Source organism: Myodes glareolus, chromosome 6, assembly GCF_982192425.1.
Source record: "Myodes glareolus chromosome 6, mMyoGla1.1, whole genome shotgun sequence".
Taxonomy (NCBI): domain Eukaryota; kingdom Metazoa; phylum Chordata; class Mammalia; order Rodentia; family Cricetidae; genus Myodes; species Myodes glareolus.
Genome location: NC_142031.1, coordinates 109,389,766 through 109,450,713, shown reverse-complemented (window position 1 = coordinate 109,450,713; position 60,948 = coordinate 109,389,766). Strand labels below are relative to the sequence as shown.

Genomic DNA, 60,948 nt, shown 5'->3' with positions numbered 1-60,948 from the left:
AACGGGCAAACTATTCCTCACTGTAGACAGACTGAGAAACACACACCTCATCAGAGTAGAGAATGCAAGTACAAGGGCCTTGGAACACCATTAACCCTCAGAGGGGTTAGCAGAGTAAAGGGGTTTAAGTTGAAACTTTACCTCTGCCTTGCTTATTCTGAGACCTTTGCCAGACTTTTTAAAACTCTGTTTTGTGGCTCCACATATGCAAACATGATAATAACAATAGAATTAGCTCCACAACATGGCTGCAGGTAAGGAGCACAGTGCGTCCCTGGCATGTATTAAGACCATGTGAAAGATACTAGAAGCTTTCCTTGTTATAGCTACAAAAACACACAGCTTTCCTGCGAAGTGACATCATTTTTTTTTTTTCCCTTTAGATCAGCCTGTCTGTGGTCTAGAAGCTATTTGTGTTTGTCTTTTATGGAAGTCGGGGCCCCATCCTTTTCAGTGCAACTTGGACCAGGCCTAACAGGCCAGGAAATCACACACCCTTTGGAGTACTGAGCCCTGCTCCTTCCTTCCCGGCCTCCAGCTCACCAAAAGTTCAGAGTGTTTATCTCCCCCTCGCCAGAAGCCGTCCGTTTTGGATTGTCCTGAATTTTACTGTCTTGTCCTGTTTACAGTCATCATGTGCACACAGTGGCCTGAGATGAGGTAAGAGATGGGTGTCTGTGTCGTATCCATATCTGGCGCGCTGAGATCTGTGTGTTTTGCTTTGCTCTGATTCTGCTTCGGACCTATTTCCTATGCTGCCGACTTGGTGGGCTCAGAGGACCAAAAGAGATGAAGTCAGACCTGGGTTCTGACCTGACTCTGGGTCTCGGCATGGGTAAAATGGGGACCTTAAAGGAACCTTACCATGTGGCTGTGGTGACAGGATGAGAAAGCCTTTGAGAAGTGTTCTCACACACGGCAAATGCGGCTTCATTCTCATCCTGCCAGTTTTGGGTGTTTTCTTTCTCCCATGGTGGTGCACCAAATGCGCCAGGCTAACACACACATGCACAGGGTGAATTTACTAGAACAAAGTCTCCATACTGGTGGGGACTTGCCTATTTTATTCGTTGTTCTGTCTCCAAGCTCTCGAACAACGTAAGGCGCTGTGGATCATTAATGAACACATTTGGGCAAATAAGAGTGAAGGCCACAGTCACGTGACCTGCCAGTTCCTTCCACACTTGCAGATCTGAGCGTCAGAAATCCCTGACCCATACTATCTCATACAAGTAGAAGTTGGAAACACAGCCGTGTGATTAGTTATGTTGATAGCGCAGTGACGTCATCCCTAGCCCAGTGCCTTCTCATTGCTCTGCCCTGATTAGGCGCCCTCATCACTGTAAATGGCTGCAGCCGTTCCAGGCACCACATCTAGACAAAGTAAGAGCGGTCGACACAGAGAGGTCCTCTCCCGCTCTTTGTCCCGTGTCCTTTCCAGAGTGGCAACGCCCACTCGGGAGATCCTCTAGCTGACTTCTGCTCACTTGCCCATGTCTAAATCGGTCATCAGCCTGGACCCATCAGGATTGACTCTGAGTCATGTGTGGGAAGAGTAGATACTCAGGCTTTTGCCCAAAAGGACGATGCAAGGGCAGTAACAATTGCTGCACACACAGGAGTATTGCAGGGGAAGTCAGCGATGAAGCAGACGTGAATAGAACGAGTGCACCAAGGAGGACATGTCTGTCATATGCGATCAGACGGCTCCCGGCAACAAACGATAAACTTCTAGTTCTCTGCAAGCAGAGGTGCTCTCATTGGGCAGCAGGGGGAGTTGGGGTTTTCTGTTGCCTAGAGTTGAAACTATGGCCATGTACATTAATTTGTCCAGTGTATATTAAGGGCCGGTGATAATGAGAGAATTTCATTTGGAGGCAATTTGGGAGAATGTATCCTACCCAGCTACCCGAACTAATGTACAGTGCTGCCGACTGACTGTGTCAAGGGGGATGGCAGCCTGGTGATGATAGGTAAGTTCTATTGTCTGCAGAGTTACAGTCCTTCCTAGATTAAGTCAGAGCCAGTTGCACAATAATCTCATGAATGCATCCTCCTTTAATTCAACCACACACTAGTGCACTTGGTCAGGCTAGTGTTGACCAGCATCAAAGGGAGAAATTATATGCAAAAGGAGTGGCTCTCCAAGTAGGAGTGTACAGAACATATTAATACCCTGGCACGTGAAATAATCCTATACAATTAATATTTACCTTATTATTTAAACAAGGCGCCAGAGCCTGTAGCTGACACATTAATGACATGTGGATGAAGGTACCATCCGTAGGCAGAATTATCCAAAGTGGTATATCCTGAAATACTTGACACAAATCCTTTAGCTCAGCCACTACTCTCCCTGCAGCTGGTTTGAGTCTGTGATGCTTTCTGAAGTCGCCAGACCCCAGGGCACTGAAGTTGGCAATAACACCACAGGCGGCATGCCTTCCCTGGTTACCCGTGTTGCTACTGTGAAGTGGTTGAGGCTGCCCCCATGTGGCAGTGTGACATCCAAGTGTAAAGCCTGGTTGGTCACACTCCTGGTGTCGTGCCTGGCGTGGCTATGTGTTGTTGGTGAAGGCTCAAGCGAGTTTCACTCTGTCTCCATCCCTCAGTTCTTCATCCGTAAGATGGGGATGTTGGCAGACACTGCCTTCTAGAGTTACAAAGGCCATACAAATGAAAAAAAATAGAAAGTTTTTACAACAGCACTCAGCTCACAGTGTTATTAAACTGTTGGCTACTTATATCATGTTCAGAACACATGGATTCAGCCTGCATTGATTGATCACATGTAGTCTAATTCAAAGAGCAAATTTTTGACCAGTTATAGCAAGTGTAGAGGAAACTCTCTCCACATCCCTTGAAACACGGCACTTCCCCTAGTGCGTGGGCAAGTTTGCCCTGCATGTCCCCAAGCAGCCGTGGTACAGCAGGGGTAGATGCTTGATGAGTCGCCGTATTCTAATAATCTGACATCTGGGATCAACACACCGCTCAGCCCTCTCAAGAAGTGTGTAATGATTTGGTTGGAGTACTCTGGTAGCCATTTTTACCTTTGTTTCCCACGGAGTTAAGCATAGAAAACTGAATGCATGCTTCCAGCATTGAGTTAACATGAGCTTTGTTATTTAGGCTTGAACTTCATTGACTTAACTACTATCATTTGCTTAGGGACCATTAGTTATTTGCCACAACAGACAGGAGAACAAAATACATTGCTTAGTGACCCATTTAGATACCTTAGCTTTCTTCTTCAGTAATTGTCCTGCTAGAGGTTAGGTTATGTCTAACTTTGGCAATGAATAGAGACACTCCCTGCACCCATGGGTCTGGGGCTGTGCCCTCTCTACTAAGGCTGGTGACCTACCATGGGCATATAAATTACACCCTGAATTATTATCTTTATAGTCACCGGCGGTCTGAGCTGTCTGTGGGAGCCAAGAGACACTTTGTCTCCTACATTTTGAGAGGGTAGGGAAAGCAATTGACCTCTTGCCTGTTTCTGGAATTCTTTGTATCTTTCTAAGCATCAGGACAGGGTCTCCTCTTAGGTTCTGGCTTAGTCTGCAATGGGAAATCAGTCAGTCTCTCTCTCTCACACACTACTATTTAAGAATCTCACACATAGCACTTTCTGGAAAAGCCAGGAGCTTAGAGACCTAGGAAGCTCTCGTTATCAGTTTGACATAGCTCTCTGGTTATTTTACAAAACTAGTCCTTTTATGAGCCTTCACAGGGTGAATTTGAAATTAGAGGCCCTACCCCCAAGTCATAGTCCCCCCACCACCAAATATTGATCTTAATGTTCCTATCTGATGCCTACCTTCCAAGCTTTCATATGGTGCTTATCGTGAAATTAACTGTCCTTTGTGTTCCCCTTTCCTGAACATTTGAAGGAGTGAGTCAGATGTTCTCATAATATATGGGCCGCCTGGAGAAAAAGGCTGTTATTTCAAGAGCTGGCCAGGAATTCCTTTCGGGGAGGAGACTGTCTGCCACCTTAATGGAGGCATGTGGCCATGAAGATAAGGCCCCCGAGGAGATTGCCAGACAGGCTGGGGCTGGACGAGGAGACAGCAGACTGCTCGGAGGGAGAAGTTAGCAGGAATGCAGAAATGGAAGGATGGAGGGGAACGAAGGGGTGGGAGATGAAATGGGAGAAAAAGCAAAGATGGTAAATGACAGGAACTTCTGGAAAGGGGAGTTTGGCTTCCCACGGACGCTTTGAGTGTTTGGGGGGACAGAAATAAAGCGGAAAGGGTTGTGTACAAGGTCTAGATCCCAACTCAACCACAGGAGATGTGAGGCAAGTGAGATCAAGAATCTAGCCACAAGGAGCCGTTGAAGAGTGAGACCTGGGACCCTGAGAACGTTAACTCTCAGCTCTTCTCAGACGTCCAGGGGGAAGATGCTGGCCTTCCCACGGGATGTGGGATGGAAGCTGGAGCCAGTTTTTATTTAAACCTAAGGGAGAGAGTGATTGTAGTTGACAGCCATGTTCCATCTACTCCAGGGGGAAAAAATAGAAGTGTGTCTGAGTTTGAGAATGTTTGGAATGCCGCTCTGGAGATGAATGAAACCTCAGACTGAATTTTATGACTTGTGTCCCCAAAGAAGAGAAACGCAGCGGCAGCATTTAGAAAAAGTTATTCTAAAGGATTTCTTCATTCTAATGGATAGAGATTGTCTTAAGATAATACAAATATTCCGAAGATTTAATGAAGTTATCGGGAGCCTTGTTGACATTAATTAGAGTTCTGTAATTAGAATTATAGTTATAGACGCTCCTTCCTGCAAAACAGAGGCCCATATTTCAGCATCTCGGGTTCCCAGTGCCGTTGGGCTCAGTACCTGATGCATTTTTATATAGCAGGGCTTTCATAATTCTTTTCAAATAACCATGTTGATAGATATTTAATCGCTTTTTAATTGATGGTGGGGTAAAAACCCATTTACACTTGTGTTCATCTCCTTTGCCTCTGCTCACAAGCCAACTGTCAGCGGCTGGTGCACACCGCCGCCCAAAGCAACAGTGACACCGAATCCAATCAGGAAAGCGGTGTAAAGATGAAAGGTCTCACCAATGGGAAGTGAACTTGCTAAAGTACGCCTTTCAATGAATTTGGACAAAACTGAAAAATGTTGTTGATATCAGATCCTTAGGCCGATTACTGAAGCGTTCGATTTTTCAGTCTGTCAATTCATCACTGTCCACCTGGTTATATTTAACACTTTCTCCCATTCCCAGCGTGTCTGCTGAGATAGGCACTTGCTGTCACAGGCTACTTGCCTCTCTAGAAGGTCAATGGAGCAGGGGGAGGCAATGGTCCTCTCCACCCCACCCCCACCACGGCCTCCATCCTTTCTCAGGTATTGGTGAGGGCAGATGGAGCCTCAATGTCTTGTGAGATCTAAAATATTAATAAGATAAAGCTTTTAGCCTTCAAACCGTTTAGCCTTTCCTTTTAGAGGCTCTGTGAAGTGTCCTGTCTGTTAATGTACGATACTGGCTCTCCAGGAAGATGTGCCATCACTTCCAGACACCCGAACCCCACTTTTCCCTGTGTCCCCCCTCTTCATCTCATCTCTGTGCCGGTTCACACTGTAAATCACAGTCATCTCTCAGGGACACTCGGGTGAACTTAATTTCATTTTGCGATTAGAGGTCTTGGGGTGCATTTTAATAAATATTTGATGGAGATGCTAGCCTTGGGGGTCATTTTTATTTACAGAATTAGAGATGGCATCTCAGAGGATTGGCACTGGGAAGGAGAGGTGTTCATGAACACACACAGCATTCCCTCGGCTTTTCAGAACACGGTAGCTGTCCACGGGCCCATTTTGAGAAGCAGTGATTGGATCGCAGAGTGCTGTTGGGTGATGCCAATTAGGACAACCATTGTCTAGTCAACAGTCATTTCATTTTTAAATGACAAGCCAAACCCACTCTCTGCATATTTTCCACAGAAATCTGTATACATCGTGTGGTGTGCAGTTTAGATTGTTTTAAGGGACTGTAATGGCTTTGGTTTTAGCTAGCCTATTTTAGCTAGGCAATGAGTATCAATTTTGTTAATTAAGAGTTTCAGACTCTTTAAATTTATAGTACAATTACAATTTACTTCATATTGAAGATGGTCTTTACCCTGTGGCACCATTAGGGAAATGCCCACTTACGTTGTTTGCTGACAATTCCGAGGCAGCTGCCTTTCACGGGAAGAGTTACCATTTTAACTACGGCACTGAAATTTCTCACTGGATGTCAAGTGCTTGTCAGCAGAATGGAACCGTAAGGACTTTTGACTTAAGTCTTTCTTTCTTTTTTTCTTGCTGGTCTCTCCCCTAAAGAAAAAGCCAATTCATCAGGTAGGAAAGGGCTGCCTTCTGTAGTCTCAGGTCCTGCCAGAGACAAATGACTGTAAAAATTTAAAATCAATCATTAACAGATTAGCTGTTGGTCCAAAGTAAATAGCAATCAGCTTATTAGGCATCAGGCGGAGTGAGATAAAGGGGAAGAGTTATTGAAAATGAGGATGTTGTCTGGGCTCTGCCTGCGGGGGAGCTCGGAGGAGGCTCTGTTACTGTAACAACTAGCAGCCCGCAAGGCAGCAGGCTGAGTAAGCTGAGTCCCTGGTTGTGCTAACCAGGGTCCTGCGGGTTTCTCTTCTACACCTTGGCTTTCCTGGCTTTGGTCACACGGAAGCTGGTGTGTTCCCTGCTGTTCTCGCCATGGCTGTTTGCTTGACTCAGTAAAGTGGTGTAGAAAGGTGGCTGAGAGTCACCAGGCCGAGGAAGGACCTTTCTTAGCTCTTTGCATACTCACTTCCAGTCTCTTAGTGGTTTGTTTGGGGATGGACTCCAAGGGGCCGCTCATTAGTGGCTCCCTCTAGCGGTAGGTGTGCAAGTTGCGGTGCACAATGGGTTTAATTGTTCCAGCCAATGCTGGCTGCTAGAGCTTCAGAATCAGTCGAGGAAGGCTTGAGGAGAAACACACTGTCCGTGGTCTCTTTCCCACGGTGGTTACCAAGTTCACATGAAAACCACTAACTGGATAATGGTGAGGGCCTCCAGACAGTCCTTAACCAAGTAGTCAAAGCTGATGTCACCACAAGGAGACAGTGTGTCCCAGCACCCCAGAGGGACACATCATCATCATCCATATGGTTTCTTAAACTAACACACACACACACATACACACAGACACACATGCACACGAATTATGAAAACACATCAGATAAAGTCATTCTATAAAAGAAGTGATCAGAGCTGGGTGGTGGTGGCGCACGCCTTTAATTCTAGCACTTGGGAGGCAGAGGCAGGCGGATCTCTGTGAGTTTGAGGCCAGCCTGGTCTACAGAGCAAGTTCCAGGACAGGTTCCAAAGCTACACAGAAACCCTGTCTCGAAAAACAACAACAACAACAAACCAAACAAACAAACAAAAAAAAAGAGAAGTGATCAGCGGTCTTTTAAAATGCCAGAGTCATAAACATCCAGGGAGCCCGAGGAACTGTCGGGATGGGAAGCAAAGAACAAAAATAAAGCGGTGTGGGCTTCTGGGTCAGGTCCTAGAACTCAGGCAGACGCAGAGGAGAAGTGGTAGGGCACCAAGCCTAAAGCACAGCTAGGAGATTCTCTTCCAGTCCCAGGCACTTTGGGAGCCGCTGGCTCTTGGGCCATTGGGACTCTTCCAGTCCCAGGCACTTGGGGCCATTCAGACATGGCCAAGTCCAAGAACCACACCACACACAACCAGTCCTGAAAATGGCACAGAAATGGCATCAGAAAACACTGCTCACAAAGATACGAATCTCTTAACGGAATCGACCCCAAGTTCACGCGCTTTGCCAAGAAACACAACAAGAAACGCCTGAAGAAGATGCAAGCAAATAGTGCAAAGGCCACGAGTGCATGTGCAGAGAGGTCATCATGGTGAAGTCCAAGGTGTTGAAGCCCAAGGTGCCAAAGGGCCCCAGCCACAGATTCACCCGTGTTGCTTTCATTGTTTTTTTTTAATTTTTAATTTTTTTTACTAAAATTTTAATTATTTTTTTTCCATTTCCACTCTCCCCTCCCTCTCCCCCTCCCTCTCCAGTCCAAAGAGCAGTCAGGGTTCCCTGCCCTGTGGGAAGTGCAAGGCCCTCCCCCCTCCATCCAGGAAAGTGAGCTTCCAAACAGACTAGGCTCCCACAAAGCCAGTCTATGCAGTAGAATCAAAACCCACCGCTTTGTTTACCCCGAGCTTGGGAAGCAGATTAGAAGCTACATGACCAAGGGTCCTAGGCTCTGACAACCAAAGCCCAAGGTTCAAATCAAGACAGAGGCCTCAGCTCCAGCTCAGGTTCCCAAAGGTGTCCATATCCTGTAAAGGCTCCGTAGAAAAGGCTTCTGTCCGCCAATGTGAACACAGATGGGCTGGTGTGACACCCTGCACACTATTGCAAATGGTCAGGACGCTGTGCTGCTTTTAACAAATAAACTTGAGGCAAGCACAGCCAGGATGTCTTTCCAAATGTCATCCCTGGTTTGGATGATAAGATTATGTAGGCTTATCTAGTACTAGGGGAAGCCGAGTGAAGAATATGGGTACTGTTTATATTTTTCTGTAAGTGTAAAATGATTTAAAAATAAAAAGTTAAAAAAGGAGGATGCACTTAAAATACAGTGGCTGTAGAAGCCTTTGTGATGGAACCCAGCTCACACCTGGGCCAGGTTTACCTTACATTGTTTTGTATTCTTTTGCTAAAACTAGAGTCAACAGTTGCTTGCTCAGAGCAGAGGAAAACAAGTTGTTTACAAGAAATTCAGGATCTGGGGGTTCACAGCTCCCAACATCTGTCATTCCAGTTGATTGAGGTTGGGTCTCTGCTCTATCTGCTTTTTATGTGGGTTCGGGGGGGGGGGGATCAAGCTTTGACGGTCAGATTTGTGGGATGAATGCCTTTACCCACCTCGCCCCCTGTTGTTTTTTTTGAGACAGTGTTTTACATAATCTAGGCTGACCTCAGAACTTGCCATGTAGCCCAGGCTAGCTTTGAACTCCTCTTGGTTTAGTCTCCCAAATGCTAAAATTACAAGCACAAAAAAAAGAAAACAAAATGAGTTTCCATCTCTGATCCGCTGACTTTTGCTGTCTCTTGCTAGCCTGCCTTCCGGGGGCTCTCTTTCCTATGTAAATATAGATAGAGAGACTGACCTGCCAGGATAGAATCCATTCTTCCCACTGTGCAGCTGCTTAGTCAGCAGTCAGCAGTGAGCTGCACACCCACTGTGTGAAAGCAGGAAGCCCCACAGCACTGTCCTCGGAGCTCTGAACTGTTAGAGCAGTATCCAGAAGCCTCCCTCTCGGTTGCTGTCTGGGTCTGGGGACACCAGCGTGCTCTCTGGGCCAGAGGCTCCAGGTAGAAGGCATTATGCAAAGCCACCACTTATATTTGGCCCTTTCCAAAGACTGGCTGGCTTTGCCGGGTCCTGTCCACACAATGTTCTCTTGCTGTGAAGAGACACCATGACCACATCAACTTTTGCAAAAGAAAGCTTTTAATTGGGACTTGCTTACAGTTTCAGAGGTTTGGCCCCTTATCATTATGGCAGGAAGCATGGTGGCACTCAGGTCGACATGGTGCTGGAGAGGTAGCTGAGGTCATTATCTGGATCTGCAGGCAGCAGGGGGAGCCACTGGGCCTGGCTTGGGCTTTGGAAAAACCTCAAAACCCACTCCCAGTGACATGCTTCTTCCAACAAGGCCATACCTCCTAGTCCTTTACTTTAAAACAGTCCCACTCCCTGGTGACCAAGCCTTCAAATCGATGAGCCTGTGGTATGTGTGTGTGTGTGTGTGTGTGTTGTGTGTTGTGTGTGTGGGGCATTCTTATTCAAACCACCACACTCACTATCCCTTCATCTCCCCACCCCTGGCGTCAAGGCTTCCTCTTTCCAGATATAATTGTATGGTATGACCAAGCTGAAAAACATTTAAAATTGGCAAGGTTATACAGGTTTGTAATCCCAACTTTTTAGGAGGCCAAGACAAGAGATCACAAGTTCAAGGCCTGTCTGGGCAATTTAGTGAGAACCCTAATTCAAAACAAAAAATAAAAAAGAGGTTGTGTCTCAGTGCTAGCATGCTGTGCAAGGCCTTAGATTCAGTCCCAAGTACCCACAACAACACAACACAACAAAACAACAACAGCAGCAAGGGCAAAACCCAAAGGCGTTCACGTGGATACGCTTGTTCATTTGGATGTCCCCAGAAGATTCCCCAGCCTGCCTCCCTACCCCGCTGCAACCAGGGCATACAGACAGTGCCCCATCCCCAGGAGGTCCTGTCTTTGATTTTACTGCCTCCACCTCCCAAATGCTGGGATTACAGGTTTATACTTCTACACTTGACAGTCTTTTTGGCTTGGGGTATAATTTTAAGCATGATGACTAAAAATATAGGTTGTAGAATAAAGTGTTATCTTTTTAGTGAAGAAGCAAAAGCTAGGAAAGAATCAAGAGACACAATCAGTAAAATGATTGGCCCCCAAGGCATGAGGACCTGAATTCTGATCCCTAGCAGGCATGTGAAAAGCTGTGCATGGTGGCTCACACCAGTGGTCCCAGTGAGGGGAAGGGTCAGACAGGAAAGCCCCCTGGGCTTGCTGGACAGTGACTCTAGCCAAACTGGTGAGCTCCAGACAGTGAGAGATCATGTCTCAAAAAGTATCGTGGACAGTGACTGGAAAAGACACCACCCCCGCCTACCCCGTGCATGCATGTACACACATGAACACACACATAAAGTCAGAAGTAGATATTTGCAATGAGGAGAAACAGTACATGTTATGGACAAGTATTATAAAAGAATATTCTTCCCAGCCCTGACTGCCCTGTGTATCCCAGCCTTTCTTCGTCGGCAATGTCCACCTAGGTACCCATTTCTCTCTCTTTCTCATGGTCCTTCACATGTAAAAATCACAGGTATTATGGCACATGGGGAAATTGCATAGGATTTTGGTGAGTCTATGAATGTAAGAATTTATGGGGGGGGGGATCAGTACATATTCCTGATAGTAAGGAGAAAACTAGGAAGCATTTCAGTTCGAAAAGAAAGAATCCAGAGCCAGGTATGGTGACACAATTAGGTCACTGCAGCATTTGGGAGGCAGATGTAGGAGGATCAGGAGTTCAAGGTCATGCCCAGCTACCTAGGGAGCTGGAGGTCAGTCTGGGCTTCACAAGCCGTGCCCTAGAAAATGCCAAATCAAAACAAACAACCAAATCAGAACAGAGCAAAAGAAATCATGCCAAAGTGTAACCAGTGTTTCAGGGCACAAGCATCTGCAGCAGGTAAGGTTAAGCCTCCTGTCCCAATATGTCAATCAAAGACACACCGGTAAAAAACAGAGGAAGGACTTTAATCAATGTCATTGGGAAGAGGTCTAGAGACCCTGAGTTCATCTTAAAAGGCATTGATAGGAGCTTTAGTTTGTTCAATAGAGACTAAGCTGGGGCTGGTGTCAAGTATTAAGTGTAGCTAGGCGGGAGGTGCACACATTTAATCCCAGTACTAAGGCAGAGGTAGGTGGATCTCTCCTGAGTTCCAGGCCAGCCTGCCCTGGTCTGCACAGTGAAGTCCAGGTTAGCCAGGGCTGCATGCAGAGACCCTGTGCCAAGAAAGAAAAGTATGCATAATTAACCAGTCCTAGTATGGTATGGTCCTGCCCATCATTGTCTCCGCTATGGTTCTGCAAGAGGTCTGATAAATTATTAATCCGTTAATTGCTGTCATCACCTGAGGGGTCCAATCTGCTCCTGACAAGATGATGTCCTCCAGGGCGACGGTTCCCCCGCATAGGAAATTGCTTCCATCTTGGGATGGTCCGTCCTGTGACAATTTGTTTCTAGACGCAGAATGACTGCAGTTTAGGACAGTGACTTATCTTCGTGCCTTCAGCCCTGCGAGGGGATGAGACGAGTCAGGAAGACAGACTCCGGTGATTATTGGACCTACGCAGAGACAGCAGGCGGCAGACCCAGCGTAAAGCAGAGGCGGAGGCAGTCGGCTTTCTCGTCCTGCTTCCGGTTTACTTGGAGGCCTAAGGGAAGACTCAGGGTTTCTAAGGAAAAGCAGCTCCTCTGTGCCTGTTACAAAGGTGCGTGCCAGGATTTCCCAAGGGATAGTAGCTTTATATAGGAAAGAAAATAGGTTCACTTTGAGGTCCTGCGGTGTGATTGACCTCCTGTCCTACGGCTTTTCACGTCTTCCTGACTTGACACACCTCTGGGACGTCCATCATCTCCTCTGTGAAGCTGTCCGGCTCTCCTGCTGGACCTGGGCTCCATAGCTTCGAGATCTGCAGTTGTCTCTGGTTTCTTCTGTGCCATGCACTGACTTTTCTATGGTACTCTTATGCCCAGATCAAGGAGTTCCCTAAAAACCAACCAGGAGACCGAGTCCTGTATGTAAAAGCAAGGACCCTTTATTCTTACACAAGTTCTCAGATTCAGACTCTCAGGTGTCCAACGTATTGGCCTGATTGGAGAGCCCAGAGCTCTGCTGGGATTGGGTTTTTATAATAGGGGTGAGGGATTTCTAAGGTTCAGGATCCCTGATTGGCTGACATTTGTCTAGGGGTGTCCTGGTGAAAAGCGATGGGTATGTGCTGGCAGGTATCTACAGTGGTAGGGATTTCCTTTGGATGGTCTGTTCCTGCAGTTTGTGGTCTTTCTTGGAACCAGGTATTGTCATAAAATACCTGAGACTCGGGCCCCTATGGAGCTTGTCATGGCTGGGTCCTACAATATCAGGCCTGTTTTCTCTTGGAAACTGAAACCTCCCTGGAAGGCTTATTGAATCCTTGCCTGCTGCCTGGCCCTCAGCACCCCTCAGCTGAATACTATTATAGTATTCAGTGTGTATATAATATAGCAAAATAGTAATCTAAATATTATTTGGGAAGATGTTCATCTTCCCAGTCTGAGAGCCAGAGGACTTTGATCTGCTTTATCCACCTCCTTATCCACCACGAGCTCGCCTTGGTGCCGCACAGAGAAAGACTGTATTTTAGTTGAAAAGAAAGAACATACACAGGTGAGCACAGGATCAAAGACAGCATTGCAGAAACGAGGAGAGAAATGTCTGTGATACGGAGGTGCAAGCCAGTGTGACCACAAGTCACTGCGGGTCCTTGAGAAGGGTTGTCGTGTCACGTTGCGACCAGTGTATAGCACCCTGTATGTCTGAAGGGGGGTTAAGGGTAAGAATAGGAAATACACATGTTCCTCTCCCCTACTGATGTTAATATTAAATTTAGCAAATCAACATCCCACATGTCATACTACTTTGGAAAATTTCAGTATCTTAGAATCTATTATTTTAAGTGTGACGTTAAAGCACAGACTTAAATGAATTAATTTTGAGGCTGGAGAACGGAATTCACTATGCCAGGCGAACTGTGTACCATTGAGCTACAGTCCGGTCCTTGGGTTATCGAGGCAGGGTCTTGGTCTGTAGCCCAGGCTGGCCTTGAGTGCTGGACTTCTGGTGTGCAACCACCACTCCCGGCAGAAGGTAGAGAACACTTGCTGCCCTTGGGTGAGTTGCTGCTCCCTGCTGAGAGCTGCTTCCCACATACTCCTTAGGTTTACTCTCCACTTCCTAGCTTAACAGTAAGGCTGGCTTTTCATCCGTGTAGCTTGTAGTCCTTTTCCCTGGCTCCTGATGGGGACATCTTAGAGCCAGAGGGAAGGTGGAGCTGGGATGCTGCCCCGGAAAGAGGAAATGAGAGGCGTGACAATCATATGTAACCCTTTCACAAAGCACTGATATTTTGGAATTTATCTCACATAAGCCAGTCTTCAGGATTTTATGCAATATTTTCATCTTTATAATCATGTCCTTCTTAAAATATGAAAAAGAACTCCCTTAGAATATGCTCTTTTCCATTCTTCAAAAGCTTTGCTATTAATAAACCCAACTAAACATGCCCAAGTCACCAAACTGACAGCTGTGTTACTAAGCATTTGGAAATGCTCTGCCTGATGCAGGCCAGGGAAGCAGATAGCCTAGCTGCAGATCTTCACCCTGCCTTCTCTCCTCCAAATCCAACCCCCAGGCTCACCCCTAGCTCTGTAGCAGGCTACCTGCTGTGGTCTTCCCTCTTTTTCTGCCCCAACTCCCAGGGGTACTAAGCAGATTATGGTAGAACACCCTGCTTCCTTTCTTCCTGTAGACACCCTCAGTTCCCCCCTCCTCGATCCCTTCTAGCCCATTTCCATTCCCAAGTATCACTCCCAAGAAAGACAAGACCAAGACATCACTTACAGTCATCCTAATCCCAAATGCTTAGCCACCAGGATAAAAATACAATGAAAAGAATCAGGACAGTCAGGCAGTGCTGGCACACGCCTTTAATCCCAGCACTCAGAAAGCAGTGGCAGACGAATCTTCGTGAGCTCGAGACCAGCCTGGTCTACAGAGCCAGGTTCAAGCTCCAAAAGCTACACAGAGAAACCCTGTCTCGAAAAACAAAACAAAAAAACAAACAAGCAAAGCAGAACGCCAAATAGATTAAACCAGAAAAAACAAATCTCTTTGTGCATAATAATCAAAATACTAAGTGTACAGAAGAAAGAAAGAATACTAAAGGCTGTAAGGGAAGAAGACCAAGTGACCTATAAAGTCAGATCTATTAGAACAACACCTGACTTCTCAGTGGCGACTCTAAAAACCAGAAGGACCTGTATAGATGCACTACAAACTCTAAGGGACCACAGATGCTGGCCCAGCCTGGACTACAATCACACAAAACTTTCAATCACAGCGAAGAGAGAAAGAAAGGCATTATAAAACAAGACCAAATTTAAGTAGTACCTACCTATAAACCCAGCCCTACAGAAGGTACTAGAAGGCAAACTTCAATCAAAGAGGTTAACTACACCCATGAAAATACAAGGAATAGACAATCCCATCAAAAGCTGGTAGGGGGACAAACCACAAGAACAAAATTACAGGAATCAACAAAACCTGCTGATGTTAACCTGTTAACATCAATGATCACAATTCCCCAATAAAAAGGCACAGACTAACAGAGTGGAGGTAAAAACAGGATCCATCCTGCTGCATCCAAGAAACGCACCTCAACATCAAGGATTGTAGAGGACCACAATCACATTCGCCATTCCAAGATGGCGCTGACATCCGGTTTCACTGCCCGGTGAACAGGATAACGCGCATGCGTTGGTAAATTTCCAACGCTGTAGTCCCTGCCTCTCCCGAGGCGTCATCTGGGATGATGGGCAGCTGACCAATCTGAGAGTGACACGTCCGAGGCGGGGACTGTTTCCTATATAAGGGCTGGGTTCGCCTTACTCTGGGTCTCCGCCATGTCGGCTTATGCTCTCGCTCTCAAGATGCATTAAAAAGCTGTTCTGCAGAAGGATCCTACGTGCCCTGCGTCGTTCTTGCTGGCAAGACAGTAGCGCGGGACAAAGGATAGGCATTTCCTTGGGGTAAAGGGTTGGAAAAGCAAATGGTCCTAAGAAACAAAGTGGTACAGCCATTTTAATGTCTAACAAAATAGACTACAAACCAAAATTTATCAGAAGAGATAGGGAAGAATACTACATATCCATCAAAGGAAAAGTCCACCAAGTAGATGTTTCAATTCTTAACATCTATGCCCCAAACACAAGGGCACCCAGGTTTGCAAAAGAAACACTACTACAGCTTAAATTACATATTGGCCCTAACACACTGATAGTGGAAGACTTCAACACCCCAGTCTTGCCAATAGACAGGTCATTCAGACAAAAACTAGGCAGAGAAATGCTAGAGCTAACTGACATTACAAACCAAATGGACCCAACAAATATTTACAGAACATTTCATCCAAGCACTAAAGAATGTACCTTCTCAGCAGCTCATGGAACTTTCTCCAAAATTGGTGACATACTCAGACACAAAGCAACTCTCAGCAGATACAAGAAAATTGAAACAACATCCAATATCCTGTCTGAGGAAAACACATTAAAGCTGGACATCAACAATGACAGAAACAACAGAAGTTTACATACTCATAGAAACCGAACAATTCACTACTGAATAAAAAATTTAAAAATTAATTATGTAGATATTAATAAAAATTAAAAATGTTCTAGAATTGAATGAAAATGAAAACACAGCATACCCAAATTTATAGGATGATGTGGGATTTCCCTCTGTATGCTATGATTACCATTGATAAATAAAGGATCTGCTTTGGGCCTATAGCAGAGCTATAGGGGAACAGAGCTAGGTGGGGAAAACTAAACAGAAAGCTGGGAGAAAGGAGGCAGAGTCAGAGAGAAGCAATGGAGCTGCCACCAGAGACAGACATGCCAAAACTTTGCTGGTAAGCCACTGTCACGTGGCGATATATGAATTAATAGAAATGGGTTAAATTAATATGTAAGAGTTAGCCAATAAGAAACTAAAGCTAATGGGGGCCAAGCAGTGTTTTAATTAATACAGTTTCTGTGTGATTATTTTGGGTCTAAGCTAGCTGGGTGACCGGGAAGAACAGGCAGCCTCCTCCAACAAGATGAAGGCAATTCTTTTAATATATATATATATATATATATATATATACATATATATATGTACATATACATATGTATGTATATATGTATATATTCAAAATAACATTTCCCTGTATAGCAGCTCTGGCTGTCCTTGAACTTGCTTTATTTATTATTTTATTTTAAATGTGTAGCCCAGGCTGGTTTCGAACTCTTGATCCTCCTGCCTCTGCCTCCTTCAGCAAATCCTACTGGCATGTATCACTACAACCGGTGAACTCACTTTATTGTAGACCAGACTGGCCTTGAACTCACTGAGATCTGCCTGCCTCTGCCTCCTGAGTGTGGGATTAAAGGTGTGCACCATTATGCCCGGCCAGATGAAGGCAATTTTAAGAGGCAAGATGATAGCACTAAGTGCCTATATATAAAGAAATTGGAGAGATCCCATACTAACAACTTAACAGCACACATGAATGATCTAGAATAAAGAAAAAAATCACACCCCAAAGAAATAGAAGGCAAGAAATAATCAAATTCAGGACTGAAATCAACAAAATAAAAACAAACAAACAAACAAAAGATAATACAAAGAATTAATGAAACAAAGAGTTGTTGTTTTGAGAAAATTAGTAAGATTGACAAACCCTTATCCAAATTAACTAAAAGGCATAGAAGAAATATCCAAATTAATAAAATTAGGGATGAAAAGAGACACATAACAACAGACACTGAGGAAATCCAGAGAACCCTAAGGGCATACTTTAAAAACCTGTACTGACCAAATTGGAAAATCTAAAAAATATGAATAATTTTCTCAATACATACCATTTAATAAAGTTAAATCAAGATCAGATAAGTAATCTTAAAAGACCTATAACCCCTAAGGAAATAGAAGTAGTCATTAAAAGTCTCCCAGTCTCCCTATTCCCTCCAAAATATTCAGTGCCAGATGGTTTGGGTGCAGAATGCTACCAGATTTTCAAAGAAGAGTTAATGCCAACACTCCTTAAATTATTCCACAGAATAGAAACAGAAGAAACATTGCCCAATTCATTTTATGAGATCATAATTACTCTGATACCTAAAGCACATGAAGACCCAACAAAAAAGGATTACAGACCAGTTTCCTTATGAATATAGATGTAAAAATTATCAATAAAATACTTGCAAACCAAATCTAAGAACACACCAAAAATATAATCTACCATGATCAAGTAGGCTTCTTCCAAGAGATGCAGAGATGATTCAACATGTGCAAATCAGTAAATAGAATCCACCATATAAGCATACTAAAAGACAAAAAACATATGACCATTTCTTTAGGTGAAGAAAAGGCTTTTGACAAAATCCAACACCCCTTTATAATAAAATTCCTGGAGAGATTAGGGATACATGAGGACATAATTCAAAATAATAAAGACAGTTTACAACAATCCCATAGCCAGCATCAACTTAAAGGGAGAGAAATTCAAAGCAATTCTACTCAAATCAGGAACAAGAAAAGGTTGTTCATTTTCTCCATACCTCTTCAATATAGCATGTGACATCTTAGCTAGAACAATAAGACAACTGAAGCAGATCAAGAAGATACAAATTAGAAAGGAAGAAATCAAAGTGTCTTTATTTGTAGATGATATGATGGTATTCATAAGTGATCCTAAAATTTCCACCAGGAAATTCCCACAGCTGATAAACAAATTCAGCAAAGTAGCTGAATACAAAACTAACTCAAAAAAAAAATCAGCCTTCCTTTACACGAATGACAAACAGACTGAGAAAAAAAAATCAGGGAAGTAACACCCTTCACAATAGTCTCAAAAAGAATAAAATATCTTGGAGTAACTCTAACTAAGCAAGTGAAACAGTTGGATGCTCCAAACTCTAAGATATTGAAGAAGATATCAGAAGATGAAAAGATCTCCTATACTCATGGATCTGTAGGATTAATATAGTAAAAATTGTCATCTTACTGAAAACAATCTACAGATTCAATGCAATTTCCATCAAAATTCTAACACAACTCTTCATAGATCTTGAAAGGACAGTTTGTAGCTTCATATGGAAACACACACACACACAGACACAAAACCCAGGATAGCTTAAAACAATCCTGAATAAACAAAATCTGTTGGAGATATCATCATCCCAGCCTCAAATTGTACTGCAGATCTACAGTAATAAAAACAGCATGGTATTAATGCAAAAACAGACATAATAATCATAAGAATAGAATTGAAGACCCAAACATAAACCCACACACCAATGGACACCCGAGTTTTGATAAAGAAATCAGAAATACACACTGTTAAAACACAAACAAGCCAACAAACAAACCAACAACACAGCATCTTCAACAAACGGTGCTGGTCAAACTGGACGGCTTCTTGTAGAAGAATTCTAATAGATCTATACTTATCACTCTGCATAAAACTAAAGTCCAGATGGACATAAGGCCTCAACATAAAACCAAATATATTGAACCTGATAGAAGACAAAGTAGAGAATAGCCTTGAACTCATAGCCTTGAACTTGTAGTTTTGAACTCATCAGTGCAGGAAAAAATTTTCTGAACAGAACACCGTTAGCATAGGCGTTATGATGAGCAATTAATTAAATAGGACCTCATGAAACTGAAAAGCTTCTGCATGTCAAAGGACACCATCAAGCAGACAAAGAGTCAGCCTACAGAAGAGGATTTTTTTTAAATACCAACCACACATCGATAGAGGACTAATATACAAAATATATAAAGAACTCAAAACACTGAATATCAAGAAAAAATAATCCAATTAAAAATGGGGTACAGATCTAAACAGAGAATTCTCAAGAGAAAATTCAAATGGCTGAGAAGCACTTAAGGAAATGTTCAATCTTCCTACCCATCAGGGAAATACAAATCAAAACTACTTTAAGATTTCATCTTACACCAGCGAGAATGGCCAAGATCAATAAGACAAATGGCAGCTCATGCTGTGGAGGATGTGGAGTAAGGGACCATTCATCCTTTGCTGGTGGGAGTGCAAACTTGTATAGTCACTGTGGAAATCAGTGTGGTAGTTCCCTAGGAAGATGGGAATCGATCCTACCTCAAGACCCAGCTATATCACTTTTGGGCACACATCCAAAAGATGCTTCATCCCAACACAGCATTGTTCATTGTCTATTCATAATAGCCAGAAATTGGAAACAACCTAGATGTGTGTTGATGCGTGAATGTATAAAGAAAATGTGGTACATTCATACAATGGAAGATTACTCTTCTGTTCAAACAACAGAACAATGAAATCATAAAATTTGAAGGTAAATTGGTGGAACTAAAAAAAAAAAAATCATCCTGAGTGAGTTAACCCAGAACCAGAAAGACAAATGGTATGCATTTACTTATATGTAGATGTTAGGTCAAAGATGCAAACTACAATCTCTATAACCACAAAGTGGGGAGACAGAAGGGGGAATAGAACAGAGCAGAATAGACTAGAATAGATATCATGAATGACCAGGTTGTGGCAACGGGAATAGGAGCATCAAACAGAGAAGGGGAACGGAAAGAGGGGAATTGAGGGAGGGAGTACAGGGAGGGACAGCTAAAACTAAGAACCATTTGAGGGGTCATATGGAAATCTAACACAATAGAAGCTTCCTAAAGTCTTTACACATATGAAGGCAATCTAAATTAAATTGCCGAATAGCAGGAGAGACAGAGCTGCAGCTGAACAAGTGGAACTTCAGTACCAGGAAGGGTTATTTGTAATCCAGTTGTTGGCCAAAGGGGTTCCATGGAACCCCCCCTCAAAACACAGGCGGTTGCCACAGGCTATGGCTTGTTCTTCAAAAAACAGCAGCAAGATGCTTTGACTGGAAAATATACCTGCACCACTCATTGAACATGGAGAAGTTGAGCAGGTGCCTACCTAGAGCCTTCATCCTCACAGACTAGTGTTCAGGTACTGGAAGGTGCTCTGCAGGCTTTTAAAGGAGAAAAGTAAACAGCAACTCAGCAACAAGCCCTTCTGTCTAACATGGCGACCTGCCTGCCAGAGGTACTAGTGTAAGGATGGCACAAAGCTTGTGGGAGTAACTGTTTTTAAGGCCACTCCATGAGATGGAATCCATATCCAATGCTGCTTGGGTGATCAAGAACCTGAGACTAGGTAGCCCAAGGATCTAGGGTAAAATGAAATGTTGCTGTTTTATGAGAGGAACATAGCAATAAAATGAGTCCTAATAACGTTATTCTGTACTCATAGATCAGTGCCTTGTTCAGCCATCAATCATCAGAGAAGCTTCCTCCTGCATCCGATGGGAACAAATAGAGACCCACAGCTAGACACTGTGCAGGGAGTGAAAGACCTTGGAATGCTCAGCTCTAAACAGGATGTCTCCATCAAATCCCTCCCATCAGGCCTCAGGGAACTCTGCAGAAGAGAAGGTGGAAAAAGTCTAAGAGTCAGAGGGGATGGAAGGAACCAAGGAATCAAGGCCTTCTAAACAGGACCAATGTACACACGAACTCAAAGAGACTGAGGTGGCACGCCCAGGGCCTACACAGATCTGCAGTAGCTGGAGCCCTAGAGCTGAAAGGCGAAGCAGACACAAACCTCCATCTCTAACCCAGAAGCCATCTCCAGTTGATTGTCCACTTGCAAGTGAAAATTTAGTTTTCTCCAAGGTAGTCTCGCTAAAGAAACAAACTTCCTTTTGTTGTTGTTGTTTTTGGTCTTTTTGGAGACAGGGTTTCTCTGTATAGCCCTGGGTGTTCTGGAACTTGCTTTGTAGGCCAGGCTGGCCTTGAACTCACAGATCCATCTACCTCTGACTCTTGAGTGGTGGGATTAAAGGTGGCGTCACCACCACTGGTGAGGAAACAAACTACTCTGAAGGGCAGGCCCCGTGCCCAGCCGTAGATGCCAACTCAAAAAGAACTCAGCAGCATCTTTGTAGGTTCCTTGACTCATAATGTCTTCCCAAGGCTTTTTTTCTTTACTTTTACTTCTTTTCTTTTCTTTCTTTCTTTTTTACTTTACAGATTTTGTGTATATATTATGGTATATTATGGCTTCCGATTTTGTGTTTTATGGTCTACTGGTTGGTTTTGTGCATCAGCTTGACGCACGTTAGAGTCATCAGAGAAAGGAGCTCAGCTGAGGAAACACCTTGGTGAGATCCAGCTGTAAGGCATTTTTCTCATTTAGTGATCAGTGGGGGAGGTCCCAGTCCATTGTGGGTGGTACCATTCCTGGGCATGTGGTCCTGGGTTCTATAAGAATTCAGACTGAGCAAGCCATGAGAAGCAAGCCAGTAAGCAGCTCCCCTCTATGGCCTCAACATCAGCTCCTGCCTCCAGGATCCTGCCCTGTTTGACTTCCTGTCCTGATTTTCTTCAGTGATGAACAGCAATGCTGATGTGTAAACCAAATAAACCCTTTCCTGCCCAAACTGCCTTTTGGTCATGGTGCTTTGTTGTAGTAATAGAAACCATAAGTAAAACATATGGGATTCCTGAATGTGCAAATTAATGTGTCTCTGTGCTTATATGTTTCTTGTGCCTTTATTTGAGATCTTTTCCTTCTGTTTGTTTTGTCCTATTTAGATTTGTTTTTTGTTTGATATTATATTCATTATATTATTATCCTTTAGATGACTGTTTTTCCCTTCCTTCCTTCCTTCCTTCCTTCCTTCCTTCCTTTTTTCCTTCCTTCCTTTCTTTCTTTGTGTAGCTTTGGTTGTCCTAGAACTAGATTTGTAAATCAGTCTGACCTCAAACTCACAGAGATCCACCTGCCTCAGTTTCCTACATGCTGGGATTAAAGGTGTGCATCACCACTGCCTGGCTACATGTTTGTTTTCTAATGAGAGTCAGAGGGAAACGGATCTGGATGGGAGGGGAGGTGAAGAGAGTAGAGGAGAGGGGAAACTGTAATCAGAATATATTATAGGAAAAACCTGTTTTCAATAAAAGATAAGCAACAGTAATGAAAAGATAATGCTCTGCCTTGGTGCCTGCATCTTAAAGGTCATTAGTGTGCAAACAGGCATTAACACCAGACGCAGTGCCTATTTTCCGTGGAGAGTTTACTTATTGGAATTGCTGTAGAAAGGTTCTCCTTCTGAAGGCGGAGCTGACTTAGGATGACTCCCTTCACCTCATCCCCTTTTCTTCCCCCACCCATTCACTTCCCCGTCCAGTTGGGCCCACACATCTGCCAGGCTTGCTTGCATGTCGTGTTGCAGCAGCCTGTCCAAGAAGACTTTCGAAGGTGGTGGAAATGTCCCACATCTTCAGCATCAATCGAGGTGGCAGCCATTAGCCATATGTGGCTATAGTGCCAGACAAGTCAGATTTGGAGCCTGTTGCCTGGGTTACCACTGACCTTGGTTAACATTGCTGGGGCAGCTTGCCACTTTCTCCCTGTAGCCTCAGAGGTGTGACTGAGAGAGAGAAGGAGGAGCCAGATTTAGTCTTCATGCTTGTAAGTTCAGTCTTCTTCCTTTTCATCTGCTCATACATGTTTTTGTTAAGTTAGTTCCCCTCCTCCTTTTAAACAAAAAGTGTGTGTGTGTGTGTTGTGTGTGCACACACATGTGCGCCTGTGTAATGTTGCTCCTTTCTCCTCTAGAACTGAGGATGTCCATTCTTGTGTTGTGCTATCTTCTTGTATTGCACAGGACTTAACTGATATCTCAAAGCCTTGCTCCTATAGATGAAGCAAGATATGTAGAATAAAAAAAATGAAACAATTAGAGAAATAATACAAAGAGGTGAGGCTGGAGAAAAGGTGAATTGTTCTGCTTTAGATTGGGCATAAAAGCTTTACCCCTTGCACAGAGCTAGCGGTGAGAGTGAGTGTCCTTACATAGCCTATAAAGCCCTTTGCAGCGTGTGCTGCTGTCGGGCTCCTGAGCAGAGTGCCAGCTATCTCCAGGGAAGCACAGGAACTCATTTCATCACCTTTCTGCCCAGGAATGACCACAGAACAGCTGTCCCACCCTTACCAGCACACAGCCCAGCCTTAACTGGCCATCGTTGCCATTGCCACTGGGGCGGGGTGGGAGCGGCAAGATGGCTCCCCAGGTCTCCAGGGGACATCTATAGCATTTCGGGAATTGCATGTTTTGGGGGGAGAGGACAGTGGTAATTACCAGCACATGATTATTTTATCTTGCCTGAATTATTTATGATGGGAGGAAGCGGCTTGGAGAGAAGGGATCTGAGGGAGTAGGTTCAATCCCGCTTGCATTGATCCCCACCTAGAGTAAGAAGAGAAAACCTATTAAGAAGAAAAATCACTTCCCCCGTCTTCCTCTCTTTTCTCCCCCACCCCAGGTTTTAGAAATAAATAAATAAATAAATAAATGCATGCATAAATAAGCAGAGAAAAGCTGTGGGTGGCTGAGCAGGAGTGGGGCGTCTGACCTGTGTTGGGGTGGCCTCCTAGAGCTTGTGTGAGCTGGGCTTCAGTTCTCTAGGCCCATGCTGATGTACAGCAAACAGTGCCCACGTCTTTATAGCCTGATTAGGCAATTTTTTTTATCACCATTCCTGCAGTCTATATCACTGGGTCCTAATCCCAGAGGTACCAGCCCTTCACTGTGTTCTCTGTTTCAGGTGGAGGGCTCTCTGACCTGTCAAAGAACTTGTGGATGGTTCAAGGCAGAGCATGAGGGACCCTGGAGGATAAACCAGAGGAGTAGCTGGCTGAAGGAAGCAAGATGTGTCCCTGGTCTTAGGCACCAGAGCGAATAGCAACAGGTTGGTCAGTGTCTTTGGGAAGCTGGGACCGCAAGCCCTCCTGCTCTCTGGTTGGCAGGCAGGGAAGGCTCCCAAGGAGAGGCAGCCATATCATTCTAACAAGATGTCACACACTTAGATTTAGAAAACACATAGAGGCAGAGCATTACTTAACCTGACTGCTGTACCTGGTGGGAGAGAAAAACCTGTAAGATTCAGCCCTAGCCTGAGGGATGAGATGCTGGGTCAGGAAGAGCTAAATGGACTTCATTTTTACACAAGGGAGGGGTTGCCTAGCTTTTTCTTCATTGAACAGGTTTGAATGCCATGTTATAGTGTATGTAAGTTGTAAAACGTTGTAATAAAATGTTTAGGCACTCACGTGTCCAAACTAAGAAATGTATCATTACTGTTCTGAGACTCCAGTAATCATTTCAAAGGTAAAGGTGATCAAGTTTTACTGTGTATCTTTCTTTTGCTGTTATTTATTATTTAATTTACTTATTTAGTTTTTGGAGTCAAAGTTCTACTGTGTAGCCCAGGTTGGCCTGGACTGGCCTCTCCTTCATCCCCACCTCCCACCTCTGACCCCCACACCTTGAGATGTGTAGCTCTGATTGATAGGCCTTGACCTTGCTCTGGCCAAGGATGACCTTGAACTCCTGATTCTCCTGCCTCCACCTCCCAAGTGTTGGGATTACAGGTGTCTATAGAAGCCCATAGAAGAGAAGTAACTCATCAAGATCTTGGCTGGTAAATGTAGATCCTGGAGTTTGAACTATTGCTATAAACCTCATATCTAAATGAGTCAGTAATAAGGACCGCCATGGGTGACTGGTTGTCCTGCCAGCTGAGGGTGAACGTCTCCATTCCTCTCTGGATCAAGCACACGGCTGGGATCCCATCACAGCTCTCACTGAGACTTTTGATGTTATTTAGACCTTTTGTCATTAGGAAACAATGTAACAACATAACTTCCTGGGTAGCATGGAAATCTGGACAACTTCTTTAGCTAGTGTAAAGAAGACAGTGTGCAATGGCGTGTTTGGGTCAAGGCATCCTGAATCTGAATCAGCATAACCCGTGAAGTCAACGATGCTATCGGTATTTAACAAGACTGGAAGAGGAACAACTATTCCTCGAGGCAGCTGCTGTGGTCTGCCTGGCAATCGGGAAGCAAGTCAACTCTCTAAAGGGCTGTTTGAAACTACTAAATAGGACAGAATAGCTCTGTCGTGACATGCTGATTTACAGAAGCACCAGCAGAAGCGAAGAATCAGATACACGCTCATACTTCGGGATCAATAATATTATATTTTTTTTGGTTCAAGTTATACTGATCAATCACTTACATAGCATTTCTGGTCCTTAGCATCTCTCTTCCTTTTGTCTCTGTAGACATACATTTTATCAGAATGGAAAATTGGTTATTAGTAAAATTGAATAATTGGAATCTTTCTTTATGGTCTGTCTTTAAAAGTAAACATATTGTCAGAGACTATTAATAGCAATATTCTCCAGATACCTGTTTGCTTGCATAAAAGAGGGCTGTTCATACGAAAGTCAATCTGAGGGCCAAACCCTTCAGCTCTTTCTAAGCCAAAGCCGACATATTTCATGCTGAAGTGCATCATTATCAATGTCAAAAGAAGAAAGAAAGTTTTTAATGATTTAGCCTATGGAGTAAATTCAAAAATGGGAAACAACGCTCGTCCTGAAATAAATGTAAACCATAATCCAGACGTATCCATCTTCTGGGGAATCTGGTTCTCTACGGAGGCATGGAGGGGGAAAGAGAGCTTCGGAGGTGAAAGTGCGCCATCAGCACCTGCACAGAATGAGAGGCTGGCAGGCTGCTGAAGACACAACCCTTCTCTGAAAACGTTACAGACTAAAATTTTAAAAATATACTTGCCATTTAAATCTCGTCAGTGGGAGGGGTGCTGGGTTGTTGGATAGCCCTTCAGCATTGTCAGTGTTGAGCTGGGGAGGTAGTTCAGTTGGGTAAGCATGAGGGCATGAGTTCATATCCCAGAGCCTGCCTAAAGAATGCAAATCGGGCATGATGGGGCATACTTAAAATCGTAGTGCTGGAGAGTCAGCCTAGTCTAATCAGCTGCCCCAGGTTCCGGTGAGAGATTCTGTCTCAAGAGAAACCAGGATGGACAGCTCCTGAAGAGGTTCCTAAGGTTGACGTCGGACCTCTCCACACTCTTAGTTTTTCACACTTGCATGCAGTGGAACACACACACACACACACACACACACACACACACACACACACACACACACAGAGCAATTGTTTTAGCCAATGGTAAATGGTGTCATTTGCACATGTATGAGTTGGTTTACTCTGATAGTGTCATTTTGGGCAGTAGGCTGTGAGTTTTGTTGAGGATTTAGAGTTCTGAACTTATACTGATATATATTTGCATCAATTTATACAAATTGATAATTTGGGGTAGGAAAGTGGGGAATAAGATTGAGAAGTCAGAGAAGGAAGCAACGGTGAAGGGCAGAGTAATAGAGAGAGATGTGAGCACTGTTAGTTTATTTATTATTTAAGTTTATGACTGTTGGCCTGTATATGTCTGTGTACCATGCATGTGCCTAATGTCCACAGAGGCCAGAAGGGGCATTGGATCCCTCTGAAACTGTTGTTACAGATGCTGTGAGCTTCCAGGTGATGATGGAAACCACACCTTGGTTCTCTGGAAGGGCAGCCAGTGCTCTTAATTGCTAAGTCATCTCCGGAGCATTTTTGTTCTTTAAAAAATTCCATTCTCTCTCTCTCTCTCTCTCTCTCTCTCTCTCTCTCTCTCTCTCTGTATGTATGTATGTGTGTGTGTGTGTGTACACATGTGCATGTACATGCCACAGCATGCACGTGGAGGCAGAGGACAGCTGTGTGGATTAGTTCTCTCTTTTCACCTTTATGCAGGTTTCAGGGATCAGCTCTGGTCACCAGGCTTAAACAGCAAGTGCCTTTGCCTGCCGAGCCATCCCACTGACCTGAAAGGTGGTGATGAAAGTGAGTGGCAGAAGACAAACTTGGTTACTTAAAAACACGCCAGCATCGCACTGGCTTTTCCCGGTTTTGGTGAGTTAATAAGTTCAACTACAACTTAAATTTTCCTTTGTGTAGAATATGTATTCAACTGTGTATTTCACCATTTTGGCATGGTGGAGAGGGCATGTAGGGATCAAGATCAGACTCTTATACGTATTGGCCTAGAGCTCAACCTCTGAGCTATAAACCCAATGTGAACTTTCCCTTTATCAATATCTCATGTGTGTGCACATGCCATTTGCATCCTTCTAGAAATATCATATGTAGCATTATATATTCATGTACACATGTCCATACATGTTTAATATTTAAATCATTCAACAACGCATTCTAAAGATTGCCCCTTACGATCACATACAGAACAGGTGTTCAGAGTGCCAGTACCTGGCGTGATTAGCTGCGAGTCTCCTGCCTTGCTCTAGCATCATGAACCCATGAGTGTATTTTTCTCCTCTTTGACTCAGAGCTTGTCTATAAAACTGTCTTGGCCAATCACACAGTGGCAACAACAACAACAAAAAATCATGTCAACTCCTAATCCTTTCTCTATTCGCTCCCTTGCCCTTTCTTTTGTTGTCTCCACAAGCCACGCCTTGCATAAGGAGCTTTTACCCTTCAGATGAGTTGCAGCTGGAAGCTGAACCATGGACACCACTAAGATGACCGGCCTCTATCTTTTTTATTTTTTAATCTATTCACTTATTATGTATACAGTGTTCTGTCTGCATGTATGTCTGCCCTCCAGAAGAGGCCTTCAGATTTCATTACAGATGGTTGTGAACCACCATGTGGTTGCTGGGAATTGAACTCAGGACCTTGAAAGAGCAGCCAGTGCTCTTAACCTCTGAGCCACCTATCTCTCCAGCCCCCTACCTACCTCTGTCTTAGGAAAGGGTAGAGAAGAGTGAATGGGAATCTCTTTAAAAAAAAGATTTTTTTTTATGTGTATGAGTGTTGCCTACATATATACTTGTGCACCGTGTGTGTGTAGTACCCACAAAGGCCAGAGGAGAGCATCAGTTTCCTCTTGAACAGAAGGTATGGATAGTTGTGAGCCACTGTGTGGTTGCTGGGAAGGGAACCTTTGTAAGAACAGTAAATGCTCATAACCACTGAGCCACAGCATCAGTCCCCAAAGCTCCAGTCTCTTAATGGGACTTTTTTGGGGGGTATCTTCCCCCTACAAATTAGAGATAGAAAAAGAGCCGAGCTTGTTACCCTGTAAGACAAAGATTAACAAAGCCTATGTCTAGTACCTGCTGGTTAAGCACTAAGGGCTTTTGCACACAGCAGTGGCTCCCAGATGCCCTGTGAAGTTCTAGGGTCTCCAGGGAGTACTTAGGGAAGCTGCCTGGGGAGTCCACTCCTCTCTCATTCTGAGCTCAAGTGGTGGAACTGTTCTCAGTTGTTCTGGACACTGGGATTCCTTGTAAGATTTTATCTACGTAAAGGTTAAACTACATTTGAAAACCAGCAGTGAAAAACCCTGTATTATTCCTGGAACCTCTTGTTTCCCACGCTCTCCATGCTGTTCCTTCTGCTTTGCCTTCCCTGCCATTGTGTGAAATTTGCGGTGGCTTAAAAATATGTCCACAAGTTCCTTCAAAATATGGGACCTAAATGCCAATTATTAATTTATTAATTTAAATTTATTAATTCATGTGTTAGTGAATGTGCAGGAACACGCACATGTGTGTATGTGTGAGACAGATATAGATAGCTAGATAGAGCATGTGCTGTGCGTAGTAATTTGAATGAGATGGCCCCCATGGACTCATATATTCGAGATTTCAAAAGCTCAAGCCGGTCACAGTTATCTCTCTCCCCTTTCCCCCTCCCCTTCTGTTCTCTCTCTGCCTTATGGTTGTGTCTCAAGATGTCAGCTCTCAGCTACTGCGCCAGTGCCATGCCTGGTGCTGCCACGCTCCCTGCTGTGATGGCCATGGACTCGAACCCTCTGGAGCTGTGAGCCCAATAAACTCTTTCTTCTATAAGCTGCCTTGGTCATGATGCCTTAGCATAACAATAAAAGCGTCACTAAAACACTGGAAGCCAGAGGTGCTTGTGTTTTCCTCAGTTGTTCTTAACCTTATTTTTTGAGACAAGGTCTCTCACCAACTCTGGAGCCAGCAGCTTGCCTAGGCTGGATGACCCATAAATGCCAGGATTCGCCTTTGCCCTTCCCAGCACTGGGATTATAGACAACGTGCCTGGATTTTACACGGTGCCGGGGCTCTGAGTGGAGAAAGCTGGCTGAGTTTTCATGAGGATGCTCAAGTCCTCATGCTTGTGTGACAAGTACTTGTGGACTGACCTCCCCCGGCCCTGCTACTTGCTGTCCTATTAAGTGTAGACAGTGCCTAGTAACCTTTTTTGTTTATTTGATTTGGTATTGTGGACCAAACCCAGACCCTTTTGCATTCTAGGCAAGTACTCTACCATGGAGCCACATCACAAACTTGTGATTTCATTTTTTTGTTTTTTGAGACAGATTCTCATCAAGATGCCCTGGATGACTTTGAGTCTCTGTGAAACATAAGCAGGCCTTGAACTTGTGGTCCTCCTATCCCATCATCCAGGGTACCTGAGATTATGGGCCTGTGACGTCAGGTCCAGCTCCTAGCAAGTTTTGATGAATCAACTATGCAGCAAATGATAGACTATTATCTCCCATATTAAGACACGAAAGACATTGGTGTTCTCTCCCTCCCTTTTCTTCCTCTCTATCCCTTCTCTTCATTCTGGAGAAAGCTGGCTGAGCTTTCATGAGGATACTCAAGCAGGTCTGTGGAGAAGTCAATATGAGAGAAAGCAGCGGAACCAAGGCCTCATGCCCCAAACCACCCAAGCTATTAGATTACAGCCTTGGGAGGAACTCTGAGATAACCTGTGAATTCCTGACCCACAGAAACTACGAGGGGAGAGTCTACCAATTTTACGTGTGATTGGAAGTATCTTATCACACAGACAAATGGAACCGATGTAAGTGACCCTTCACTGGAAAGGCTCCTGCCCATGACAGACAGACTTCTGAAGACCCAAGCAAGGACCACGGTATTTTCCTTTCATTTATAACTTGTTTTCAGAGTTTATTCCATTGCATCAACTATTTGCATATCTATCTGTCTATTTCATTGGATCATGAAATGTTTGTATTCCAAGACGCCTAGGAAGGTTCTGGCTATCTTGCATATCGGATAAAAGAAGGGGTGAAAATACTCCAAGGATAATTTGGACAAAGGCTGAAAAGCATTCATCTTCATCTCAGCTATGGTACTCACACTAGTTACTTTTGTGTCTCAGACCAAATACCTGACAGACCCAACTCGTGGGAGGAGGGGCTTGCCTAGGTTCACAGCCACAGTTTGTCACGTCGCAGAAAGGAAGGCATGGTAGCCACGGCTCCACGACTGCCAAGGCATCAGGAGCTGTTGTTCCCTGGTGTCAGCCAGAAACAGAAACCCGAAACCAGAACTGGACTGAACCCATAAGGACCTCCCGTTTTGGGAGCAACCCTGCCCGCTCACACACCTACCTCTTCTAGCTTGGTCCTCTTTTCAGTCCTAAAGTGGGTTTGCAGTCTCAAAACAGTGCCACCCTCTGGGGATGGAGTGTTCAAATACACGAGCTTGTGGGGGACATTCCAAGTTCAAACCATGACAATCATCTTCAGTTTTGATTGAAGATCAAAGTAACCAGAAAACCCTCAAATGAAGCGGTTATATCTACTCTTTTCCCTGTGTCAGAGCATAGAAAATAGTTGTCTGAACTCTTGTTTTAATACACAATAGGCTTTCTTTATTCTTTCAAAATGATTTATCTATTTTTATTTTATGTGTATTGGTATGCCTGTATGTGTGTCTGTGCGGAGGTGTCAGATTCCCTGGAACCAGAGTTACAGACGGTTGTGAGCTGCCATGTGGGTGCTGGAAATTGAACCTGGGTCCTCTGGAAGGGCAGCCAGTGCTCCCAACCTCTGAGCCATCTCTTCAGCTCCCATGACAGGCAGTCCTACTCAGAAGATGTGCCTGAAATTGCAGGTCTATATGAAGTCTAGCACTACCCAAACAAGTCTTGGGTATATGGCTTTGACCAAGGATGCACTGAAGACACATAATTCGCCAAGCTGTTGAGAACATTCAGCTTTCAGAAGCCGAGTGACATAGTCATCTCCGGGTGGTAGAGGTGACATCTACCTCCCTCCATGTGGGTTCATGTGAAGTGAGAACTTGTTGCCCAGGGCAGACTTCACAGGTCCTTGAGTACCATATATAAATGAAGTTGCAGTGACGGCAATGTTGACCTGTGCCTTTATTTTGCTGTTCATCCAAATACTAGGGAAAGAATATTTCGGGTCATTAGATTAACAGCCTAGACCTGTGCTATTTCAGATGCTTATGATGCTACACAGCTCCCTGGCCCTGTTGTGGCCCCCTGAATGACAGGGTTTGGCTCTAGTGTGCTGTGCCTACTGTCAGGACCCACAAGGTCTCACAACTGGCGTGATAGAGACAATAAATGCTTCCTTTGAGGAGAGAATATAGATTTTCCACCCAGATAGACAAGGGAAAAGGTTACGATGGAGCTGGCCCTCAAGGACAGACCCTGCGTGTTTTCTCTTTAATGAATGACAATGTCCACTAACGCTATCTACTTGATAAAACACTCCTTTCTCAGAGGCCATTCATTTCGTTTTGGTTATTCGTTGGAAGCCTCCAGGTGTTTGCTTTATTTAATTGTAGTTGTGGTCCAGAGAGAAGGTGGGGTGCCAATGCTGTGTGGAGGAAAATATGAGGAAATGAAAGGATGTGGCTCACACGAACAGTGTGAAACAGGAAATAGCCCTGTTCAGCACAATACAGCAGAGGGTTTAAGGTGGGTAGAGTCCCACTGTGGAGGCCACGCATGTGTCTTGTCCCCTGTTCGTTCCTCACCCACCTGTAACTGGGAGGAGGGGGTCCTGCAGTCTTGTGGAGGTGTGGACTTTTTACACGGTAGCCTAGACTCTGACAGCTCCAAAAGTGACACAACACACATCCACAACCGTCCTGCTGATTAACCATTTCCACACCTTTGATCAGGTAGGAAATTCTAAATTCATCTGCTTTGTTTCTTGTAGAAAACATAGTTGACCATGTTTTTAGTATGTGCTTGACCTTGCTCAAGGGTGGACCTGCACAGCCTTGTTTAAATCACATGACCTAGGAGCTGGAGAGATGAGCTAGCAGTTAAGAGCACTGACTGCTCTTCCAGAGGACCTGGGTTGGATTCCCAGCATTACAGCAACCCTCAGTAACTCCAGTTCCGGGGATGGATCCAATTCTCTCTTCTGACCTCTGCAGGTACTGCACATATGGTGCATTAACATACATGCAGGCAAACACCCATACAGATAAAATAAAAATAAATAAATTTCAACCCCCCCCCACCCCAAACCAAGCCAAAACAAAAACTACACCACCTGGCTCACAGCTCCTTACTCGCTCTTACAACCTGGCTTATTAAATCCAACTGGGCACCAGACCTTGAGAGAACCTTCTTGTTATCAGGGCTAAGCTGACTCAACTCCCCTTTAGGGAACACTGGGATCAGTATATTGAGAAACTGAGCAGGAGGAGGCTGGTGCCAGAACCAAGGGGCATGCTAAGTTCAGCTGTGTTGGAAGCAGAGGAAGCTGCTCAGAGGGAGAGAAACAGAGAAGGCCGGCATGGCAGAGACAAGGCATGCATGGTAAGACAAGCCCCAGGCTCTGGTGCTTCGACTCCAGGTGTGATTCCTATATGGCTATATACATTTGTTTCCTGTCAATGTTTCCAGGTCTTCAGGGAGGACCACATGCTGTATCTTTACAATAGAATCCTTTCCACTTGAGCTAATTCGGGTGGGCTCTTTTTTCTCCATACACACATAATCCTGGAATATTGTTGAGTTTTCAAATGAAGTCACTGGTTCTCAGGAGACCACTGGGTGAAAGCTGACCTGTCAGTTGCTCAGTTAGTGGCTAAAGTAGCCGGGCCCAGGACGGTGTCAGGACATCGATGACTGTGGCTGATAACAGAGACTTGATGAAACAAGTCAACAAACTGCCTCTTGATGTGATCAAAGATGGGCCACAGGCTTCAGGTTTTGGTCTACGCTGATCGTAGCTGAGACATTTTTAACAGAAATGTGAGAAGAATCAGCGCAATGATTCTATGGGCATGTGTGTATGTATATAAACACATTCAGCATTTTCCATTCTTAGCACAGTCTCAGAGCCGAGGCCCTCGACATTCTTTCGGGTGTCTGCTGAGATCGAAAGGTCTCTTCGTACTAACTCTAGGATTAAATCAGGATTGGGTAATGTGAATGTGTGCACTAAAGAATCTCAGAGCGTACCAGCTGCAGACACCGTCAGTAACCGGGTTCCCTGTCTATGAAACTTGTAATTGAAAATACTTATATTTTAGTTCCACCCGCTGTTTTCCTAATTCGAGCCAACAAATCTCTATTAAAATAATACCTTTTCTCAGTCTACCAAAAGTTATGCTTTAGTGGGAAGGCAGATAGGAAAGCGTTTATTCTAGCAATTGACGATTTGGAATTTTTTGCAATAATTTGATTTTTTTAAGGTTATTGAAACTGTAGGAAGGATTCTCATCCTGAAGAGGGATCAATTTAGAAAATAAGAAGCATCAACGAGAAATATTCAGGCCAGTTTCTCTGGGATGCTTGCACATACAGCTCAGCTATCAGGTGCTCAAACAATGGGGTTGGGGACCCCGGGTTTCTTTCGCGGTCTCCCTGAGCAGCTCTGTTCTGCGCTCACGTCTCCCCCTCTGCGGGAAGTCGGCTCTCCGGGTACAGAGGATAATAGAAGCGCAGTGAAAATTTTCTCATCCTCCCTCTTGCTGGAGTTCTTGGGGTGTAGAAAATTTCCAAGGAATAACCAAACACCACCAACGAAATGGTATTGATATTATGGGATTGCATCAAGAGCATTGGCTGTTCCATTTCCATCCACTTATCAGACATATTTACTTCTCAGATATTTCCTTAACCGGAATTGACTGTACTATAATTGCCTATTTCTTTGGTCCATTGGCTGTTAACCTTGAAGTGACTGGGGTAGAGCTGGCGAGGCCTTCCCTGTCAGGCCTGACCTCTCACTATGCTGGAGAGTGCGCTGCCATGACAACGGCGACAGATGTCAGCTAAGCAATGTGCACCCCAGAAAGACTCCTGTATTGAGAAAATCGATCTTGTAATGGTGCCACGGAGCACATTCGCGGAACTGCCAAGTGTTCTAGGCTTAATCATTTATTTCATCTAGCAGAGAGAAGAAAACATAAAGGAAATGAAATGAATTTGACCTCTGTCTTTTGAGTGACTTTAGTGCTACGCTGAATTCTAGCAAGTGCCTCTTATGAATTTTAAAAAATTACATTAGGAATAACATTTTGAAGTGAAATGAGTCTTGTAATGCCAACCCTCCAGAAACATGTTATTTCAAATGTCAGATACATAATAGTCATTTGCTATTTTCTGTGTATGTCCAGGGGTTAGTTCCATCTTGGGTATGTTTCAGGCACATTATTACAAAGGAACCAGGAATGAAGCAGGCCAGAGTATCTCGCTTTGGCTTTCTGCCTTTTGTCTGAGCACCAGACGGCCTCTTTTTGTGCTTGGTCATTCCCGGGTTTACTGAGTGGCATGAAGAACCTCGCATATCGACAGCCTTCAGATCCTTCTCAATTTCTCAGTCTTCCAATGGGATGCATGTTCTTGTCTGTCTCCAGAGTGAAGTTTGTCTCCCTGACAGTTAATCTAGAGACAGCCTTCCATCGCCTTGATGGGCTTGTCATTCATGCCTTGACACCTCTCATTCATCTGAATCTGGCCTGCTGGATATGCAAATGATCAGAGGGCTGGAAACCATAATCCCTCAAGTGTGATGGCCGGTCTGTCAATGTCACTGTGCTGGGAACAGGCCACTCTATCAGTAGCCGGGAAGAAGTACAAGCAACTAAACCCAGGGGCCCGGCATACTTGTGACCTTTCCTTGGCTGGGGTCAGAACTAGATTTCTTTAAAAGCAAACAGCCTAAACCTAAACCAATCCCCACAAAAGCTTGGAGGCTGCAGACAAATCTCTCTGATAACCTTGCCCATATAAATAAATATCATCGAGAGTGATTATGGAGAGAGAGATCTCAGAAGATTTTCAATGCGATATGTCTGTCTCTTGTGCTGGGGGGATATTTTATTGCATTTTTGCCCTCAAGTGGAGCTGACGGGAGCCAAGCTTGTAATTTAAATCAATAAGAACCCTTTACCATGGCCATAAAATACTTGGCTAAACCTTTGAAGTGGCCACAGTTGAATGCACAGTGAACACAGTATAAATGTGCCTTAAGATGTATTGTGTGGGACCAATACTAAAATAGCATTCAAAGGCACCGGCCTAAAGCATCTTTTGTGAACGATGGGAGAGGGTCTCGATTGCTTTTGATCATGTGCACGCCCCATCACATCACCATGCGAAGTCACTACAAACAAGCCGACTTAATGGGCACATCAGGCAGCAAGGCCTTTTTGCTGTCTTCTCTGTCCTCTCCACTTTCTCCTTGGTGAAGTTGCTGGGATTTGGATCCTCTTTGAAACCAGCAGTCCATGTGTTCTGCTAGCTGCTTCCCTCTTGATGGGGAGAGCCTAACAAAGGCTTGTTCAGACTCACCCCTGAGCACAGCGTGGGTGACCCACACAGCTGGCTGGGAAGTGGTTTTTGGTTTTATTTTATTTTGTTTCTTAAATCATGGAGAGGTGGAGACTTCTCTGGAACTCTCTTTTTGAGTGGTTTGGTTTGGGGGTGGTGGTCTCCAGGAAACTAGTTATTATGCCCCAAAAGATGGTGCTTCTGCCTCCATCTTGGTATTTCCCATCTCACTCTGGCCTTCTCTGCCCAAGTCTTTGTCTCGTGTGAGAATTGGCAAGCAGGCACATGCTTCCTTACTTTTCTCTTCAGAATCTCCCTGCTTGTCCCTTGCTCTGTCTTCCCATCTCTCAGATTCTAGAATCCTCTTCCATTTTGTGTTACTACCAAGGGTAGTCATCTGGATGTGGAGTTGATCTTACAGGGATGGCACGTCTGGTTGGTAGCATGACAGTCATCATGCCAAAGGCTCAGGCAGTCACCCCCCTGTTAGAAGCACAGATCAAATGACTTTGCCAACTTATGGGCCACTGTCATGGCATGACAGAACACACCATTCCTGTGGCTTCTGGGTCTCAGGCTGGTGCTACATATCCTGGAGGCTGAGGAGATGAATACATGTACTATAGGGCCCTTCTCTGAGAAGATATTTCTGAATGATCTATCTGAAGGGTCTCAGGTCTGACTCTTCATGGATCACGTCATACGTGTTTGTTGTGAGTAAGTTGGAGGGACATTTTACCCAGTGGTCTCTGTGAAACTATTTGGTAGATGCTGACATTTCAAATGCTGTGTGTAAGATTTCTTTTACCTTTTTGTGAGGTCAGAGTTGGTAGGGACTTAAAGCGTGTCACTTTGTGTTTGCAAAGTCAACGTCTATAAATGGCATTAACAGTGTGTGTGAATATAACGAGGCTTTGTGTTTTAATTTTTGCGACAGGGTTGCCCTAGGTAGAAGAAGCTCATCTCAAACTCTTGACCCTTCAGTGCCCAGCTCCTGACTGCTGATTGCCGGATGTGATGCCGTGCTCAACAGCACAGGCTTGACGGGGATAGTGACACCATTTGACCTTCAGAACTTGTTTGGGTTCTGGTTTGAACCACTCACTGTAAAAAGACATAGACATATAGATACTAGCCAGCTAGCCAACTAGCAAAATTATCTGGGATTTTGGCTGATTATTAGATAATTAAAAAGACACTGCAGGGAAAGAATGACACAGAGCGGAAACAGCCACACTGCCAAGCGACAGTCATTGGGAAGCTGGCGATGAGCCGAGCATGTGCTCATTGACGCTTCTCTGGTTTTCTTTGTTACAGAGTGAGAAGTTGGTGTGACCACTCAGGGTTATTTGCTCACCATCTTTAGGCCCTGCTCAATGAAACTTTGTCTTTCTTGCTTTTACCTAAACAGTAAAAAGCACTCATGTGGCGAGGTCTTTGTGCCTGAGTACTGAGGACTGGCTATATCCATTTAACAACTTTAAGGTCTGAACTTTCAATGTGATGCGGAATGTCTGCCTGCCTGGGTTCTCACTTCCCTCAGCAAACACCTTGAAAGCCAGGCTGTTTCCTACCGTCCCATCCTCCTGAGAGCCTTGCAGCGTGAGTGAGTCCAGAGCAGGAGGGAACCGGACTAGATGCCATTGCTGACACAGGAACTTGAAATTTTCAAAGCATTAAAGTCTGTTTCTTGTTCCTGTGAAGGTGCTTGCTTCACAGGTCTCTCTTTCCTATTCTGTAGCTATTCTCTCTCTCTCTCTCTCTCTCTCTCTCTCTCTCTCTCTCTCTCTCTCCTCCCCCCTTTTTTTCTCTCTCTGTACCTCCCATCCATCTATTCCTCCCTCCCTCCCCATTGGCTTCCTTTAAACTTCTGGCTATTCTCAATGAATTCCTTATTTCAAATTCCAGAGAGAGAGAGAGAGAGAGAGAGAGAGAGAGAGAGAGATTCCACTCCATCTTGTTCCCTCTGTACTCTTTCCCCAATCTTGACCTAGGTTTCTGCCATGGGTCGTCAGGAAGCTTGAGGTACTCCCTCTTTCTTTAGTCTGTTCGCTAAGGCACAGCCTGATTCCTGGCTATCTTGGTGCCAAGGGCTCCACCATGAAGGGACATGAAAATCTCCCCAAACACCAGGCAAGAGTAGAAGTCAGTAAGTGGAAGGCGAACTGACCTTGGTCACCTCTTGAACAAGTCTCTATGGTGACTTCTAGGCAGTTGGAGAAGGGAAGGAGTCAGGGAGACAGAGAGTTTTGGAAGAGACAGCATGGGGTGAGGTTGGGGTGTCAGAGATGGTAGAGACAGAAAGAAATAAGCAGGCTACTCTGTGGATGTGGCTGTAGTCAGTAGACGGTTGTCCTTCATCCCTAATGTCTTGGTGTATCACATGGATACCTTCTCAAAGGTGGCCTTGCTTCCTGCTCAGAGCCGTTGTACCTACTACATCCCTCCGTTGAAGCATTCTGCTTCCCAGCTAAATTGCTGCTCATCCCTCAGTTTAAACTCCAAGGTTGTGGCTTCAGAAAGACCTCCCTCTAAGTAGGCGAAGGAGATGCAATTCCTTTCCTGTGGTTTCTGTGGAATGCACACCTCTGGTATTTGGAGATTATTTTTGTCTTGAATGCACAACAATATCTACTTTAAAATAAACACGCTGGGCTGGGAGTGGTGGCACAGGCCTGTAATCCCAGCACTCAGGAGACTGAAGAAGGGGGTTGTGAGTGTGGGGCCAAGCTAGGCTACAGAGTGAGGCTCTGTCAAAATTAACAACAACAACAACAGCAGCAAACCTAGGGGGTCAAGGAGACCAACAGAAGAGGGGAGACTAGGAAAAGAAAGGGTGCATGCAAGAGAGGAACATGTTTGATCTACAATACACATGTACAAAAACATGAAATGTACAATATACACATGTACAAAAGCATGGAACAAACCCACAAAAAGAAGTATGCTAACTCGAAAAGGCAAAAAAACAAATAAACAGATCATGTTGCCTTGTATATGATTGGTATTTAATGAGTATTTGAAGAAAATTTAAACTACATTGTGTGTGTGTGTGTGTGTGTGTGTGTGTGCAGGAAATAATCAAATTGAGAGCTGAAATCAATAAAATAGAAACAAAGAAAACAATACAAAGAATCAATGAGACAAAGGGTTGGTTCTTCGAGAAAATCAGCAAAATAGACAAACCTTTATCCAAACTAAACAAAAGGCAGAGAGAGAATATCCAAATTAACAACATCAGAAATGAAAAGGGGGACATAACAACAGACATGGAGGAAATACAGAGAATCATCAGGCCATATTTCAAAAAGTTGTACTCCACAATATTGGAAAACTTAAAGAAAATGGACAACTTTCTGGATAAATATCACTTACTAAAATTAAATCAAGATCAGATAAGCAAATGAAACAGACCTATAACTGCTGAAGAAATAGAAACAGTCATCAAAAGTCTCCCCTCCCCCACAAAAGCCCAGGACAGAATTCAAAGGAGAACTAATACCAATGCTCCTTAAATTGTTCCACACAATAGAAACATAAGGAACATTGCCAAACTCTTTTTACGAAGGTATAATTACCCCGATACCCAAACCACATAAAGACATTACTAAGAAAGAGAATTACAGACCAATCTCACTCATGAACACTGATGCAAAAATATTAAATAAAATACTGGCAAATTGAATCCAAGAACTCATCAGAACCATCATCTATCATGATCAAGTCGGCTTCATTCAAGAGATACAGGGATGGTGCTATGAAAGACACTGAGAATCCAGATGTTTTCCTTTTGACTCCTTGTGCCCTGCCTTGCTTGGCCTCTAGTTCTAATCTCTTCCCCTAGAGAAACTCAAGGTTGCTGTTCTGGGCTTTGTGCTATCCCAAGCCAGACCCTAGATGACTCCAGTCGCCAGTCAGGGGTCACTCGGGCTTTCGGCCTTTTGGGGCAGAAGCCTGGACAATCTACCCTCAGTTTTCTCTGTCTGACCTTCCTCCCCAGCTTGGTCTCTGTGAGTGGGAGATACTGTTGCATTCTGGGATGAAATCACAGAACAGAAAATGACTCTTATAGTGACCCTAGAGGCAGGCATGTCTATGGAACAATTAAGTGACTAGGACTCCACTTGGTTCAGCCCATGGGCACATCCCTTATTTAACAATGGACTTAACAGTCTGAGACCCTCGCGTGCATGTACTATGCACACACACCCTCTCTGAACACTGTGTCTAGAAGCATTGACATCCTAGGACCCCTGTCTGCATGGAGCTTCGTGCACACCTAACTGTGAACAATGGAATAAGTTTCTCCTTGCTTAACACTCACCAAACATAGACAGACTGTTTTTAGTTGTACTCTAGTTATGTCTGGGTAAAAGAAATGGGCATGCTGATCTGGCTTGAACTAGTCTTCGGTGCATTCATAGTAAGACAAACTATGCCCTTTAAGTGAACATTTAAGGAGAAGTCTCTATATTTAGCATCTTATGCATATGTATATGGTTGCAAATATGTTAAAGTCAGAAATATTGTGGGCATGAATATGCACAGTAGAGAAAAGTTATATAACACAATCCTGCCAATCAAAGTAGAGAACCACCCAAATTACACCCCTGGTAACCAAACTCCTCCCCTGAGATTCCTTGAAAGAAGCCTCAGGCAATGACCTGGGCCCTTGAGTCTTTTTGCTCCTATGGTCCTGCTGTCGCTCTTGACAGTGTTATCTCCCTGCCCTACAGTTTTGTTTGAACAAAGTTACTTTGCTACTGTTAAAATTCCTGTGTACTTTTGCTTCATTCTTGAATATGATACCAGGAGCCTGGAAATGCCTGGTCTGCAATCAATCACCATTAAAAGAGAGGAGACTCCAGCTCAGGGTGTGTCCTAGAGTCGAATGGGAGAAGTGGCCCCTCCAAGGCCTGTGCTCAATCCTGACCCTTCTGATTTAAAGACCACTGGAGTCCTGTAGTTTCAGAATCCAGCCTGAACTAGACTAGTCCCCAGATGCCTAGACTCTTTTGACCTTTCCCTTACCTCCTGGGCAAGCTTCATCTCCTGGGGCTCCCAGCAGCACCGTGTTCTCTCCTCTGCCTTTTGAGACAGCACAGCATCCTTCAGGGACCGGCTAAAACCTATGTAAGGCCTCACTGAAACTCCAGGCAATGAGTTGCCTTCTCTCCTGCTCTCTCTCTGTATTTGTCATGCGCCTATGTAAGCTCTGTGGTGGTTAATCTAAGCTCTTATCACGCTGCCCATAGTGGATGAGCAGTGCACAGCGGTGGATGAGCAGTGCACAGCGGTGGATGAGCAGTGCACAGCGGTGGATGAGCAGTGCACAGCGGTGGATGAGCAGTGCACAGCGGTGGATGAGCAGTGCACAGCGGTGGATGAGCAGTGCACAGCGGTGGATGAGCAGTGCACAGCGGTGGACAAGTGACTGAGCTGCCTGTTGAAAGGGAAGGACACTGCTCTCCCGCAGGAAGTGTGGGCAGGGTGGGAAGTCGAGAGTGCTCAGCAGATGGTGTTCTCTGTTGACCTTCCATCTGCTTTGCTGTCATTTCTCTCTCTTGTATTGCTTGCTTCACACTTAGTTTTTGGTACATCCCTAAATACCTAGAGACTTCTGCTCCTGATGTGGGTGTTTGAACATGGACATGCAGGGACACCTCTGTACCAGGACAGCAACTCCGGCTGTCCCGTGGAGGATGAATCAGAGACACATTTCTGTTTTCCATTTATTTGTTGAACAATAAGGGGAAATGTCGGTTACAGTAAAAATGAGGTAGGAAAAGCATGATTCAGTGTTCTGACACTCGGCTGATTTCTACAGTCTGTGGGTTAATTTATTATTATCATTTTGTACTTAGAATTAGAAGCCTATATACTCTCACCTATTCCCTTAGGAAAATGTGTATGGATTTAGCCATCTTACTTTGAGGGCAATTCCTCAGTGATTGCGCCTAAATGCTTCTCCTTTAATTGCATCCCAAGGCCAGGTGTTAATGCTTGAGATGATTGGCTCGCAGTGAGACTAATTGAGACTAGGGCTCATGCAGCCGTGTCCTAACTCTGAAATGGCCTCTTTCCTCCAGAGTTTCAGGATTATTTACAAAGTGCAGCATTTCATCCAAAGTTGTGATCGTTTTACAAGCCAAGGGCTCAAGAAACCAAGACCCCTTAGGGCATCAGAGCCTACCGACTATTTCTGGAAATGTAAATGCTTATGATGCCCAAAACAAGGCTTCTTCAGGGTAGGTGTAGTTTAATGTTTAACTGTGCTCCCCCTAAGCCCACTGTAACTGAATCTTGGCCCTGTTGACAGGGGGTAGAGCATTTGTGGGGTGAGGCCTAGTAGAAGGTACTTGGATTATTGAGGGTATACCCTTGAAGGGAGGGACTTCTCTCCCTTGCTCTCTGTCCTCCAGACATTCCTGTCATGGTGTGCCACTATCTGACACACTCACCAAAGGCCACACCAACTGGGCTGTCAGATTGTGGCATGAAATAAACCTTTCTTTACTTCTGAAGTGTCCTGTGTTAGGGATTTGATAGCGATGGAAAGTTGACACATACACCTCGTCTAGGCAGGGTTTCTATTGCTGTGATAAAACACCATGACTATAGGCAATCTGGGAAGAAAGAGATCATTTCATTTTACAACGCTCAAGTTACAGCCAGTCACGGAGGAAATCAGGACAGACACTCCAGGCAGGAACCCGGAGACAGGCACTGAAGCAGAGACCACGGAGCAACACTGCTTACTGGCTTGTTCTCCATGGCTTGCTCAGCCTGTTTTCCTAGAGCACACAGGACCTCTAGCCCAGGGCAATACCACCTATGATGGCACTGAGCCCCCATCATCAATCACTGACCAAGAAAATACCCTACAGTCATGCCTATAGGCAAATCTTATGGAGGCATTTTCTCCGTTGAGAGTCCCTCCTCCCAGATTATTCTAGCTTAGGTCAAGTTGACATAAAACTAAGCAGGTCACACCAATTACAAATTTCAATTGGTCAAATGATCTCAACCATTTATTAAGAGCCATTCATGAAAAATTCATTTCAGCCAAGTATCCGTAGAAGGTAACGTGGACCAAGAGTTTTGAACTGGAGAACTTGATGCTACTGTTAGGTTCTATTGCTGTCTACACGGAATTTACATACAAGCAATATTTTAAAGAAATATATGCAAACTATATACATTTTCCTACTATTTCTATTACAAATAAAATTTTATTATTTTCCATAAAACACCACCACCAGGGTGTGGTGACTCACACCTGTAATCCCAGAATTTAAGAGGCATCAGGATCACAAGTTCTAGGTTGTCTGGGCTGTGTATTAGAATTCTAGCCCGCAAACAAACAAACAAAAAATTAAAAAAAAAAAAACAGGGAAAATCTTTTTTCTTTCCAGATCTTTCCACGTCCTTGAGGAAAACAGCTTGTGTCCTACCTGCCTGCGTTCTCTAGTCAGCCACAGACCCTTCAACCTGGAGGCCTGAGGAGCCCTCCGCTGCTGGCAGGCTGTGGTTTCCACATGAAAACTATTGCCATCCCTTTCACAATGCTTCCTGCCTCATCTTGTTCTGGGAAAGATAGTTTGAATCTTCCTGGCTTTGGCTACGGCTTTAGGTTGGCGTGGCTTCGGTGGCTTTGGGGAAGTCATGTTTCATTTTGGTCCCCCCCCCCCAATACTGGAGATTGAACCCAGGATCTCATGAATGCTAAGCAAGTACTTTACCGCTGAGCTATATATGCCTTTGTGTGTGTGTGTGTGTGTGTGTGTGTGTGTGTGTGTGTGAGAGAGAGAGAGAGAGAGAGAGAGAGAGAGAGAGAGAGAGAGAGCATGTGCATGTGTATGCGTACAGGCATTTGGAGGTAGAGTCTGGCATTGGGCCTCTTCCTCGATGTCTTTCCACCCCTTCCTTCCTTCCTTCCTTCCTTCCTTCCTTCCTTCCTTCCTTCCTTCCTTCCTTCCTTCCTCCCTCCTACCTTCCTTCCTTCCTTCCTTCCTTCCTTCCTTCCTTCCTTCCTTCCTTCCTTTCTCTCTCTTTCTCTTCCTTCCTTCCTTTCTTTCTTTTCTTTCCTTTCTTTCTCTCTTCCTTTCTTCATTCCTTCGAACCATCTATCTACCTGTCTGTCTGTCTATCTATCTATCGTTCCTTACAACTTGGCTGGTGCAGCTTGACTGCATGGCCAGGAAGTCCCTGGAGTGTTTTGTCTCCACATCTGACACTAGCCTTGGAACTCAGGTCCTCATGCTCGTGTGGCAAACACTTTCTAGATGGAACCATCTCCCCATCCCCCAGTCACTTGCAGATGATATTTAAATATTCACTATTTTGGTCTTTGAATTCCTAAAGTTGTAGGTGAATTATATAATGACTTGGTCCTCTCCACCGCAGCCATCTTTAAATAGGGACGTGACATCTTACCTCTGACCTTCCTAGTCCAGGTGTATGCCTCTCATTATGATCTGGAAGGTCCTTCAGCATCCTTGCTCCCTCTGCTGCTCTGGACCAAACCCCTTCCCACTCCTGCTGCTTTGGCTCCAGTCTTTAGGTCGACTCGCTGAACCCCAGACTTTCTCTTCTGTGGCTCTGAGCACTAGGTTCCTTTGGTTAGTACACTTGAATTTTTCTTTCCGGAGCCAGGCTTTTTTCCCCTTTAGGTCACAGCTTATCACTCATCTGCTCCATCTTTACCGGGTCCCACAAACCTTGCCTGTCTTCTTGCCCCATGCCTTTGTCTATTACAGCACCACTGTCACCCTTTCCTGGGCCTTTGCATTTGGTTATTGCTTCCTGTCTTAACTGTTTTCTTTCCTACCTGACCAGAAACTCTGTAGGTACAAGCATCACAGGGGTCAGAGTCCAGCAAGATGACAGGCTCAGAGCTGTATAGAGCCTGTATAGTTGATGTAGAGCCCATATAGCTTGTATAGTTGCCACTGTCAAATATTCAGACAGAACACACTTCTCAACTTCATTTAAGACTTTATTTCTCGGTGATGATGTCACCACCTATGTGGTATGAGAGGAATAAATAGATAGATATGTCTAATTCTGCATCATTTGCTTAGAGAGAACCCATAATTCACTCTTCTTTGCTGATGCCAAGAGCACAGTGGTACCTGCCATCAACCTGAGCGTGTAGAACACTTGTTCTGGAAAGTGGCCATCTATGGATGGATGTTCGCTTATGGACTAACTTCCCCCAAGCTGAACTCTGTGCCTTCAGGTGTTCCATGAGCTCAGAATAAATCCACGCTTCTCCCAGCTACTCTATTGGGTGATCTTTGAGGTATGTGGCTTAGCGTCCAGCCTGGCTGTTGAGTTGTTACTGAATGAACAAGTGAGTCATTGGGGCTTGCCAGTCTCATCTAATACCACTGCTAACACGGGGCAAGCGAGGGGGCAGCTGGCACCGTCCACCATATACCTGTCGTGGATGTTAACTACTGTGCAGGTTGGTTATCCTTTCTCCTGCCTAAGAGCTCACTGGAGGATTGTATTCTTGCTGCACCATTGGCAGATTTTACTCTGCCACCAAAAAGAAACCAAACTGGAAAGAATGCCATGGCCCGTGAGCAAGTGAGTAACGCCACTCGTGTGAACGCCTGAACGCCCCAGGTGGCTATGTTCTGGGAGATCTTGTGTGAGACAGAACTCCATCCCACAGACAGTGGCAGCCTGTGGCTCCTATCAGAGCTGAGAGTCCCATCCAAGTAGAGTGCTAACTTCCAAAGTGAATGTCATCTGTGACATTTTGTACCTGAACTTTCAAAGTCAGACAAATGTTCTTAAAACTTGGCTCCTCGGTGGGCGGGTTTGTTTGTTTATTGAACTCGTGAGGGTTCAATTACCTACTCGTGAGGGTAGATTAGTGGGGAGTGTGAGTCCCCAGAGAATGATCAGCTATGACTTTAATCTTCAGGGAAGAATTCTCCTCTCCTTTTCAGTGATTTTTTTTTTTTTGCCTTAGGTCTTGGTGTATTTTTAAACTCAGCTATATTTAAAGAAAGACAATATAACTGTTTAGCTAATGTCATCGCCTCCCAGAGGCAGCATTTTCAACAGAGATATTAGGGGTTGGGGCCTGTTTCAAGCCAGTTCCTCCAGCAAACAGACTCTGAGATGGGATTTAAGTATGGGATGTAATAGAGAATGCTCTGGAACCAATCGTTGGTGGGCGGAGGGGTCATGGGTAAAGGAAGATTTGTGTTGTAATGAATCCGGGATCCCATGCTAGGGCACTCCCCTCTCGCCCTACTTAAGAATAAGTCATTTGGGTGTTTTGTCCTCCCACCCGCTAGTCATTCTATGTGACTCCCCGACCTCTGAAGAAGACACTGTGAATTCTGGGAGGCAGGAGCAAGGCATGGGGAAGGGCTCACTTACGAGCAGACTCCTGGAGTTGGTGAAGGGGTCCCGTGGTGCTGAAATAGATCTGAGCAAGGATCCTGTGTCCATCTTAGAGTCTGAGCAGCACAGGATGCACAAGGCAGGACCCGCCCATCTTGCTCCATCTTGTCTCTCCTATACTTAGCCCAGCATCCAGCACCTAGCTCATAGCAGAAGCTCAGTAGACACTTGCTGAAGGGATGAATAAAAGAACATTCAGGACTATTCAAGGGACATATGAATAAGGATACTGTTGAATTTGAGAACGTTTACTGAACTTTAATGTTCTATAGTGACTGAATCTTTACGGACATATTAAGTCTACATTTTCCTAAGTCCTAGCAGGTACTGTATGCCAACACATTGTGAAAAGATGTTTTGAATCTATGCTATTAGGAAAGTGGCAGATGGTTTCTAAGTAAGAATAACTCAACGTATTTGCAAGAAAAGTGTCGTCAGGGTCAAAGGAAGTCACCTGGGGTGATGAAGCTCAGCAACAGGGTGGATCCCAAGTTGTATAGAGAACGTGGGGTGAACAGGAGCATCTACTCTCTCCTTGTTTTCTGTGCAGGTAATTTGACCCGCTACTTCAAGCTCCCTTGACCTTGCTCTGCCATGATGGGCAGTGCTCTTGAGCAGACTAAACCCTTTCTCCCAAAAGCTATTTCTGCCAGGGTGTCGGATTACAGCCCGGGGCAAAAATGTGGTCATCTTAGTGAGTAGAGGAAGTGCATGTGGCAAACTTGAGAGTCTGGATAGAGTAAAACCAGCAGGGCGATCCTTCAGCCTGAAGAAACATCTGTGATGAACGGCAGGCGGCAAGGTTAGTGCAAGTATCTTCAACTTCATCCCGGAAGAGCACGAAGATGGCCGCTCATGCCCAGTCTCCTTGTTTCACGTCACGCCCTCCGTGCGCTCTCAGAGTGCTATGGCAAGAAAATAACTCACGTAGATTGAATGGAGGAAGTAGAGAGAAAATGTCCAGTTGATGTGACTATATGTTTACTGTCACTCTAGAGATGAGGGTCAGGATGCCGATCTGCGTGAGTTCATGTTGGCGGCAAAGGATGGGTGCGTGCTTAAGTCCAGCTCTCCGGACTCCAGTATATCAAAGGGAAACAAAAAGATAGAGGCAAACACTGATGAATATCTTGCATATCACCATAGAAGCTTCATCTGGCGAAGGATGGAGATAGAGACAGAGACCCACATTGAAGCACTGGACTGAACTCCCAATGCCCAAATGAGGAGCAGAAGGAGGGAGAACATGAGCAAGGAAGTCAGGACCCCGAGGGGTGCGCCCACCCACTGAGACGGTGGGACTGATCTAATGGGAGCTCACCAAGACCAGCTGGTCTGGGACTGAAAGAGCATGGGATCAAACCGGACTCTCTGAACGTGGCAGACAACGAGGGCTGACTGAGAAGCCAAGGACAATGGCACTGGGTTTTGATCCTACTGCATGTACTGGCTTTTTGGGAGCCTAGTTTGGTTGCGCACCTTCCTGGACCTGGATGGAGGGGGGAGGACCTTGGACTTCCCACAGGGTAGGGAACCCTGACTGCTCTTTGGATTGGAGAGGGAGGGGGAGGGGAGGGGGGGAAGAAGGAGGGAAATGGGAGGTAGGGAGGAGGCGGAATTTTTTTTAATAATAAATAAATAAATAAAAAGATGGAGGCGAATCTACAATGCTGGAACTTTTATTCGAGAATGAATTGCAATCTAGGACGCACCCGCATACAGGCCATGCCAGAGAATCAAGCGGAGCTACTTGGAAGGATATTTCATTGGTGCTTCGATTGTTTGAGAGATCTGTGTCTGGTGAATGGGGGCAATTACTACAATAAATTCAGTCTTATGGTCAAAGTTAGCAGATTTTTAAAGTCAGTGGCCTAAAGTCTCCGGCTCCAGTGAGTGCAGTGGTGCTTGTCAGAGGTCCCAGCAGGTGGGAAGCTGAAGCAGGTGGGTCATAAGTTCAAAGCCAGCCTGACTCATCGTGAAATCCTGAAAAACCAACAACAGGATAAGGTAGGCTGTCTGGTTGGGTTGGTTCTGTGGGACCCTTCCTGGAGTAGATGGCCATGACCCAAGTTTTCCTTTCTTTTCCATGGTCCCTCTGTTCCACTTTAATGGCGTGTGACAGAAGTGACTATATTTTGTATCGTGGATTTTCACAATTAGCATTAAAGAGGTACAATTTCATTTGCTTTAAATAGCCCAAGGAAGTTCAGTTGTGTTTCTTCAAGCACCCCAGCATTTAACAGAGGTCTTGGCCAGTGCAGTAAGTCAAGGGGGAAAAAAAAACAGTGAGAGAGATGGTTCACTGGTTAAGAGCACTGGCTGCTCTTTCAGAGGACCTGGGTTCAATTCCCGCACAAACATGGCAACTCACAACTGTTTATAGCTCCAGCATCAGTGAAAGCCAATGCCCTCTTCTGTCCTCTGTGGGCTCACTACATGCATGTGGCATACAGACATACATGCAGGCAAAACATCCATACACATAAAGATAAAATAAGAATAAAACCATATAGATTGGCATAGAATGTTAAAAAAATCATCCACAATAAAAGTGGGGATAGAAGATGCTTATCAGGTCAGGCAGACTAACACTCTAGGCTCTTGATCCAGAGCATATCAAAATATAGATGACCTACAGCTCCGATGAACATGGATCTACTCATCAGACCCTGTGATATGAAAATTGAGGGAAACCTTTAACCTATGACCCAAGGGCAGGTGTTCAAAATTTGTTCCCTTCACAATAGCATCAGCATGCTTGAGAAGCCGTCAGTAAGAGGTGGTTCAGGGTGGGAAAGATTTAGAAAATAAAATGTTGGGCTGCATGTAACAAGAGTGGCCATCTCAGCTCATTATCCTAATGTGGCCTAGTTGAAGGAGAGGGGGTGCGGACAGTGGTCACCTTGTGTCGGCTGGCTTAAAATCAGACTGCCCAAAACACGCTTGAACATTTGACCTCCAGTCTATAGGAGCTATAAAAGAAACTGGTGAGTTTACAGGCATAGCAATTTTTGGTTTGGTCTTACAGGCTATGGGACTCATGGAACGTTCTAGGGCCTGGAACCAGGGTTAGAACATTGTTGAACCTTGGTGTTTGCAGCACCATGAGGAGGGCTTCATGTCAACAGTTTCATTCAACCAACCATGCTGACAGAGGGCGCTGCTCATATTTCCCAGGCTGCTCTCTTGTTGGACTTGGACATGAACCACCATGTGACTCAGTTCTTACCTTTCCTCTTTTGTGTTGCAGGCCATTTCAAGGACCCAGGTGTCTGGCATAAGATGAATGCACGGTTAGATAGCACCAAAATGGAAGCAGGGCACTTGGCGACCCTCCAGCTGCTGTGCCGGCTCTGACCCCATACCAAGAGAGATGCAGAAGTGCAGAGCAGCCCTTGGCAGCTGTCCAGAGCAGGCATGGCTCCGGCTTTTGGCTCGAAGCAACCGCAGGTTCATTTTGTCTAAGACTGCATCGCTGTTCTGTGTGGGCTGATGCCTGCCTCAGACGGGAATCTTGCCCCTGCAGATACTCTGTGTCTCCTTCCTAGAACCATGCAGGTCATCACCGGGCCAGGCAGTCCACACTTAATTCTTTCCATCTCGTTCCATCAGTCAATCTGAAGGCCTCCTTAATTATTTTTATTGCTTTTCTCTGAACTCTTTTCAATTTGCTGGCATATCGCTTTTCGAGTAGCGAGATACCCAGAAGTGTTCTTCAGAGAAATTATAATCTCCTGTGCATGATGTAATGCTTTGGCCTAGGAAGTTGGAAATCACGGAGGCAGTTTGTGCTGCCATGGGTACTATAACCTGCCATCAATTTGGCCGCCTCCAATTAGCTTAATTTTATTTTCAGTTAAGGTAAGTGCTTGGCTAAAAGTCAACAGATTTCTGTCTGGAGCAGTCTAAGGTATATCTGTATGCATGTGTATACTAAGAGCAAAGAGAAAATAGTTCAGGAGGCAAAAGTGAAGTTGTTGACCTTCGCTCATTTCCTGGTACCCACAACACACCAGACTCTGGATGCTCAGCTCAAGGAGAATCTTACTATGATTATCATCAATATTTGCAAAATTTTGTTCACTAAATGTTATTCTTATTTCCCATGACTTTAACTTTTGTAATTTTTTTTTCTGACTTGATTATTTGAGTCTATATGTTTTGGCAAGAATGACTACATTGACCAGGACACCACACTGTAATGTTTTCCGTATCTTATTATTTTTTCTTCAGTAAAAATGGGGAATTAAATTGGAGTTCAAAAAACAACTTGAGCTAGGCTGCCCTGGTTACGGCACTGGGAGGCTGCATCGGGTGAATCGTAAGCTTGAGGCCAACCTAGTCCGTATAGTGGAATCCTGTTTCACAACCAAACCAATTTAAAAAATTAATTAGTCTCCCCCAGATTTAAGACTGATTGGTTTTGATATTCTGTTCATCTTCAGAGTGGTTTCATTTCTCACTATGTGTTATTTGTTCAAAGATGGTTCTATGTGAGTTCTCCAAATGACTCTCTCAATTGAGACAACTGCATGTGCAGTTTTAAAGTACAGTATTTGGAGCGGGGAAGATGGCTTAGCTGGTAAAGTGCTTGCCATACGAGCACGTGACCCTGCGTTTGGATCTCCAGCACCCATATAAAAGTCAAGAATGGTGCAGATGCCTACAATCCCAGAGCTGGGCAGCCAGCTGGGAGGATCCCTAGGGCTCGCTGGCTAGCCAGGCTAGCCAGATCGGTGAGCTCCAGGTTCAGCGAGGGACCCTGTTTTAAAAAACAAAATGGAGAGCAATTGAGGAAGACAGTTAACCTCCGCATACATTTGTGCGCATGTGCTCACGCAGCCACCCACCAACAGGCACCTACACATGCACCTTCCCCTACCCCGAAGGTCCAGTACTTAAGACTTTGTCAGCACGCCACAAAAAACGCGAGAAGACACGGTTTCTCAGCAATGGAAGGTTGCAGCTTTACAGGGTCCAGTTGTGCATCATCGGATCTGGTGGCCTCTGAGAAGTTCAGCATTCACCGAGGCCCTGCCACGGCTCCAAGAGCTTCTCTCTGAAGCCCTGAGAACTAATAGGAAAGAGAGCCATTTTCTTTAGGAATTTAGACCCATGAAAAAAAGCCTCAAGTCGTTTTGTTCATGGTATAAGAAAGTTAGCTTTTTCTTTTTTTTGACAAGATCAGTGCCACCCAGGTATTGGTTAAGATTGATTCAGGAGATGGAGTTCATCTCTGCGTTTTGTTTGAAGACAATGAATGAATGCAGACAGATTACGTTTGTTCTCTCTCTCTCTCTCTCTCTCTCTCTTTGCCTCCCTCCCCCTTCTTTCCTCCCTCCCTCTTTATCTCCCCCCACCCTGCCTCCGTGTGTGCTTGTGTGTGTGTGTGCACACGTGTGTGTGTGTGCACGCGTGTGTGAGGTCTGTGCATTGCGTGTTTGACTGAGGGCTCCACCATTGTCATCCTTACCCAGGAACTTCTCTGCCAAGTCACATCAACTCCCTCTTCCTGCGACTCCCCTGACTTTGTGTCTTTCTGTAATATACAGTATAATTTATAAAAGTGTGAGCAACTGTGGAATTGTTCTTCTAATAGATTCTGAAGATTCCAATTTCCATCCTGCCACACAAGACTGACAATCCGCTTGTGCTCACTTATCTGAATCTGCACCTCATCCCCGCGCTGCGGCGGGAAGCAGGTTCAGGTGCAGGTTAAGAGCACACACTTCCCTCCCGAAGACGGGGCTTATTAAATATCCCCCCACAATTAACATCACCATATCAATAAGAATTATCATTAGGTCCTGTCAATCAGGTGCTGAATTTTGCTTCAGGGAAACAAAACAATTTAAATTATGGCAAGCGCTCCCCTTCTTTTTTACATGCTTCTCTTTAAATTGGATAATTATGTGGCTTTTCATTAGATTCCTCTAAGCGTAATAGATCACGATATTCACCCTTTGACCTTGCTGATGAATGTCTCTGGTGAAAACATGTGACGTGCAGTGTTCTAATGAGAACAAAATACGGAATAAGTGGAAATCTTGTATAATGAAAGCAGATAAAGCAAGGGGGAAACATAGCAACCTTTAAGGTTGGTGAGCAAAATGCATTTGTAATGTAGCATGATATGGACTAGAGATTAAAAGAGCTATTTTTGGTTCTAATAATGTGATGGCAACACTGTGTTTTTTCTTTCTTTCTTTCTTTTTCTATTCTTCTTTAGTATCTAAAAAAAGGAAAAAGACATTTTGGGGAAACAGCGTGTTAGAAAACCCTAGTCTCGGCTGAATTGCATGTGCAGATGGAGCGAATCCACTGGCCTGAGGGGCTCAAATGACTCGCTGCATCTTTAACACCTGCGAATTGTAATCTTGGGTACCCCTCATTCCATTGCTGTCATTATGGGGGGAGTTCAAATGGGACGGCAGCTTGGAAGGCAAACAATTGGCACTTGGGAGGTCTGTAATCTTACAGGATGCGGCAGAAGGGCAAGGGGAGGGAAAGGACATCCTGAAGATGTTCCCCTCCCTAAGAAGCCCATTCTGCTGAAACTGGGCCACCTCCACATCTCCAGAGTCCTCGTGCTATGCTGTTAAAAAGGGATGGACCATCCTGCTGGAGGTCAAGGGGAAGCGTGTAACCTCCCCCCACCCCCCAAAAAAAACTCCTGCTATGCCATCTTTTCTGTCCAGCTAGTTTGTGGATGACCCAAGCACAGCTGTATTACCAGTGGCTGAGGCTTTGTTGTTGGATCGTCCTTGATCTTGTAATACATATAGAGACCATGGCAATGGGGAGTTTGTTTCTTAGGTCTTCACCTGCCTGTGTGACTTCAGGTTACACCCAAAGAGCAGACTCTTTAAGTCACTTATGCAAATTTATCTGACGACATAGGGTTGAGGTAGGGGTTACTGGACATACCCCTGCATAGCAGCCTATGCTGATTTTGTGGATGTAAGGAGGAGAGATGGGACTTAGTGTTTATTAAGCTTCTTACATGCTGAGTATCCTGCTTTGATGTATTTTTTCCTCATTTAATTCCCCCATCAAACCTTATTAGGCCATTTTATGATTTAGGAAACGGCCAGCTCAGACTCAGGATGACATGACAGAGGGCTGGGATTTGACCACAGGCTGGGTCATCTCCCAAGACCACATGCTTCACGTTGACGGTTCCTTAGAGCAAACCCACTGACGGCCTCCTGAGTCCCATGGCTTTACCTTAATCTCCTCCAGCCTGCCTTGCCAGGCCTTGATGGAATTAGCTGGGATTACCATGGACTTAATATTACTACCATCAATCTTGCTAGTTGTACAATGTGCTTCCTTAGTAGAAGACACGCAAGGAAAGAAACCACTGCTTCCATAAATTGATTTCTTCTGGTGAATTCCAGTAGAGGCCAAGAATTTGCAATAAGTAATGTGTGTGTTTAGAGAGGATTAAGAAGCTAGCCGGGTTCAAAACCATGGTTCTTCCTGTTTATCTGTAGATCAGATCTGCTTAAGGTAAAATTGACCCCCGGGACTTCATGCCTGACCCCTGCCAGGTGGATTTCCATGGAGACATCTTCACTGTTAGCAATCCTTCATTCCACAAGAGCCTGCCAGGGAGAGAAATAGCCAAAGTCCATTTTGAGCTTTCAGCCTGAGATTTACCTGAGATTTGTCATGGGTGCTGGGGCAATTACTGGCCTACGGGGCGGAAGAAGAGCGAAGAGGCCAGACTTGGCTCACCTTGTCTCCACATCCATCACTGGGAGAGGAGGCCTCTGCTTTGTACTGGCAGTTCAGCTGCCCGGAAGAGGGAGCAAGGAGCGTGCAGCTTCTCAGCCACGCACGTGCTGAGAAACCAGAAAAGATGGAGGGCAGCAGCTGCAAGGCTTTTAGGGGGCGCTTCGGAGGCATCCACCCCTTAAAATTCGATGAGGAGGGGGCTACTGTTCTTCTGAATGGAAACTGGATCCAAGAGTCACGCGAAGGAATCCCCGACCCCACACTCTCAAATGCCACCAGCTTAAGAAGCTGGACAACAGATCTGAGAGGGTTTGGATCAGAAAGGAGGAGCGCTGTTTGCCGTGGTGGGAAGATGGACCGAGGGACCGGCTGACGCCAGGGGAGTAGAAGCCACCGTGGCGGATTCTGGGCCTCCTGAAGACACGCCTTCGGTGCCTTTCCCAGTGATGTGAACAGTAGACTCGGGACAGACCTCCAGAGTCCAAGTCCCGCGGGAAAGAGCGTGCCCTCTTCCCACTGTGCCCCTAAAACCGTTTCCCTTGTCTTCACGGAGCTTCGCTGGCAGCCTTCGGCTGGCCTGATACAGCCCAGGAGTACTTGCCAGCAGAACGCTTGCAGAGGATGGAACTGACTCCGGGTGATTTAGAGACTGGCTTTTCCCACATGCCTGGTTCCTGGCCAGTCTGGCTTACCCATGAAGAGCACGGCCAGTTCCCACCGTGCTGAACACTTGACAAGGAACCCAAGACCACCCAAAGAGTGGAAACATTTCAAACTGATGTGGACTAAGAGATACTCAAGGAAAAACTGTGGCCACAGTCTCTACTGCCTTGACACATTTCACATCATTTTGCTGTTGTTGTTTTGTTTTCTAGGATAGGGTTTCTCTGTGTATCCTTGGCTGTCCTGGAACTTACTCTATAGATCAGGTTGGTCTTGAACTCAGAGATCTGTCTGCCCCTACCTCCTGAGTGCTGGGATTAAAGGTGGGATTAGAGGTGTGTGCTGCCACACCCGGTTTCCACGTCGGTTTTTTAACACATTGTTTAGTGGCATTACACACACACACACACATCCACCTTGTGTGCAATCAGCATTATTATCCATATTTTCCATCATTTATTTGGATATAGTCTTATTATATAACCCAGGCTAGTCTGGAACTCTCTACATACTCCAGGCTGGCCATGAGTGCTGTGATTTCAGGTGTGTGCCATTATACATGATGAAACTTTTCCAGCAGTGTATATGGAGGCTTTGCACACCCACTGGCCCTCTCCCCAAACTTCTGCCATTCTGCCAGTAACCTCTATTCTTCTTCTGAATCTGGAACTGGATGCGTCTAGGTACGGACTCTAAGTGAAACCGCAGGATACTTATGCCTTTGTGCCTGGTCTATTTCATCAGCTGGATGTTTTCAAAGTTTATTGAATCCTGTTCTTTTTGAAAACTGGGCAATATTCCATGGTATGTGTATGCTGCACTTTGTTTATCCCCCTGCTGATGGACATGGAAGTTGTTTTGACCTTTGGGGGTCTGGGACCGGTGTTGCTGTGACAGAGATGCTATGAGCATCTGCTCAGGTCCTGCTGTCAAGTATTTTGAGTTTGGAATGAAGCATTTATTCTTTCTATAGTGGTCTATGATTTTTCAGAGCACAGCAACATATTTGCTGAACCCCAAGAAGTAGCCAGGTAGGAAGAGTCTTTTTATTTTTGTTGGTAGTAAACTAAGGCTTCAAGAAGTAAATGGGGGCGGGGGAGCTGGATTCAAACCCCGGCCTTCTAACAAGTCTAGGGCTCCTCTGGCCACAGAGTACACAGTGTGATGGTTGTAGTGATGTCTCCCATAATCACTGCCTTCCCCCAAATTCTGGCACAGGGTAGATCCAGAGTGACTAGGATGGGCACTTCATGGACTCTCTGTGAAACACACTTGATAACTTGGATGAGAACCTGAGTGAGCCTTGCAAAGTCTGTGATGTCTCCGAGGGAGACCCATTAGCTTGACGACTGATTGTGGGCCACTGTGGCAAGGAGGACAGCCTTAGGTACTCCATACCCTCTCCTAGGCCAGTGCCTCTGTGAGCACACTAAGGGGATGGCCTGAGGGCCTCTGAGCTGCACCTGCTAGAATCCCAAGTTCACGAAGGAACACTTAACCTCTGACTCTTGTCCTGTAGTTACTGTAAAGTAAACTCCAGGTTCATCCTGCTCTGATTGTTTAAGATGATGTAAGTCACAGCCCAAGAAGGAAAAGGAAATCTCTCAAGAGTTTTATGAGCATTGTCATAATGTAATATGAATGAAAATATCAAGAATTTTTCTTATGGTAAAGTACCAAGAGAAGCAACCCTGAAAGCAGGAGACAGACTTTGTTCTCAAATACATCTAGCAGCTGAAGAATGCGGGTGTTTTAGTTACTTTTGTTTCCCTATGATGAAACACCATGACCAAGGCAGCTTACAGAAGGAGGGGTCTGTTTGGTGTATGGTTCCAGAGGGGTAAGAGTCTGTGGTGGGGAATGTGGCAACAAGCAGTAGGCTTGGTGGCAGGATGCTGAGGGTGCACATCTTGAACCCCAGCAACTGGAAGTGGGGAGAGCCTTTAAACTCTCAGCGCCCACTCCCACTCCCAGTGACATACTTCCTACAGCAAGGCTGCATTTCCTGAACCTCCCCAAACAGCGCCACCAACTGGGCACCAAGAGTTAAAACAGCTGTGTCTATGGGGGCAATTCTCATTCAAAATACCACACTATGTCATTAAAATAGGCCAGGAAGGCAGTGGTGGGGAATGCAGGGAACCAGAAAGGGATGGGGTAAGAGGCAGTGCTGGGAGGGATGAGTAAGAACAAAGGATAATAAAGAATTTCTCACTTCTTTATATGCTAAGCAAAAAGCAACAAAACAACAACTCCCACGGGTCCAGAGTCACTTTCAAAATGTGCATATGTTCCTTCCCTCATTATCAGAGAACCATACTTTCTGGTTTGTTTTGGTTTGGTTTTTTGAGACAGGGTTTCTCTGTGTAGCTTTGGAACCTGTCCTAGAACTTGCTCCGTAGCCCGGTCTGGCCTTGCACTCACAGAGATCCACCTGCCACTGCCTCCGGAGTGCTGGGATTAAAGGTGCGTGTCACCACTGTCCACACCATACATTCTGGAAGCCGCTTATTTTGACAAATTGTTGACATTGAATGTGAAGAAGTTGAATTTCCCGGGGGAGGCTGGTCCATTCACGTTGCACCCAGTTCTGCGGAGTCAGCCTCATCCACAGCACGTCTGCAGGAGCCTGGGTGCAGCCAGAGACACCATAGTGGGTTACTCATTGGTCTTTCCTGCCTTTGCTGTGGGTGAGAAGACGCTCAGGGACTAAGGAAAGCTGAACCTCAGCACCAACCTCTTATCTCCCTGTTTCTTCAGAGGCCCATGGCCTTATGCATCCTGTTTGGAGAGCAATATGAAGAAAGATGCACACCGAGCTTCCCAGGGTGCCTAGAGGTTTAGCCAATTTGATTTTAGCAGATTTATTATGATTATCTTCTATTATTACTATTTACCTCAGACAGACAGAGAAGGTGGTAGAATTCGTGTGAATTGCATGCATTTATAAGAATTCATTGGAGGAGAGGTAGACAGACAGACAGCTTCACTGGACTGCCCTTTCTCTACCCTCTGACCCCATGTGTCCTGGAAAGTTCACAGGGATGCTGTTGGACTGAAAATTCCAGGAAACACTTGTATTCGTCAAGCATCGACTAATTACTGGAACTGGTTGGATGATTACTAGCGCTCCCTGCCACTCTCCTCAGCGGAGACCTGGCCTGAGTATTCTCCAAGTCTGGACCGTTAAAGATGAACCCAAATCAATAGAGCCCCGAGTAATGGAGAATACTGCAGAGAGCGGCCCCTTTAGAGACCCCTGCCAGCACCCACACATAAAGATGCGACAGAACCACATGCAAGTTAAAGACTTTGATCAAAGCTTGGCATGGCCATTCTGCCTTGTGACACCCTCCTCTCATCATCTGAAGTTAAGTCGTTTGGCGTCTCAACGAGGGCATCCTTTTATTTTACAGCACGCAGTATATTTGTAACAGCTTGTCATTTCCCTGAATTCAGTTCACCACCCTTGCAGGATGGAGAAGGAATGCTGTAAATGGAAGATGGTGTGTGTGTGCGCGAGCGCGTGCGTGTCTATGTATGTGTGTGCCTGCATGTGTGTGTAGGTGTGTGTGCGCATGTGTGTGTGTGTTTCTGTGTGTGTGTGTGTGCCAAGGGCAGCCTGTCTCTCTGTGGGCTTAGGTCAGAAAGGAGGAGGGAGAGGAAGGTGGAGGGCCTAAACAGCTCTAAACAACCCAAGGGCCTTCCTTATCTGAGCTCACTCTTGATCATACATCTCTGGGAACAGGACTAGCCGTCAGGTTAAAGGTCATCTCAGAGCGATACTAAGGTCATCTTCTGATAGGAGGAAAAGCGAATATGATATTTAGTAACAGGTACACTGCCAAGCACTGCCCATTCCTCACGATGACCCTGTTAGAGGATTTCACTTTCCCAACCCCTTTGCAACAGCAGCAACAACAACAACGTGATGAAATGGATCAGTCAGGAAAGTGCCCGCGTACAAGCAAGGGTGGGGGTCCTTGGACCCACGTAACAATTCGGCACAACAGTGCACCTGTGGTTTTTTCTTTTTTTAAAATTAACATTTTCGCCTTTATTCTACATCCTGATCCTTCCCTCCTCTCCTGTTCTCTCCCTCTGACTCCCATCTACCCCCTCTCCACTCACCCACTCCTCCTCCATCTCCATTCAGAAAGAGGCAGGTCTTCTATAGGCTTGAACAGAGCATGGCACATCAAGTTGAGGTAGGACTGAGTAGTACCCCCCCCCCAAAGACTGAGCAAGGTAACCCATCATAGGGAACAGGTTTCCAGGTGTGTACCTTTGGAACCTCAGCACTGAGGAATCGAGAGGGAACTGTAGGCGGCAAATCTCTGGAACTGGCTGGCCAGCCAGGCTAGCCAATTGGTGAACTCCAGGTTCAGTGAGAGACCCTGCCTCAAAGAAACAAGGTGGGCTACAACTGAGGAGGACACCCAACACTGCCAACTAGCCTTCACATGCACGAAGATATGGATACATACATATTTACATGTACATGTGCACACATATAAGAATACATTAAACACACACACACACCTTAGATCAGAGGGATTTAAAAAAAAAGCTTGGCTAAAATCTCATAGTAAGTACACAGAAGAGCTGAGATCTGATGTCCCAGCCGCTTCCCTCTCCCAGCTGATGGATGGGAGTGTGGGTTATGGTCTGTTAATTTTGCTTTGGTGGGAGGCAATGAGGCAGCAGCTGGCATCAGACCATGCCTTCCCGAGGCAAGGGATGAGAGGGCAGAAATAACCTCATCTTGGTGGTCCTGAGGGACTTGAGGGTGGAGGGAAGGTGGATGCCAGCAACACTGTGTGTTCAGAGTGGCTTGCACAGCAGCATCCATGGGACCAATGAAAGCCTGGCATGAGTCACTTAACTGTGGACAGCTGGAGCAGAGGTAGGCTCTGAGGCTTCCTCACAGATGGCAGATGCTTTCAGAGTAGATTCAAATAAATGCTGTTTGCTTGACAAATATTTATTGAGCTCTTATTTTATTTTGGTATTGACATAGGAGTGAGCAGAACCAAGTCTCTTCCTTCAATGGGTCTCTGGTCTAGTGGCAAGCCAGGAGACAACTTTAACCTGTAACACCTGGATTAACAAACAGGCAGTAATAAGGTGGAGGATGTGAGGTTGCTGGCTGGCGCTCAGGCCGTTCTGACTGCATGTTATGGTCCGCTAGCTTTGTTTAGGAGGGAAGCAATGAGGCTGCTGGATGTTTTGTTCATTTAAGACAGAATCATTCCATACCATCTAGGCTGCTTTCAAACTGTGTTCCTCCTGCCTCAGCTTCCCATATGCCGCCATACCTGCTTGGATGCTGAACTCTTATTCTGAGGCATCTGGGAAGTCACTGGGTTTTGAGCAGAGAAGTGGTACCATTTGGCCTTTATTTTGAAAGTCTTGTTCCGACTGCTATGTTGAGAAGAGCCTGTATTAGAACAAGGGTGAATGCACGCAACAAGTCGCGAGGCTGTTGCAGCCGTCCAGAAAGGTGGGAAGATGGGATCTAAGCCTAGATATAGTTTGGAAATTGAGTCAGTGGGGTTGACCCCTGTGAGGGTATGACAGGCATCGGTGACTATGGCCAGTTCTGGAAAGGCTGGGAGAAGAAGACAGTAATTAAGAAGGCTACTGGCTGGATATTTTGTGTGTAGATGAGGACAGGAGGTAGAGAAGGCACAGAAGTCTATCTTTGAAGCTATTGAGCTTGAGATACCTTGACATCCCTGCAGAGATCTCCCAGAGTTGAGGGAGTTGGAGGCCAGTGGTTTAACGTTGGGACTTACTACAGCGAGAGGAGTTGGAGATGGATTAGGGATATAGTTTAGACAGAGGAGAGGTCAAGACGTCCTGGGGAGGTTGAAACAGAGAAGCAACCAGACAAAGCTTGAGAAGGACCAGAATCCTGGGGACCAAGAGAAGGGAGCTTCAAGAGGGTAGGCCTGGAGAGAACAGAACCTTTGCTATCACACCCGGCACTAGGGGAGTGGAGGCAGATTTGTTGGGGGTGGGCAGTTAAAGCAGGAAGGGGAGGAGAGAGTGGGGTCAACCAGTTAGTGTAGACAGAG

General features: G+C 45.2%; 1 long non-coding RNA gene across 1 annotated transcript; it reads left to right on the top strand.

Moving 5' to 3' along the window:
* Nucleotides 1-401: 401 nt before the first annotated feature.
* LOC148121942 (uncharacterized) lies at nt 402-30,768 on the top strand. The gene is made up of 3 exons (XR_015738008.1): nt 402-660; nt 27,218-27,376; nt 29,838-30,768. It is a non-coding gene; the product is annotated as an uncharacterized LOC148121942 (long non-coding RNA).
* Nucleotides 30,769-60,948: the final 30,180 nt, after the last annotated feature.